This window comes from Gymnoscopelus microlampas, assembly GCF_963454915.1.
Source record: "Gymnoscopelus microlampas genome assembly, chromosome: 18".
Taxonomy (NCBI): Eukaryota; Metazoa; Chordata; class Actinopteri; order Myctophiformes; family Myctophidae; genus Gymnoscopelus; species Gymnoscopelus microlampas.
In genome coordinates this window covers 1,445,960-1,518,048 of record NC_139955.1, presented here as the reverse complement: position 1 = coordinate 1,518,048, position 72,089 = coordinate 1,445,960, and the positions used below count along the sequence as shown (strand labels likewise).

General features: G+C 41.1%; 3 protein-coding genes across 8 annotated transcripts; 2 read left to right on the top strand and 1 right to left on the bottom strand.

Annotated features, from left to right (window-relative positions):
* Positions 1-2,481: 2,481 nt before the first annotated feature.
* On the top strand, positions 2,482-20,141 carry LOC311034236 (nocturnin-like). Of its 2 annotated transcripts, none has more exons than XM_084042058.1 (4): positions 2,482-2,983; positions 15,312-15,641; positions 16,788-17,119; positions 17,655-20,141. In XM_084042058.1, the coding sequence occupies exons 1-4, from the start codon at positions 2,740-2,742 to the stop codon at positions 18,204-18,206; spliced, it is 1,458 nt and encodes a 485-aa protein (XP_083898184.1). In that variant the 5' UTR covers positions 2,482-2,739; the 3' UTR covers positions 18,207-20,141. The 2 variants fall into 2 exon arrangements, with proteins under 2 accessions (XP_083898184.1, XP_083898185.1); XM_084042059.1 differs by lacking the exon at positions 2,482-2,983 and adding an exon at positions 10,447-10,566.
* An 18,283-nt stretch (positions 20,142-38,424) lies between these two features.
* On the top strand, positions 38,425-65,525 carry mgarpa (mitochondria localized glutamic acid rich protein a). Of its 4 annotated transcripts, XM_084041352.1 has the most exons (10): positions 38,425-38,600; positions 43,457-43,563; positions 44,762-44,870; positions 48,510-48,530; positions 53,717-53,931; positions 57,337-57,402; positions 57,436-57,727; positions 61,875-62,611; positions 63,180-63,228; positions 63,745-65,525. In XM_084041352.1, the coding sequence occupies exons 1-9, from the start codon at positions 38,522-38,524 to the stop codon at positions 63,213-63,215; spliced, it is 1,662 nt and encodes a 553-aa protein (XP_083897478.1). In that variant the 5' UTR covers positions 38,425-38,521; the 3' UTR covers positions 63,216-63,228; positions 63,745-65,525. The 4 variants fall into 4 exon arrangements, with proteins under 4 accessions (XP_083897478.1, XP_083897476.1, XP_083897475.1 ...); XM_084041350.1 differs by having other exon boundaries at positions 57,343-57,727; XM_084041349.1 differs by having other exon boundaries at positions 57,337-57,727.
* A 711-nt stretch (positions 65,526-66,236) lies between these two features.
* Positions 66,237-70,926, bottom strand: LOC311033849 (zinc finger protein RFP-like). 2 transcript variants are annotated; one of them, XM_084041534.1, is made up of 2 exons: positions 70,835-70,926; positions 66,237-68,153 (listed from the first exon to the last, which is right to left on the bottom strand). In XM_084041534.1, exon 2 carries the CDS (start codon positions 68,139-68,141, stop codon positions 66,507-66,509), a length of 1,635 nt encoding a protein of 544 aa, XP_083897660.1. In that variant the 5' UTR covers positions 68,142-68,153; positions 70,835-70,926; the 3' UTR covers positions 66,237-66,506. The 2 variants fall into 2 exon arrangements, with proteins under 2 accessions (XP_083897660.1, XP_083897659.1); XM_084041533.1 differs by having other exon boundaries at positions 66,237-68,146; positions 70,831-70,889.
* Positions 70,927-72,089: the final 1,163 nt, after the last annotated feature.

Below are 72,089 nucleotides of genomic sequence, written 5' to 3'. Positions count from 1 at the left end.
TTTTGTACTTTTACTCTGGTAAAAGTTTGAATACAGGCTTATATTACTTGTAACAGAGAAGGCTACTTAAACAGTAAAAATATCAGAGTTCTTCTTCCACCACTGCTGGCTTGCCATGGAAGGTCAATGGATGATTAACAGTTTGAGAGAACATTGAACTAAGTTGTAGTCAAGCTTCAGGTTATGTAAGGGGATTAGACTACTGGAGGGATAACATGCTGCTGCTACTTTGGATTTATCTGGCCACTTCCAAGGAGTCCAGAGTCAAATCCTAATTTAAATATGGTAGAGTGCAAATGAAACCAAATGGAACCATATAATAAGGGTCCACTTGGTTTCATTTGCACTCTCCCAGAGTTACAAATTAACAAACTGCAAACTGTTAATAAAGTATTAAGTCAATCAATCAATCAGGGGAAATATTTTTTTAACAAGCTTTTGCTTGTCTTAAATAAAGTGTAAATTGCCTCTGCCTGTGTATGAAATATGTTCTACAAACAAATGTACCAGCCTCATATTCATCGTAGTCTGCCCTGCAGTGAATCAGAATCAGAATCACAATCACAATCAGGTTTATTGTCACATCACAGGTTTACAAGGTAAAAAAGTGGGTGAAATTTGTTTTTGTACATCATTCCCATCGCAACGTTAAATTCCGTAGAAAGAAGAGTGGGGAGAGAGAGAAGAAGAGGGGTAGGGGGGCAAGTGGGAAGGAGATCAAACAAGAGAACAATAGAAGCCAAAAACAAGTTATCTACATATTTACAAAGTACCTGAGATAAGAGACAGACTAAGGTGCCTGAGCATAGCAGCAATGTATGTATACTGTGCATGATATACTTATAGACGTTAAGGTGCTTAGAGAAAAAAAAAAGGCTGCACACAGCCTTGGGGAAATTACTCCTTAAAAGCAGCATATCTATATGGAATACCAAAACTGCCATATCTAAAAAATAAATGAATTTGTAAAGCAAGAAATGCTAAAATAAACAAATAAATAGATACCATAGATAACTACCGCTACACCATAGACCAGTAGTTCCACAAACCTTTCAGGCCGTGACCCCCCAAATAATCATATTTGAACTGGGGACCCACCCTGACAAGCACTTGGAATGTAGGAGTTGAAGCATTACATTTAGTTTGACTCGGTTCCACAGATAAATAGTTAAAAAATAAAATGATTTCACAATTTGGCCAATGTTTCACCAGTTGTTATAGTATAGTTTGTTGATTACTTTTCATTCAGTAATTAATATTTTTTTTGTTTTTTTTTGTTAGGTGTTAGTTCTTAAAACTCCTTAAATTGTCATTTGGGGACACCCCCAAAATCACGTGGGGACCCCCTTGGGGGTGCCGAGTCCAACGACAGGTTGAGAACCACTGCCATAGACTACTATGGGATAGCACTAGCAGTAGGTTTCACATTGCAGGCCAGCCAGGCTGTTGTCTCACACACACACACACACACACACACACACACACACACACACACACACACACACACACACACACACACACACACACACACACACACACACACACACCTATTTGTTTCTCTGTGACATAACTTGAAAAGAACATGGTGAACAAGCTTGCTGTATAGAAGGGGATAGTGTGTGTGTGTGTGTGTGTGTGTGTGTGTGTGTGTGTGTGTGTGTGTGTGTGTGTGTGTGTGTGTGTGTGTGTGTGCGTGCGTGCGTGCGTGTGCGTGCGTGTGTGTGTGAGCACTGTAGTACGTCATGTACAATGAGCGCAGCAGACGCTCATTGGCTAATTTTCTGAAAAAACACGCCTCTTCTTGGTGTCGTCACAGGAATGAACCATGTGGGCATATGGGAAGGGGGGGGGGCATGAAAACTCAATGGGACATTAAATACAGTATGTTTGAAGCTGCCGGGTTTTTTTTGTTTTTTGTTTTTGAATATATCAATGATCCTCGTTCGTGGTTTTCAGACTTTACGTGCCCAAGGGAGGCACGTACACCAATGGGCAAGTGAAATAAATTTCAAGGTATACCTGTTTTCATACCAAAACCAGCAGATCTATGCACAAGACAGCAAATCTCTCTATGCGCTTGCAGAACGGCTATTTTCACTATTTGGGAACATTAGTCAAATATATCAATAAATAATAAATAAATACATGAATATATAAATAAATAATAAATAAATACATGAATAAATAAATAGATACACAAATAGATAGAAATAAATCAATATTAAAAAAAAGAAAGACATTCGTCTGCAATGACATGCCCAATTATTACTATTATTGCTATCATTTTATATAGTTGAATTACTGCAATAATGTGGTCAGACAGTGGTTGTCAGAAAAATATCCCAAGGCACACTGACTGACTGCAGTGGAGTGGACTCAGTGCACTCAGTGGACTAGTCCATTTCCAGAACACCCCTCCGCTGAAAGCTGTTCCATGACTCACCACCAGGCACACGCAGATGACACAGAGACTGACGGTGATGTAACATCACGCCGGTTCACTTTTGTTACCCAGCTTACAGAAACTCGTATCAAAACCCATGATGAAGGTTCCTCATGATGAACACACGACTCGCCTGGCTTGAGGAAAGGAAAAAAGAAAGAAGGAAGTGAACGTGTCGCCGTTGTTGTCATAGAAAAAACAGCCCCTTCTTCAAGTTGCTTTAAGCAGGAGGTTTTGTCCGTCGGGTATACTTTCCTCTCTCTCTCTCTGGCACGGTGCAGCGGGACGGGTACGGCATGCATCCGGCCCGACGCTGCTCGTCGGCTCTAGCGGCATTGTGTGTCTCCTCCTCGTCCCGCCGAGGAGGACCCAGCGCCGCCAGGCGGGCGTGTTGTTCCTCCTCCTCGTCCTCCCCGGCGTCCGGAGGACCAGCGCGGTACTTTGGGACCGCTGGAGGAGGAGAGGAGGAGGGAGTCAGCGCCGGGACCAAGGCGCAGGTGAAGACCTCCATCACGACCACCAGACCAGCATCTGGACCTGGTGAGTCCCGGCCCCCAACTCCCCTTTGAAGTCAGGCATGCGATCTAAACGTTGTGAAGGGAATATGAGCCTGTTTTTGATGTTAGAGGAATAAGTACATGATGTCCTTATCCTTACATTAAGTCACTGGTTCTCTCAACGTCGGGTTCGGGGACCACCAGCAGTCCAAATGGGCCCTATTTATGGGTCTGTATCTCGGAGAATGTCACACGTGTCGCTCGTTTTGGACCCCTGGTGGCGGTGGGACGGGTGGGTCCCCGGCCCGATGTTGAATGTCAAACTATCTCTGTAATGACAGGATATCAGATGACTATAGTTAACCGGTTGGATTGCTGCAATGCTACAGTGGTGGCTTTGGGAACCACTTATGTAGGCCACTGGTATTCAGTTATGTGTCAATGAACCTCAAATTGAACAATGAACACATATTTAGATTGTAATCTCTGGGACCCATATATGAGATGATAGTTGATATGATTTCATACAGAATTAGATAATGGTCTAAAACTCTAAATAGGCTTCTGTAGGTATTTAGATAGACAGTGTGAAACATGATCATTATAGTCATTCTGATACAGTACATTGAATTGTTGGCAGTGAGATCAAACTACTCCCCACTATGAGAAACACTGCTCTAGACAGTGATTCATTCACAAAGCATGGCTTTGACACACGTCACTTGCCTGCGTACAACAACTAATTCATCTTTAGACAGATGTGAGCTGACACCCATGTCATGTCTGTGGTTGTGTGAGTGTACTGTACATCTTTACATCCTTGCCTTGTCACTGTTGGGGGTGAAAACCTTCTATGTCCAAAATGGTTACTTACTGCAGTGGTTCTCAACCTGTGGGTTGGGACCCCTAGGGGGGTCCCCCACATGATTGTTAAGTTACAATGGGAGATGACAGTTAAGTGACAATTTAAGGTCTTTTTAAGACCTTTTGAATACTTCACGACCATTACTGCATCAAAAGTAATCAACAAACTATACTGGTCAAACTTTGGCCAAGTTGTCAAAAGAAAGAGGCAAAAAGTGTGAGAATAGCTGATCTACAAGCTCACAACACAATATTTATCAAAGTAAGTGTATTGCCTCAACTCCTACAATTCCAAGTGCTTGTCAGGGTGGGGGACGGGGTCTCCAGTTCAAATATGATTATTTTGGGGGGGGTCCCCAGTTTAAATATTATTTTGGGGGGGCGTGGCCTGAAAAGGTTGAGAACCACTGACTTACTTTGTCGGGGGGAAGAAAGAGAAAAGCGGTTATTATTTAGTCACAAGCTCTTGTTGATACTTTTCATTGGTTAACTATTTACAAAACCCAAAGACACTGAACCATTTTCAACCTGGCATCCCTATATTTCATTATAGGAGAGCATAACCTTTTAGCATAACTTTTGACTGTACTACCTGTACTGTTAATACGATTGTTAATAAAGTATTCAGTCAATGATCAAGATTTTTTTTGTGGTCAAAATAGCTAGTCTACAACGCGACTATTCGCTATTATTTGCATGAAATAGCAAACGAGTGCCGCGCTACGAGCTTGTAGATCTGCTATTTTTGAAAAATCGAGAAAATGTGTGCAAATTAATATATTTATATTATTTTAAAGAGAACATTTTAACTCAAATCTTTGCTTCTGGGGGTCCCTGGAACAACATATTTTGAGATGGGGGTCCGCGGCCAAATACATATCATTTTGGGGGTCCTTGACATGACAAAGTTTGAGCACCACTGACATAGAAACGTACGTTTTTCAGAAAACTGTTAAGAATAAGAATCAGCCTCAGGTCTTAATGGGTTAAAAAAAACATAAAAAGATGAAGTTTGGAGAAAAGGTTTTACCCCCAACTCACTGTTGGGGGTAAAACCTTTTCTCCAAACTTCATCTTTTTATGTGAATCTGTATTTTTCAGTAGGTGCCTTCGCCTGGGTGTCTCTCTCTGTGTGTGTAACCTTGTGTTTGTATACAGTAATGTACACAATGTGCTGAACACATAACCCCCCCTTACCTTCTACCATCTTCCCTGGGAGGCCCCCTCTAGATTCCTCCCCTACACAGAGGGGGACATCAGGGCCCCATATCCCATATTTAGGCTGCCGTTCCAGGACATGATGGTGAAACATATAGGGTCCAGCCATACGTGGTACTGTGTGTGTTTGTGTATCTGTATACTTGGCCTACTTATTATAAAGACACAGTACTAGGGGTGCAACAGTTATTCATTGATTATAAAAAATATACATATATTTCTTGAAATAACGAAAATAGGTCTACAAGCTCACAAGATCGGCCATTTTCGGTAGTTCTGAATGACACCATTGTATGACAAAGTAAATGGTTAGTGATACAAATTGTGTTGATTATAAAAACAATACTAAAAAATGTTTTTGCATTGATTCGTTGATGTACTACAGTACATCAACGAATCAATGCAAAAACATTTTTTGGTATTTTTTTTTATCAACAAAATGACACAGTGTACACAAAACAAAATGCAAACAATGTATACAAACAAATGCATACATTAATGTGCAGAGGACAGTAAAAAAAAAAGCATGTAGAGGTGATAAGATGCTGAGCTCACAATTTTTTTTCACAATCATTGGCATACCTTGAACACTGTGTTCAGTACCTAACACTGTGTGTTCAGCATAAAGCTGTATCATATTCATCCTGTTCTATATGACAGGGGTCTTCAACGTTTTTCAGGCCAAGGACCCCTTAGCCGAGAGAGAGATGAAGCAGGGACCCCCACTACATATTGATAACTCCGACACCCACAAGAAAATAATGTATTGATGTTTGGTAACTTTGAATCACTTTCAACGTGGCATCCCTATTTTGGTCTTGTCATTATAGGCAAACATTTAAATATTTATATTTTTTCTTTAGAAAAAAAAAACAGATTGACTGTTTTCAAAACAATGTAGAGGTGTGTGTGTGTGTGTGTGTGTGTGTGTGTGTGTGTGTGTGTGTGTGTGTGTGTGTGTGTGTGTGTGTGTGTGTGTGTGTGTGTGTGTGTGTGTGTGTGTGTGTGTGTGTGTGTGTGTGTGTGTGTGTGTGTACACGCATGCATGTCTGTGGTTAAGAGACATTCTGCACACCATTTGTCTGTGTTTAATCATCCATCCTGGTTTTCCCTAGTAACAGTGCTGTGATTGTCCCATTGAACTGTGTCACTGAGTGCTGGATCACTTAAAGTGATCTGGAACACACCTTCTTAAAGCACAATGCGATTAGATTACATGTCCTTTATTGACAACCAGGGAAATTAATTTTACTCAGTACAGACAAGACAATTACAGTAAACTTCGGTAAAGGTATCAATTACCTGGTCATAATGTAGAACTTTAACTCCAAATATTGGTAAGATATCTTAAATAGTTCCTCCATACAAAACCCCTTGATGATCTAAAATATGCTCCCTATTGACATATATTGCACAGCGAAACAGGTGTCAAAATCAAAGCAGATATATTGAATTAGGAAGAAGATCTGGTACAGTAGTTATGCTTCAAGACTGTATCGATGTTCATTTTAGTGTGTAATATACAACAACAATACCTTTACCAATTATTGTAATGATTAATTTGTTCATGTTTGTTAGTGTGCTAAAATAATGACTTTGAGACCAGTTTCCCTGTGCAATGTAAGTAACAGGGAGGTTATCTTCCAATATCAAGTCTAATCAATGGAACAACTTTGAAGATATCTAACTCATATTTGGAGTTAACTTACATCATGGCAAAGTAACTACACAGTCCAAAAATCAGATACAACTATATCGTATATCGTCGCTGTCAGGTGGAAACCTCATATGTCCAAAAACAAACATTTTGAAATAGTGAAAATAGGTGACCTACAAGCACGCAGCGCCTGGCATCACATGTGTTGTGGTGTTGTGTTATGCTGTCGTCTCTTTAAGCTCACAATGTGAGCTTGTAGATAGGCTATTTGTGCCGAAGAGATTCGGTGTAGACGGAAAAAGTGGTCAAAGCACAGTTGTAACTCAAGTCCAGTTCTCTAAGTCAGACTACAGGGGAAGTGGTTACAATGTCTGTCCCCACCACACACATAGCTGTTGGCTTGGTTACAAAACCGGCCCATCATATCATGATGTGGGTTATCGTTCACCCCATTTTAACGGTGTCACGCACTGAAAATAGCTGATGTGGCGCGTCGTGTTGTGTTGTGAGCTTGTAGATATGCTATTTTGGCTATTGTTTGACATTTTTTTGGAAGATGTTTGAAAGATGTAGAAAAGTTTGCCCTATCAGATGCCCGGATTAAGGACACCAGGTTGCATGTGGTTTACGGGCTTTGGCGAGAGAAACAAGCAATCCCAAAAACAAGTAATCAGGTCTATGAAAAGATTGGGGCAAAAAAAGCCTGCCACATGCGGCTTTATTATGACTTTGGTCATTCTTGTTTTTTTCCTTTTGGTTGTTGTGGTGGTTTCAAGCTGTTATCTAATTTGGTGCAACAGGGCGAGAGGTAAAGAGGTAAGGAGATCTTCACTGGCCTCTGTGATGTAATGGGATTGCTCAGTAACGTTGGTGTTATAACAGATCACTGTCAGTCAGCCAGGCAGTCTGTCCTCTCTTTGCCTCTTTCACAATTTTGAAAGTGTTTGATCAGGGAGATTAATTGTCTTTGGGTGATTCACCTTAACTGTTGTTTGTTTTTTGGTTGTGATGGTGATGTTAAACCAACATGTACACTGGCATGGCACACACACACACACACACACACACACACACACACACACACACACACACACACACACACACACACACACACACACACACACACACACACACACACACAGTAGAATCAATAATAATTATCATAATAATGAATTTGACTTATTATGCACTTTACATTTGAACAAATCTCAAAGTGCCACCATAAACCATCATACTACTGTAAAAAGATCTAAGAAAGCAGAAACAAAACATTAAAAACATGAGGGCATAAAGCCTATAGAGGTAAAACCAATGCAGCTAAAAATAAATAAATGCTTTAGTCCTCTCTTTAAAAAAAGTGCAGTGCAGTGCTCTCAGGTGGTCAGGGAGGGCATTCCACAGACGCCCATGGTGCATAAAATTGCTGTTTCTGCCCGACCCCCCCCCCCCCCCCCAAGCTAGCCTCTTTGCCAGAGTGTAAATATTAACTTGTTCAGTGACCCGTCTGGTTAAATAAAGTTACAAAACAAAACAGTGGCAGGTTGCCATCGGAAGCAACCAACCCACAGCGTGTGACTGTCACAGTGTCATGCACCCACTGAAGGCCTGCTGCCAGTGCTGTGTTTTCCATGTCAAGGAAAAACAAAGGCAGTCCAGTAATATTTCACCCACGTGGCCCCTAACCTAATTTAATATTTCAACTCAATGTAACACATCCCTTCACGTCTGTAATTTGTCCAGTTGTCATGTGATCACCACACTGGAGAAGATGCAGATAAGATTACAAGGGGACCCCTGTGTGACATTTCAGGAGCCAAGTCTTGATCAGTGGCTCTCAAAAGGGGTCGTGGACCCAAAACAATCCAGGGACCCCCCCCCCCAAAGCAAAGATTTGAGTTACAAATATTCGCTTTAAAAAATATATGTGTATTCAAAGATTTGCACACATTTTCAAGAATTTTCAAAAATAGCAGAGCTACAGGCTCATAGTGTGGCACTGGTCAAAATGGGAGCTACTGAGGTGAGGTATAAAGATAGAACTATTTTAGTGAATTAATTTCCTTTACATGGTTGAAAGATAAAGGAGATAAATTCAGCATCTGCTTCTGCTATAGGGCCTGCATCTTGACATCTTCTTGACAACATGATCAAATAGTTTGATTAACTGTTGCACCACTAATCTCCTACAGTATATATCATGGAATGACTTAATACATTGTTCAGCCCCAAGGAACCTGGATGATATACAGGATAAGTGTGTGTTGAACCTTTGTTTGAAAAAGTTTGAGAACCACTGATATTATGTTTTTCACAAACCTGTTATGATTCAGAAGACATTTGTAGATGCCTTCCCGGTTTGAATGGGTTAAAGTTCCAGTTTTAAGTCCGTCCCAAACATTGTGACACTGTTACTCTCGCTCAACATTTGTGTTTTGTGAGAACCGCAGTACTACACAGTAACATCTATTATTTTTTTCTTTATAGATTATTTTAATGTATTTCTTCACTTACAGTTTATTTATTTCATGTAAAACATTTTGTAACCTTGCTTTGATACATGCTTTATTATAAATAATTTAAAAAATAATAATACATATATTATTATTGTTATTTTTATGCCTTGAAAATAGCACAGTGTGTTTTGGAAATCTACAGACATACTGTACAGGGCAATGGAAAGCTGATACTTAACCAGGTCAGCACGTGGACATGCTTGTGTGTGTGTGTGTGTGTGTGTGTGTGTGTGTGTGTGTGTGGGGCACAGGGGTGCGTGACACACAGTTACATTACTACAGTGCGTGTGGCATGAGGACACACAATGTCGATGTCACAGAAACCTTGTATCTGTCGTAGTATAAGCTGCGTCGCTAAAGTACAACACGTCGGGATGCGACGCGTTCGGAGCTTGAATATATGCTATTTGTGTTGTTTTGGAAAGATTTGGAATGTGCACGTGGTAAAGTGGGTTTTTAAAAATATTTAACCAATGAAAAGTATTAACAAGTGACTAAAAAGAGAACTACATTTGGTCCATTGGAACAGGTTCTTAGGCATGTCTATGATGCATTATAAACATACTTATAATGCATTATAATCTGCTTATGACACTATATTTCTAGCTAAACAAACTCACAAATACTTATTATTAACACATCATAACACATTATAAAGCATTGTATAATGACTTTAAGTAATTATGAAGTATTATGATACCTGACCTTATGAGTCTTTGTAAGAGGCTTTATAATGTGTTATGATTGTATAACGAGTACTTATGAGTGCTTATAACTGTAATTATAGTGTTATAATTCTTTTCCAATTTCCTGAAAAGTAACAGTTTTGGACATACAAGCTTTCCAGCCGACAGAGCCGATATATTGCTTCCATGTGACTCGAGGCCTTGCATTCCGTGCAGACCAAATACCCTGGACAGCGCACACTCAAGACTGCCGTAATTCAGTTAGTGTGTGTGTGTGCGCACAGGCAAGAACAGTGACTCTCACAGGACAAACTCAGTGTGTGTTATTGTGGTCACTCTCGCTGACTGGTCTATTCAAGAGCGTTCTTGAATAGACGCGTGTGTACACACACACACACACACACACACACACACACACACAGTGACTGGCCCATACTGGGAGCTGTTCAGTCCGATGGTCGGCAGTCATTCCAATCTTCCAGCCAGAACGAACTGGAGGAAGACTAGAGCCAGAGGACGAGAAACAGAGAGAGAGAGAGAATGGAGTGATGACGGGATAGGGACTGAAGGGTGGGAGAAAAGGAGAGATGTGAACAGAGGTGAAGAACAGAAGAGCGTTGGGCGGATACTGGAAACATTATTTTGTGTGTGTGTGTGTGTCTGCTCTCTTCCCCGACTGCCTGCTCATGTGAGTATCATCTTGTGTTTGTACTGTGTAGCTCATGCCTGGCTTAAGGCTAATGGGTGATTTACACTTAGTCGCGCGCCTGTGTCGCACACCGAAAATAGCCTCTCTATAAGTTCACAATGCGTCGTAGAGCGGCGCGTTGTGAGCTTGTAGATCGGCTGTTTTCGGAGTGTGACACATGCCTGCCTCTCTCTTTCTTTCTCTCTCTCTCTCTCTCTCATACATATCTCATAGGAAATGTAACCGACGCACAACTCATAAATCAGCTCAATTTCAATGGGCTATTGGGGTTCAAGATGTGATATTAGCACACATTATTTGTATTGCCATGTCTTTGTACATATTGTACTGCAGTCAGTATTTCTCAGTCTTTGTTACCATTTTTGTCTTTAATGGCAAATTTAAAACCCTCACATCAGAGACCTGTGGTTCTCAAAGCAGGGTCCCCACGGTCATGAAATTCCTGGAAATATTTTGAAATAAAAAAAAAAAAAATCCAGTACTGGAAAAGGTTTGAAATTGATCAAACATCATCAAAGGTCCTGGAATTTATCAAGGGTCTTGGAAAAATATTTGGCTATGCATTGTTTTTGGCTATTGATTTTGTTAAAACAAAACATTTTCATAAACATGAATAATATTACACGAAATATGTAACATAAGTAGTTTTTCGCCGAACGGGCTGTGTGACGGCAGCCTAATGTATGTCTCAAACTTTATTTTTTGCTACACTGCCTATCTTTGGGCATTCTACATAGGAGTAAGAGACACATTATTGCGCCGAATGATTTTTATATAGGCCTGGAAATTGGGCTAAATATTCTGGAAAAGTTTTGGAAAAGTTTTGGAAATTCATTGCTAAAAATGTGTGGGGACCCTGTCAAAGTGAGGTCCAGGGACTCTCAGGGTTCCGTTTGGGGTTCTAAATAGACCCTTACAAGTCTGTAACTCTGACAGTAAACAAATGGAACCAAATGGTTCCATTTGTGTATACTGTCTGTCAAGAGTTAAGGGGAGACCTTGAAATGTTAAAGTTTGAGAACCATTGTCATAGACTCTGTCAAGCACTATCAGCATGTTTCACGTTTTCACGCAGAGTTTCGGTTTATGCAATGAATACAGTAGGTTTCTTTTGGGGCGTCCATTTTGTTTAAAAAAAAAAAACACCACTAAAAGAGGATGGGAGTGTCACCGTACTTTCCGTGTCATCGTACTCGTGCTCCAGTGATTCGTCTAGCCGGGATGTCACCCACACGTCAAGTTAAAGGAACGTACTAGCTTTGCGGCCTTCCGTGTAACTTTGGTTACATTGGCGCTCGCCACCGTCTGTCATAGTCCCACTGACATACAGGGCTAGGTATTATTAGCTAATGCACTGGTTCTTCTCAATGTGGGGTCCGGGGGTTACACCCGTAAGGGTCCATTTGGGCCCCTGGAGGTCTCCAGACCCGGCGTTGAGAAACAGTCAGCTACGGGCTGTGGGAGATCTAAATGGAGGAGGTTTGAAGACATTTCTCAAATGGTTGAACGAGCATCATAGCAGAACGCAGTAACACCCCCATGCTCTGCCCTCTGTCTCTTTGGGTTGTGTTAAAAAGGCTTATAAACGGCTATTTCTGTCCAGCAAGCAGATGCAACTGTGTGTGTGTGTGTGTGTGTGTGTGTGTGTGTGTGTGTGTGTGTGTGTGTGTGTGTGTGTGTGTGTGTGTGTGTGTGTGTGTGTGTGTGTGTGTGTGTGTGTGTGTGTGTGTGTGTGTGTGTGTGTGTGTGTGTGTGTGTGTGTGTGTGTGTGTGCGTGCGTGCGTGCGTGCGTGCGTGCGGAGCATGTGCAGCAGTTATATCTAGTTTGACCGTAATGTAACCTTCTTCCGATCAGTGTTTGGATCCATTATGTATTGCGCTTTTTGTGCAGATCCAAATAAAATAATTTGTGTGTGTATAATGCACATGCACCCGCAAGGGTGCTTTTGGTTCCATTTGTGCACTCTCAGAGTTACAGCCCCATACGGGTCCATTTGGTCCCTCAAATGAGTCAGACTGTGACACACTGGAAATGTCAACAGAGAGAGGGAGAGAGACTGGGGCAGTGAGATGGGGGTGGGTGACAGGCTGAGTCAGAGGATGGGGAAGAGCAATGGAATGAAATAGAACATTAAAGGAGAAAGCAGAGGGTGGTTTACTCAGTCATCAGACCTCACCGCTTCTAACGCTTCACTGATATGAAGGCCGTAGGTAAGAAACCCGCCGTCTTTAAGAGATCTTGGCGTATGTAGGATTACGTTTTGGGTAGCCTTGGGCATATATATATCACATTCTGCATGATTATAGATAATAATGCTTTAATGGACCATGTGAAAGATACATCTGATATCATGACATTCTGGCCCTCGAGGAACAGCAGTTATACAATTATTACATTTTGCTTACAAAATGTGGCTTCCATAGCGGTGTAAACGGAGGCAGAATAGCTTGTGGTGCTGGTAAACAATGTGTTGTTTTCTTTTATTTTTTTCCTTCTTCTTTCCCCCCTTTTCACTAAGCGAGCTAAACACTGCAGCTTAAGAAACCTGCACACTATTTGTGTTGAATGAACTTTTGAGCTTTCATGCCGAGATTAATTTAAATTGATATGAATTTGAAACAGAATTATATTCCTGCTGAGATTAACTGTTCAGTTAATGAGTTGTGCTGAAATGGACACAGTCTTGAATAGCTGAATATGATAAATACATAATAAAATATACAACTGGGGACATAAATATGTACAAGTGTCATTGCCAAATGAACCAAAGAAAAGAAAAGGAGCACATGATAAGAGCCAAAGAGGATCTTTTCTTTCCCTTTTCATAAGAAAATGGCTACAATCAACAGCAGAGTATGAGTCATTGTGTCGATGTGTTGCCGCCTGTCCGATTCAGTTTAGTCTCCCAGGCACTACAAGTACAGTAGATGTAGCAATAGTAGTAGTTTGATCTCTGGAGCTATACTATAGGTCACAGAGCCCATTGGAAATGACACTTTAGGCATTTAGCTGACGCTATGGCTGGGAAGAGTGTAGACACGTTTCCTCACCGGTCCGAGATAGGGTGACTTTTATGGACATTTTCTCAGTCAGTGCATATTACAAAAAGATAATCTGGGACAGTTTATAACAGTCTTAAAAAATCAATAAATGCACACAAAATCTATGTACTTCACTGATAAAGCCACCGATTGACGATGTTTTGACCAATACATAGTCAGAAAACTTAAAGTTTCCAAATCAATTTGAAAAGGTTAGTTGATAACATTTCAACAAAAACAAGGAAATAAATACAAATAAGATGTTTTGATGGATCAATGCAAAACATTTAATCATATACATTAATACATGCAAATGAAATATTGTCTTTACATTTTGTTTTACTGCAACTCATGTCTTGAGTCTCAGACACACACAAACACACCATAGCTGATGTTTTGTTTTGTTTTGTTTTCAACCGCATCAAACGTTCCCGTGAAGGAGGTTTAACAGTGGCCTAGAGTCCTTTCGGCCACGGGTGCTGCATGTGATGCGTTGGCAGTGTTTTTCTTTAGATTGGCCCTGTTGAAGTATCCAGGTGTGAGGTTTCCTGCACACTGATATAGAGCTGTGTAGTTCCTTTCATGCTGTGTCTATGTTGGCTCTGGGGTGTACAGTATGTAATCAGCACATATTCCAGGTCTGGGGTGGTGAGCAAAGGGAGTTCAAGGTCAACACTGTATGATGGATGGACATCAAGTCACTATAGGGTCTATGCTGCAGATCAATATATATTAGATTAAAGTAAATTAACGGCCTACTTGATCACACTACAGCATCACACAAAAGCGTCAAAAGTAGCAGATCCACAAGCTGGAAACGCGGCGCGAAGCATTGCATCTTGAGCTTGAAGATCTGCTACTTTTGCTATTTTTGAATTTGAATCTTGAAAAGTTACAGTTTTGGACATATGAGGTTTCCACCCGATAGCAACAATATAATAGATTATTTTATTACATTATTGATTTGCGATTTTGTTGTTTATAATGGATAACATGGATTAGTTAGATTAACTAATGATCTATGCTGTTGTCTATGGTCTATGCCAGGCAGACCTGGTTAGGGTTAGCTCTAATCCTAACCCATGGTCATATTTAACCATACTGCTGTGTGTAAACTGATAGTTCCATGAAGTACAATCACACACACACACACACACACACACACACACACACACACACACACACACACACACACACACACACACACACACACACACACACACACACACCTCATTTGATTGATTACTTTATTAGTCAAAGAAACTATAAGCACGGAGGTACAGTAAAACATTTAGGCTAAAAAGATAACACAAAAAAAGTCCTGGGCATTTGTTTCTATTGTGGTCCTATGTATTAAATTCATCAACAGAGCATACACCATTAACACCTTAATATATGTCATCAACAAATACAACAAAATATAGCTAATATTTCCAGAAGAGAAAAACAAAAAAAACACACTCGCCCCCATTTTTCTCGCAGACCGCACGCCCCCCCCAGTGGTTCCTGTATTCGTTTTACTGAGGTTAAGGTTAGGAATAACGTGATGTTTAAGCATAGTTTACTGTTAGGTAACATAGTTTTACTGAGGTTAGGTTTAGGAATACCTGGTGGCGAACGTTCCGATGTAATTTCAATGGGATTCAATATCTCTCTCTCTCTCTCCGTCTCTCTCTCTCCAGTGTGTCCGATGGGCAGCAGCAGTAGCAGCAGCAGCAGGCTGTTCGGTACGTTGGCCCATCAGTCGCTAAGCAGCCCCCCGCTAGACCAGCCCCACCACCTCTACCCCGCGCCCGAGCAGGAGGACCCGGACGCCGACCCCGACGGCCTGGAGGGCCAGGCCGACCCGGACCAGCTGCTGAGGGAGTGCGAGCAGGCCCTCCAGAAGCGGCCGGCCCGCCCGCACAGGGACCTGGTCTACCCCGGCGGAGGCAGCAGCGGTGGCCAGGCCCACAGCAACCACGACCCCGGACCCTCCATACGGGTGCTGCAGTGGAATATACTGGCTCAAGGTTAGGGCCGTCTGTCATACGATTATGACATTTTTACATGCCGATTAATTGTCACTCAAATAATTGCGATTAACGATTTAATCGTGTTTCTGTCGTTGAACACTGGAACATTCTGAATAAATACCTTTCTGTTTGGCTTTTAGGCTTCGTAAAAGGGTGCAGGGCAGATATGACAAATAACATACATATTTAATAACTTTAAACTTAAAAAGAAAAATATGAATAGTGGAAATAGACTATTTACAAGGTCAAAACTTTTGAACTACAGGTCTGCTTTTTACGCAATTTTTGAAAATGTTAAAAAATATATGACTAAGGCAAAAATAATTGCGATTAAGCGATTATGTAATAATTGTGTCAGGCCTACTCAAAGTACGGTATGTTTTCGCTCATACCCTCGGTCTCATCTACAGACAAAAAAAGTTCTCCAGTGTCGGGTAGAAACCTCATATATACAAAACTGTTACTTTTCAGGATTCAAAAGTCAATTAAAGCTGCGATGACCGGGCCCTCACACCTCTGTCCACGTTAGGGGCAAATATTGACCAATCAGAACTGGGAGCAGAGCTAAGTAACTAATGAAGGACAAGGATTTTCAACAGCGAGGCAACTCACAAACTGTTCAAAAGTCGTGAATAGGAACTATCAAATATCGACCAATCAGAAGAGGGGCGGAGCTATGTACCACCAATGAAAGACAAGGACTTTGAACCGAGTCCAATGAGGCGTCTCACAAGTGGCTACGACAAACTGTTCAAAGGTTATGGCAAATGATAGAAACTATGACATATTGACGAAAAAACGCTCTAAGTTACAGCAAAAAATAGGAACTATAAACTATCGACCAATCAACACGATTCTCGTACGGTGCTCCCTGGCACGAAACATTTTCAGATGGGAGTTAGGGACAAATACACAAATACACATCATTTGGGGGTCCATGACATGAAACTATTTGAGAACCACTGGTTTGAATAATAATTTAAAAAAATTGGAACCAAGCCCAAATAAGCAACTACACTCTAGAAACAGGCCTAAAAAAACGTAACCACCAATATTTACAAGCAACTAGAATGTAACCTTTACATGACAACACTGTAAATCATGCATCATTATAAGACCTATTCTGATTCTCTCTCTCTATAGCTCTGGGCGAGGGTAAGGACGGTTTCGTGCGCTGCCCGCTGGACGCTCTCAACTGGCAGGAGAGGAAGTACCTGATCCTGGAGGAGATCCTGACGCACCGCCCGGACGTGGTGTGCCTCCAGGAGGTGGACCACTACTTTGACACCTTCCAGCCCGTGCTGTCCAGCCTGGGCTACCACGGCAGCTTCATGGCCAAGCCCTGGTCGCCCTGCCTGGACGTGGCGCGCAACAACGGCCCCGACGGCTGCGCCCTCTTCTACCGCCGCTCGCGCTTCTCGCTGCTGGCCACCGCGCACCTGCGCCTGGCCGCCATGATGCTGCCCACCAACCAGGTACACACGGCACTGTTTCCCCAAAACAGTGGGGCGAGAGGACCCATGTTTGGATGTTTGGGTCGCAGACCAATTTTTATGGTTCTTTACTCAACTACAACTACTCAACTACAAGTCTTTCCCCACAAAAGAAAAAAATATTCAAGTAAAGCACAACTATAACTACACTTTGGCTATTCAAAAATAGCAGATCGGTGCCGCGCTACGAGCTTGTGGATCTGCTATTTTTGAAAAATTGTGAAAATGTGTGCAAATCTGTGAATGTATAAAACGAAAAAAAATTACTCAAACCTTTGCTTCTGGGGGGTCCCTGGAACAAAACGTTTCGAGATGTAGCCAAATACATGTTTCCTTGGCCCAATACATATAATTTTGGGGGTCCTTGACAATTATGAAAATTTTTAAGAACCACTGATATAGCAATATTTTTTTTGTTGTGATTTAGAAGACATTTGTAGAATCGACTTAAGGTTTCAATGGGTCAAGTAAACGTACTTTTTGTGTCTGTCCCCCCCCCTGCCTGCCCGACCACCAGGTGGCCATCGTCCAGACCCTGCGCTGCCGGGCCACGCAGCGGCAGCTGTGCGTGGCGGTGACGCACCTGAAGGCGCGCAGCGGCTGGGAGCGCCTGCGGAGCGCGCAGGGCGCCGACCTCCTGCAGAACCTGCGGAGCATCACGTCGCAGGCGGCCGCCGCGTCGGCCCGCGCCGACGGCCCCGGCGCCGTGGGCTCCGCCGGCGTGCCCCTCGTCGTCTGCGGCGACTTCAACGCCGAGCCGTCGGAGGACGTCTACCGCCGCTTCAGCTCCTCCCCCCTGGGCCTCGAGTCGGCCTACAAGCTGCTGAGCGCCGACGGACAGACGGAGCCCCGCTACACCACCTGGAAGATCCGCCCCTCCGGCGAGAGCTGCAGCACGCTGGACTACATCTGGTACACCCAGAATGCCTTGCGGGTGGACACGCTGCTGGACCTGCCCAGCGAGGCGGACATCGGACCGGACCGCCTGCCGTCCTACCACTACCCCTCCGACCACATATCGCTGCTGTGTGACATCAGCTTCACGCAGCCCTCCCATAGGCTGATGTAGGCCCCCGGCGCTTTGTGACGTCAGCCTCGGAGGCAGCCCTCCCATAGGCCGATGTAGACGGACCAATAAGAAAGAGTAGACGGACCAATAAGAAAGAGTGGTGGGAGGTCTGGACCTCAGCTTCTATTTTAGTCGCTGCCTGTGGGTTTAGCACTGAACTATTCACCCTTTTTTTTTACTTTCTCTTAACCATACCCTCTAGACTTAATAAACTGGACCCGAGTCGACTCTGTACTTGGATCGCTTTTTTCCCCCGTCTACACCAAATCTCTTTACCAAAAATAGCCGATCTACTGAGCTTGTAGATCGGCTATTTGTGGCTTATCTGCTCCCCCCAGAATATGGAAGCTGGGGTTTAAAGTGGTTTGATTCATGCAAGGCCTTTTTGAATACTGTAGATGAGTGGGTGTGAGTTGTAATACTGGAGATCTGCTGCAGTTATTTATTTCGGACTTTTATCTGGATACAAAAACTTATTTTATTTTGTTTTATATATACTGTACATGAGTTTTGTTTTTAAGCACTTAAGCCACAGTATTCCATTAGGAGTTTTGTTTCATTGTATTTACTATAGAAACATCGTTTACCAGTGGTGGACAAAGTACCTGAGTAAAAGTATATATACTCCTGGTCAAATATTACTCAACTACAAGTGAAAGTTGCTCTGACGAGTTAAAGAATTGGCCTATTTGCTTGTAAAAAATACTACAAATTACGAGGTACATTTTCCTTTTAATATCCATGCATTGCTTTACTGAAATGTAGACATTTTCACACACAAAGAAATCTAATACATTTCAGAAATGTCTGAAATAGTGAAAATAGCTAACAAGCTCACAACACGTTGTGACCTTGTAGATCTGATATTTTCACTATATTTGAAACATAATAGTTCATGCATAATGTATTTTTTTCCCTTGCTAGAAATGTAGTGGAGTCAAAAGTACAATATTTGTCTTTAAAATGTAGCGGAGAGAAAGTATCCAAAAATACAAATACTCAAATGAAGTATAAGTACTCAAAAAGTGTACTTGGATACATTACTCAAGTAAATGTACTTCGTTACTGTCCACCGCTGCCAGTCCTCACGTATTTAACCCATTAAAACCGGGAAAGCATCTGTGCTGCGCTGTGAGCTTGTACATCTGCTATTTTGAACATTTTGGAAAGATCTTGAAAGTGTTTGTGAACTACTGATTCAGAAGGCATTTGTAGAATCGGCCTCAGGTCTTATGGGGTTAAACTACAGTCTGAACCCTCATCAGTGGTGTGTAGCGTCCAACATCAGGTACAGTATGACATTTAATCAGTGGTCAAGTTCTGGTCCTTTCATGGAGCTGTAGGACGCCTTGAGATTAAAGGGATAGTTCACCCAAAAAGAAAAAAAATCTATTGATTAGTCACCCCATGGACTCTTTGTGTCTCCTACCGGAACCGCTGCTAGTCATCAAATTATTGGCTAAGGAATGCGCCAAAAACAAAAAATATCCAAGAAATTCAAGTCTCTATGGGGTGACTAATCGATTGAAAAAAAAAACATTTTGGGAGTGAACTATCCCTTTTTAAGATCACACTGTAGGTTAACCGTTTTCAAAAACCCAAAGACCCATAATCACGTAAATCCTTTAGTGTTTGTTAAATGTTTTCAAAACATATTCCAAATTGTTCCCGTTAGGGTTTAAGTGGTCACACTCATTGCGATGCCATATTAAACCCCCTCAAGGACCCCTGGGGGTTCCCGGACCCCTCTTTGAGAACCGCTGTGATAACCTACCGATTGTGTGATGTTGAACGGTGTGCTGGGCTGGTTTCTGTCGTTGATCTCATTCCTCATAGTTTGTCTATTGCAGTGATATAGCCAGTGAGCGCCGTGGAAAATGTAAATTTTTAATTAATCTGTTAATTTAAATAAATAAATAAATACATTTCGCTGACTGTTTTGCTGTGTTGGTTTTGTCTTGTCATTGTCCCATCTGAACACATAACAGGATTAGCATCTGGTTACCGAAATAAGAAATGAATATCACATTATGGGTCATTTGAGCTGCTAGGGATAGGATATAACTATAGAATATAGCTAGCTAAATGTGTAAATGCCACACACACACCTGCTCATCAAGAGCAGTTAGGGGTTTAGTGTCTCGCTCAAGGACACATCGACACGCCACGGACGCCCCTCATAATAGGGTTTAAATGGTTACTAATAATATACACTGTATATGCTATTGTAAAACATATTTTAAAGATGACAAATAGAAAGAAAGGTGTTTTTTTTATTTCACCTGACAACAATGAATCAGGATAAATTAGCAGATCTACAAGCATACTAACAAAACATAAGAAGTAGTGAGTGAGTGAGTGAGTGTGTGAGAGAGAGAGAGAGAGAGAGAGAGAGAGGAAAGGGGGGTGATGTGCCGTGGCACTCCTGTCACTTGGTTCAATAAAACCCTAAAGTCCAGTTTATAGACGACATACACAGAAATTACCGTTCACATGCGCAAGGCATCTTTATTGACAAACAAGGGCGATTCCCTCTATAATATGTGAATAAAAGAACAGCAAATTAATGATATTAAAACGATACGACCTGATATATCACGAAGGCAATTCGCTCCACATCTAAGTCTGCATGCAAACAAGCGTTCGGTTGAGCGCCTGGAGAATTCTGCCGTTCTTATCTATTACATTCAGTATATCAACGCTGTGGCTATCAAGGCCTTCCTTCTTACTGGAGCACAGCTACTGTGCTCCACACTCTATAAAGTAAAGGTTGACGGCCCAAGGTTCCACAATGGACCATCAGGGGTGAAAGGGAGAGAGAGGGTACGTGACCTGAGTGACCCTGAATCCAATCATTACACAATACACATCCATCAAAATAAAAGGTCAACATAGTCTACTGGTTCTGATGCTGAACAGAGTAGACTAGCAGCTTTAGACCCTTCTAACACTACTAATAGTGAGGGGATATTAGCAGAATATTTTCCAATCTTGGAATAAATTCTCTTGGAATAAATACCAAAAAAAATCTTCACCAATGTGTTTGTAAAGGTGTCTAGTAACACATCTCACAAAGACTGAAATGCAGTATCCCTAGGAGATTTTTTGACAGCTCGTTAAAGTTGGGGTACCCACCATAACCTTGGTTTAAAAAAAATCCCCCAAAAAATCCAAATTTAATTCTGTTTTAAGTAGCATGTGAGGGGTCAAACTAGGGTGTTTTTATGTTTCTGAATCCATTGCAATCATTTGTTTTGCACCAAAACCACTCCTTGGGCTAAAAGCGGCTATAGCCATGTATACTTTTTGTGTAAAAAGCCCATTGAGATTGGGCCGTTTTTAGCCCAAGGAGTGGTTTTGGTGCAAAACAAATGATTGCAATGGATTCAGAATCATAAAAACACCCTAGTTTGACACCTCACATGCTACTTAACCCTGTAGAACCTGAACTATGAAGGAAAGGTCAGAAAATTCCAACATTTTGAAAAGGGACACTTTATTGGGTCTTAAAACATTTTTGATATATATCTTTTTTTTAACAGTCCTTTGTATGATTTATTTGTTGTATCATATTTGATACAAGGGGTATTACTGGTTTTACTGCCTCCCCCTGACCAGCCGAGGCGCCTGATGGAGGGGAAAGGAACTGGTTGGAATAACGTGTTCCTTCCGGGGTGCTCCTTCCATTCCGACATCTCACCACTCCGACTAGTGGCTTCCGCGTGCGGTTAAGGTTAGGGTTAGGGTTAGGTATAGGGTTAGTCAACGTCGGAAAGGCGACATGTCGGAAAGGAGAAATGCACCCGTTCCTTCCACGCGCTACGTCCAACCAGGGAAACTCTCCCCTGTCAGGTGACAAGAAGGTCAGTTGGCTCTCATGCATTGAAGGAGGCATGAGCTCGGCCCTGGCCTCCCTAGGTTGGTAGAGAGAGTGTAGTGCCCAGGATTACATAGAGATTGGCACTGGGTGTAAAAAATAGGGTTACAAAATCGTGGGATAAAAAAAATAAAAAAATAAAAAAATCAAGTCGGTTTTAACATTACAAAAAAAAATATTTTAGACCTGTAGTATCAAATATGATACAAATCGTAAAGGACTATAGACCTGTAGTATCAAATATGATACAAACACTTTTGACATCATAAAAAACAAACTCCAATGCTAAATTTTGAGAGCTCATAAGTGCATTCAAGTTATCCAACACTTATTTCAAAATATTAGTAAAGATATACTAGGAAAACTTGCCCGAACTGCTTAAAAAAATAATTGTTTGTTAGTAGTCTCCTGTTTAGTTGATGGCAGCCATTTTGGGTCAGACCACCTGAGGCTCTGTAACTACCTGCAATGCAAATGGTATGGTCCAGGGGGAAGTGGGGATGTGTCAGATATGATACAACAGGTTCTTGGTCCAAGTATTGATTACACTGATTTATTAAAAAATCAGTGTAATGTGTGTATCATATATGATACGTTTGGTGATATAGGGTTAAAACAGAATTACATTTTGATTTTTTTTGGGGGGGGGGGATTTTTTTTAAACCAAGGTTATGGTGGGTAGCCCAACTTTAAGGAGCTGTCAAAAATTCTCCTAGGGATACTGCATTTCAGTCTTTGTGAGATGTGTTACTAGACACCTTTACAAACACATTGGTGAAGATTTTTTTTGGTAAGGAATTTATTCCAAGACTTTTTTAATATCCCCTGACTTACATAATTTCTTGACAAACCGTCACCTTATAACTTACTCCATGAGGTGCACTATTCAGTACCTTTATTACTGAACAGTTTATTTCTTCGGTATGTCCAATATCCAATACTTTTGCTTCTACTTTAACTCTACTAAATCTCAGAGGCAAATGTTGTACGTTTTACTCCACTATAAGTATTTGAGAGCTTTACTAGTTACTTTGCAGATTTAGATTATTATCACAAAACATAAGTTAACCACTTCAGCCCTGTATATATTTCGGCCATTTGAAAATAGACGATCTACACATGTTATACTTACATTTTTGGTACTTGATGACAATACTTTTGTACTTTTACTGAAGTAAATTTTAAATACTGGAATTTGACTTGTAACAGAGTATATCTACATTGCAGTATTGATAGTTTTACTTAAGTAAAACATGTGAGTATGTCTTCCATCACTGGTTGCACACTGTCTGCAACAACAACAACAAGCAACCCATGTCAGCCTGAACAACAGCAGAAATATAGCTAAAGAAAAATAGCTCCTGCATGCATAGGCATTAAAGGAGATTGTTTTGTTTTTGTCTTCATGGGGTGAGTAATTGATAGGAAATAAGATTTGTTGGGGTGAACTACTCCTTTAACTGGAGTAACACTGTATTAAATAAATCCATGTCTTACCTGGATAGCGCATAGTACTGCAGCGACCCATGCTGGGTCCTTTCTGTGTATTGCAGTCTGGGTGTTTCTGGCCAATCAGAGGGAGGGAGGGAGGCGTCTACGGAGGATGCAGCTCGTGGATTGGTTGAGGGGTCTGTGTCTTATGTCTCTGCCTTCATGCTGGGAAGTACATAGCCAGTGGTGGAAAGTAAGTATGCACATGTACTCAAGTACTGTACTTAAGCACATTTTTTAGGTATTTTTTACTTCTACTCCACTATATCTCAGAGACAAATATTGTACTTTTACTCAACTAAAATTATTTTTCAACAACTCGTTACTATGTAGATTTTGATACAAAACATCCACTAACCACTTCAGCCCTATATACATTTCGGCCATTTGAAAATAGCAGATGATAGGGTAACGTAGGTTGTAAAGGCTAAACTTGGAAACTTGCTTATATTTATTTATCCCATCATTTGTAAGCAAACAACCCATGAAGAGTGTCATATGGTTGCTTTGGGTGAATCATTTCCATCTCCACATGATATGTTTTATCCATTTGAAAACTTGTGAAATGGGACAGTCTGCATAAGGAGTATCTACTTTCTACTTCTGGTACTTTAACCCTATGTCACCAAACGTATCATATATGATACACACATTACACTGATTTTTTAATAAATCAGTGTAATCAATACTTGGACCAAGAACCTGTTGTATCATATCTGACACATCCCCACTTCCCCCTGGACCATACCATTTGCACTGCAGGTAGTTACAGAGCCTCAGGTGGTCTGACCCAAAATGGCTGCCATCAACTAAACAGGAGAGGTTGATGCACTACTAACAAACAATATTTTTTTAAGCAGTTCGGGTAAATTTTCCTGGTATCTCTTTACTAATATTTTGAAATAAGTGTTGGATAACTTGAATGCACTTATGAGCTCTCAAAATGTTGCATTTGAGTTTGCTTTTTATGATGTCAAAAGTGTTTGTATCATATTTGATACTACAGGTCTATAGTCCTTTACGATTTGTATCATATTTGATACTACAGGTCTAAAATCTTTTTTGTTGTAATGTTAAAAGCAACTTTTGCAACTTTTTTTATTATTATTTTTTTTTATCCCACAATTTTGTAACCCTATTTTTTACACCCAGTGCCAATCTCTATGTAATCCTGGGCACTACACTCCCTCTGCCAACCTAGGGAGGCCAGGGCCGAGCTCATGCCTCCTTCAATGCATGAGAGCCAACTGACCTTCTTATCACCTGACAGGGGAGAGTTTCCCTGGTTGGACGTAGCGTGTGGAAGGAACACGTTATTCCAACCAGTTCCTTTCCCCTCCATAAGGCACCCCGGCTGGCCAGGGGGAGGCAGTAAAACCGACTTGAAATACCCCTTGTATCAAATATGACTTTTTTTCCTGCAAACAATAAATCAATCAATTTAGGTTTAAAAGCGCTCATTTGGTTGCTTCTTTTGGGCTTGTTTTCCTAGACCTGGCTGGTTGCTTATTCCTCTCACAAAACCTGGCAACACTGGAGGGCGACCAATCGATCCCAGCTCCACAGATAGCGTGCTGACACACTGCTGTTTAAAATGTCTTTCCACAGAGTATTATTGTCTAGAGCCGTTTGGACGAGCAGAGGTGAGATCACACGTTTATAATGCTGTTATAACAACCTCCACGTTTTGTCTCCAGTGTTTTAAACCCACTGTGTCGTGGAATCCCTGCTGATGTGTAGGTCTGACCTTAGCTTAGCTTAGCATCATCATTTAGCCATAATGTTCGTGAAGGACTTGTTTTTGGCACGATTGGTTCATTTTTAATAATAATAATACTAATTGAATATCAGCGGTGTTAACACAGCCTCTGGATACCTACAGCATTGGTTCTCAAAGTGGGGTCCGGGCACCCCCAGGGGTCCTTGAGGGGGTACCAGGTACCAGCAACATATGTTATTATAGCATCACAAACATTTTGAACCTTTTATACTTTGGCTATTAAAAAATAGCAGATCTACTATGAGCTTGTAGATCTGCTATTTTCGAAAAATCATGAAAATGTGTGCAAATCTTTGAATATAAATTATTTTAAAGCAAACATTTGTAACTCAAATCTTTGCTTCTGGGGGGTCCCTGGAACTAAACATTTTGAGATTGAGGTCCCTGGCCAAATACATATCATTTTTGGGATCCTTCACATGAAAATGTTTAAGAACCACTGACTCAGCAGTCAAACCTTTTAATTTCAAGGACCCCTGTTTGGGCCCCAGACAGCTAAATGATTGAATGGGAACCATTCCATCTGAGTCACTGACACTACTATATGGGGTTTACTCACTTCAGAGGGTACTCACATTTTTTACTTAAGTAAAAGTATCAATACTGCAATGAAAAAAAATACTCTTAATATCACAAGTAAAAGTCCAGAATTCAAAATGGACTTGAGTAAAAGTTCAAAAGTATTGGTATCCATATGTACCTAAAATACCAAAATTAGAAAGTGCTCATTATGCAGACTGTCCCATTAGCAAGTTTTAAAATGTATAAAAAAAAACTTTTGAAAATAGCATATGCTATTGATCTGCTACATATGTATTATAGGGCTGGAGTGGTTAATGTGTAATTTTTATTAAGAATCAAAACTTCAAAGTAACTAGTAACTAGAGTTTTCAAATAATTGTAGTGGAGCAAAAGTATATTTGCCTCTGAGATGTAGAAGTAAAAGTACTGAAAATTGGAAATACTCCAGTAAAGTAAAAACACCTCAAAAGTGTACATAAGTACAGTACTTGAATAAATGTACTTAGTTACTTTACACCAGTGGTATCCATCTAGAATAGATTAAAGTCGCCACGACTGATTTCGGTCATTTTCAGATTAGAAAGTATTAAAATGGGTGAAATTAGCAATAGAATACATGTTATATTGCTTAAATTGTACAATGGTGTTCAGAGGCATCTTCCATAAAACCCAGATGGTCTTCTTTCAATCAATTCTTTCAACTGGTTGGCTGTATGTACAGTAGGAACATGGGTTTAATGAACATAACTCTACATATTGTGCTAATCGTTTAGGAGAAACGGCACTAGTGTGGAGGATTCCTTTCACACAGTTTCACAAATCACAGTCACAGATTGGGACGGCCTAACAAAAATGTTAAGTCAAGATTCGTGAGATTTGTTTTTGCTTTAATCCCTGAATCCATAACCTCTAAAAATCACAATTCCTTCCATTGACAGCCCTCTTTGTGAAATAGAATTCGGGCCTGCCACTAATAATTATTTTCTTGGCGATTATTCTATTGATTTACTTTTTTGATTAATTGAATAATCGAGAAGCATGTTTTTGAATAATTTTATCTTTATATATCAGTGTCAACGCGAAACATTTTTTTATGGATTTTTCATAATCGATCAGCCTGATAAAATAAATAGAAAAAATAAATGAAAAACATAATTGAAAAAACACAGCCTCCTCACGCATTAGAGGGACAATATCAGTCACCAGAACCAAGGACATGTGTTTTGAATGAGTCTTACATGGTTAAAATGGAGTTTGATGTGGGTTTGTATAGGAAGGGGTCGTTTCTGATAAAAATAATATCAACAATCTAAATAAATATTGAATCTAGCAACTTAAAAACTGACTGAGGTGCACACAAAATCCAGAGTAGACGTTAAAATAAGTGTTTTCAATTACAATACCTATTTAATTATTTTGTGAACTTATCTGCTATGTTTGCTACTTTTGCACAACACAACAAAGTAGGGCTTTCATTTGCAAAAACAACGTACACCATACGTTGAAATATAAGAGATGCTGCCCGACAGCAGATCATTTTAAAAGATACTCAAATGGTGGAGAGACGAGATCGTCCATGGGGCCGGGGAAACATACTTAGATTATGGATTCAAAGTGGTTTGGTCCCTCATGCACGCTTCTCTTTGCACTTTGCAGTTGGAACCAGGTCTGCGTTCACAGCCTCCAAGCCAGACGGTAGCAGCCCGAACTGGCTGCGAGTGGGCCTGGCCTTTGGGACATCTGCTTTCCTCTGGGGCCTGGTAATCTCACCCACACAATCACAATACACACACAAAGTAGTGCGCCAAGTACAGAGCCCTGGGGGAGGTTAGAGCGATTTCGATGAATGATGGGAACGCTGACAGCCAATCGGAATCCATCCCAAAGTACAGGGACTCTCGTACAACATGTATGTTGACAGAACGTTATTGTTCGTCAGTGTGGATGTTTTAATCCATTAAGACCGGGAACGCATCTGTGTGTCATTTTTAGATTTCTTTGGGCTATTCAAAAATAGCAGATCTACAAGCTCATAGCGCGGCACCGAGTGCTGTGCTATGAGCTTGTAGAAAATCGTGATTTCTTTTGCAAATCTTTGGAGGAGATCTCTGATGGTTTAGATCAAAGAATGGGACCCGCACACCGTCTGGATCTTGCAAAAAAAAATTAGCTCTTTATTTAATCGACGTTTCGGTCGTTAGACCTTCATCAAGACTATACAGAACACTATACAGAACACACCAAACTTTTTAAAGGCTACACCTCCAAAGTGAAGGTCATTGGACATGCAGCCCATTGGCTGCATCTGCAATCTCAGACCTAAAGCCACTCCCACCACCATCACATTAAAGCAACACCAATCCCATTCACAAAATACGTTTTTTTCTGTGTCAAGGCAACACTAATTATGGCTCTGAATAGCAGAGGAAAAGGCCTGTACATGTCATCGGGCCAGGTCTTCAATATCTATAAAGAAAAGGATAATATTAGTGGACCCAATAATAATAAAAAAGACACAGTGAGAATCAAGGTAAAAATAAACTAATCAAGCACAAAACTCCAACAAATTAAGAGCACAGGTCTATTACATAGCTAGTCCATCCAAATAACGCATGAGTAATCACAGCATAACGTTAAGTGTAAATTCATCATTTAAGCCTTTTGGGGCCAATGTTTGGAGTGTGAATATCCAGTAGGCTTCTCTTCTCTTTAGAAGAAGGTCTATATCACCACCCATAGGTGGCATCTTGATCTGTTCTATCCCCTGGAATCTAAAAGAGGATATGTCATGTTTAGCATCATTGAAATGAATAGCCACAGGATATTCGCGATCATTCCTGCGTATTGAGCTTTTGTGCTCACTGATGCGCTGTTTTAATTTACGGGTAGTTTTGCCCACATATGCTAGGCCACAAGGGCACTGAATCATGTAGATTACATGGGTGCTATCACAGGTAATGATATTTCTAATAGGAAACTTTTTCCCGGTGTGTGGATGTCTAAAGTGCGTTAGTTTGGTTGTGTTATTACACTGCGCACAATGACCACAACAATAATTTCCATTGGGTAAGGGGCAAAGGCGTGTTTGGATGGACTGTGCTGGTTTATTTTGTACAAAATAGGCATTGACAAGGTTGTCTCGGAGATTGCGGTCACGTTTAAAAACAAATAGAGGAGGATCACGAAAGGCAGTGGTTAATTCAGGGTCTGACTGTAAAATGTGCCAGTGTTTTTTAAAAACTGCTTTGATGGCTTGCGAGTGAGGGGAATAAGTTGTAATACAAGTGACTGAAAATGTCTTTTTGTTTTTGTACTTGTTACTGGTAGTGAGCAGTTCAGAACAAGGTTTTTGGAGCGCTGTGTTGTAGGCTTGGTCCACCCAAGTGGTGGGGTAGCCTCGCTCCAAAAACCTATCTCGCATCTCTGAGGCTTTCTCAGTGAAATCTTCTGTAGAATGACACACTCGTCTTAGTCTATAAAATTGGCTCTTGGGAAGGCCCCTTTTTAGTGGTGTAGGGTGAAAACTCGTGGCCAAAAGGAGTGTGTTTCTGTCAGTCTCCTTCCTGTATAGTGTAGTGAATAGATCTCCATTGCCTTTCATGACCCACATATCTAGAAAATGTACTTTCTCTGTGCTGTGGTCCATTGTAAATTGTAAATTACAGTCAAAACTATTCAACAGTCTCAAAAAAACATATAGTTTCTCCACATTACCCTGGTAAATACAAAAGACATCATCAATATACCGGTACCATTTTAAAAATCTATTAAAATGGCTATTGATGCCCGGGTTGCAAACAAAAGTATGCTCAAAATATCCCATATATAGATTAGCATAGTTAGGGGCGCAAATGGAGTCCATGCTGGTGCCTGAAACTTGAAGATAAAACTCATTGTCAAACTTGAAATAGTTATGTTTCATTACAAGGTTTGCCAATTCAATAATAAAATCATTTGGGGGGTTTGTCGAGTCATCTCGATGCAATAGAAAAAACTTTAAGGCCTCTAGGCCTCCATCATGTGGTATGTTAGTATACAAACTTGTCACATCCAAGGTAACTATTAAGGCATCACCATCGATATTTTTGAGGCTAGAAATCTTGTTAATAAAGTCTGTGGAGTCTTTAATGTATGACGGTAGAGACTGTGCAAATGGCTTAATATGAGCATCTACAAAAGCAGATAAAGGAGACAGCAAAGAGTCGGTCTGGGCCACAATAGGCCGACCTGGAGGATTCTCTAAAGATTTATGTATCTTGGGCAGGGTATAAAAAACGGGTCGAATTAGGTGCTGGTTATGTAAATAGTCGAATTCAGATTTAGAAATCCAGCCCTTAAGTTTGGCCTCTTCCAAGTATGGTAAGACAATCTTTTGAAATGAGTCAGTTGGATCGGATTTCAATTTAGTGTCGATTTTTTCATTAGATAATTGGGAGAGGATCTCAGTTTTATATTTATCTGCATCCTGGATGCAAATAGCACCTCCCTTGTCTGCGGGTTTAATTACCAAATCTTTAGAGTCCATAAGTTCCTTCAGTGATGTTTTCTCTGTAGATAATAAGTTATAGGAGACACGGTAAGGTTGAGTTACAGTGTGCATAATGTCTTGGTCTACTAAGCGACAGAAGGTATTAATAGAAGCGTTTGAGACGTTAGGACTAAATCTACTTTTCGGTCTGAAGGACGAGGGCGCGCTCATAACGGTATCACTGTGGTTAAAGAAATGTCTCAGATTTTGCAAATCTTTGAATATATATGTTTTTGTAAAGCGAACATTTGTGACTCAAAGCTTTGCTTCTGGGGGTCCCTATTACAAAACATTTTGAGATGGGGTCTGCGGCCAAATACATATAATTTTGGGGGTCCTTGACATGAAAATGGAAAAGAACCACTGATATAGAAACTTACGTTTTTAAAAAAAAACTGTTAGGATTCAGAAGATATTTGTAGAATCCCCAGAAGCAAAGATTTGTGTTACAAATGTTTGCTTTACAAATATACATATATATTCAAAGATTTGCACAAACCTTCACGATTTCTCAAAAATAGCAGAAAGCGCCGCGCTATGAGCTTGTAGATCTGCTATTTTTGAATAGCCAAAGAAATCTAAAAATGAGACGGATTCTTTCTACTAGGCCCCATCCTTTTTCCTTCTACACCAAATACCTTCATCTAAAATAGCCACTCTATTAGCTATGCTAGGGTTCAATCTCAGTGTCTCTTATCGATGCAGTCATGCAGTATGTCCAATGTATTTCTAATGACCACTAATACATTGATTAGTCTGATTAACCACTTATTTTATACATTGTTGTGCCATGGTCGTGTACAAATAGCAAATACAACCGATCTGAGCATGTAAATTTGATATTTTCCATATTTCGAATATTGGAGGAAAATCGATTATCCTATTAAAATCAACCTAATGATAATGACCTAATCCTAATGATAATTAATAATACATTCAGTAAGCAGGAAATGGACCTAGTGATGTCATCACTGGAGGTGAGGGTTTATTGAAGGTATATTTGAATGACATGTCTACTTTGTTTGTTCATTTATTATTCATTTGTTCCATATCCATAGCTCTTCAAGCAGCACAGCACAGATGTACATGAGTACAAAGTCAGGAACGGACTCGAGTGAAACCCCAACACCACTATGTAAGTTTGACTGACAACTGAAAGATTTCAATCCTGTATGCTTGTCACTGTCAAAAACAAACAATAGCTCTGTATTCTGATGGTGTTTGTTGCTAGAGAGTGCATGTTCAGTATAATTTGGTACAATATGTACCAATTGTATCCAATCGGGAGAGAGAACTCATACAGGATGCAGGATAAAGAAGTGGAAATTGGAAGTCATGACACTAAGAAATTGGCAGATCAAAATTGGAACTGGAACTAGGCCTCTCACAATTATTACATAATCTATTCGCATTTATTTGAGATAATCGCAATTATTTTTGCATAATCTACTTGTCTTGTTGAAAATCTTTCACACATTTTCAAATGTAAAAAAAAAGCAGAAATAGCTGATCTACAAGCTTACAACGCGTCACAAAGTGACGCGTCACTTTAAGTGGCGCTTTGTAAGCTTGTAGATCAGCTATGACGCTTTGTAAGCTTGTAGATCAGCTATTTCTGCTTTTTGTTAATAAATGTTATGTTTAACTATTAATGTTAATAGTTTCTACATATATTTAAGTTACTTGTCACATCTGCGCTGTGCAATGTTTTTATTACGAAGTCTAAAAGGCGGACAGAATTTTGTATTTTATTCATATGTTCCAATTTTCAATGCCAAACACACAATTGAATTGTTAATCGCAATTATTTGAGTGACAATTCATCGTCAACTTAAATTTGTAATCGTGACAGCCCTAACTGGAACACTACAATTGAAGTTAAATAAATCAAAGAGCTGTGACCCCTGTTACTGAACCAAAACTCTATAGCAATGATTACTATCAAAATATTGACAGTACATTTAACTCTGAGAGTGTACTAATGTACATACATTTGTACACTCTTGAGGATTTTACTGTCTAGGTTTTTGGAATGAGAAAGATTTGTTCTTCAAGGGAAGTGTTTCTCATCTGTTTTTTTACCGGGACCTACATTTTTCTTTCACCAGGAAGTGAAGAAAATATGTTTATGACGATGTTAGAACTTTATTGATCCCGTCAGGGAAGTTCAGTTGTCATAGCAACACTGCAGTAGGAAACACAGGACACATACCAATATGTGTAGAGACTTGTAAACAGAAAGTTGCAAACGAGTACTGTTTTACAGTGGTAAAAAGTGGATACATAATATCAAAAAAGGTCATTTACGGTCTGTCCAGGCTGTATGCATGGTGTGTGAGCTATTAACAGGTATGACTAGAAATGTAGTCAATGAACACACCTGCATCAGTAGTATAGACAACTATGTACAGTCAATCTATAGTGGATGAAAGAAGAATACACAATCTATCAAGTAAAATGTTTAGAAACAAACGACTGATGACGTCATACTCAGGCAGTGGTGGAAAAAGTACTACATTTTTGAGTGGTGCCGAAGGCAACCACTCCTATACATGACTTTGCCCGTGTGTCCGTATGTATGTATGTCTGTCCACAAACATTGATGACAACATCAATACGAGGGTCAATACGGGGCTCATCAAAGGCACCACTCACTTCACACAGGGTGTGATTTTTTTACTTAAGTAAAACTATCAATACTGCAATGTAGAAGTACTCTGTTACAAGTAAAAGTTCGGAATTCACAATTTACTTGAGTAAAAGTACAAAAGTATGTACTTAAAGTACCACTTAAAGCTCACAACGCGTCTCGACGCGTTGTAAGCTTGTAGATCGGCTAGTTTGAAATAGACTAGGTATAAAATAGGGCTAAAGTGGCTAATGTATGTTTCATAATGTAATTATATCTGCAAAGTAACTAGTAACTAAAGTTTTCAAATAATTGTAGTGGAGTAAAAGTACAATATGTGCCTCTGAGATGTAGTGGAGTAGAGTAGAGTAGAGAATTGGAAATACTCCAGTAAAGTAAAAGTACCTCAAAATTGTACTAAGTACAGTACTTGAGTAAATGTACTTAGTTACTTTACACCACTGTACATTACATGAACAATACTACAAGCAATCACATCTCAAACAATCTAACCAGTATAGACAATTGACACTAGAGGGCAGCACACCACTTACTTTAACTATTCAATCAGATCTATAATGGGTGATCAGATCTATAATGGGTGACCAGACCTCCTGTTTGACAGAATGAAACCTTCTTTCCAAATGCAACACACCTCCCAACTCATTTAAACACATATAAACATATGATGATGTTCTGATTTCCACGACTGAAGAATTAGTTTCCTGGCTGACGGACTAGATAGTAAAATGGCCTAGGATTCATATTTATTTCTAACCATACCCGGCTCCACCACACCAAAAAGTGTGGTTAATGGGACAGGGGGGAATGTCTCTTAAAAGCTTTAGCAAGGAAAGCAAATAGATGACTCCAAATATGTTGTAGTTTATGACATTGTACAAATTGATGAGACAATGTCCCTAGATCTATGGAGCATTACCCACACATAGGAGAATATTTTGTGTAATTTAGTTGGAGAGAAGTGCAGTCTATGAACAAATTTGAACTGAATCAGGGAATGACCTGTTATATTCGTATTGTTATTCTTGTGTAGTGTCAGACAGCTTTTGGGTACTGATTTTGAGAAACACAATGAGTGATAGTCTCCTTATTGCAACATAACAAGCTGTGAATAAAGGGGGGGGGCTGTTTCTCATTCTAATTTAATGTCTTTTCCTTTACAGGGAATCCATTCTTACCTGAAGGATGCATTTACTCGTTTCTGTTTTCAATGATTCCTGAACCCTCACATAACATAACCTAATTCTGTACATAATAAAGATGTTAATGTGTATTATATAGGATGTGCAGTGTGATGTTATTTCAATCCCATAATCGAAACCAATATTTCACCAATATTTACCAGTTATAAAGAAAAAGGAAGCCTGATTTCCCTGGTCATTTCATTTCTTTTAATTTTACAACCAGCAAAATAATTGAATGATGACATGAGAATACCCAACTATTGTCTACACAAGAGGAACTTAATCCATTCATAGTGTCATTATGGTATGCCCTGTGTTTTCAGTTTGTCACCTGTTCAGTCATTATTTGAGGTTGTTTACACACTACAGTACTGTCACAAACCGCCCCTTAATGAGTCTAAACAGCTGATTCACATGTCACCTATTTTCAACTGTTCTTCTCTTCTGTCCCTCTCCGTATATCAGCTAAAAATAAATCACTTTGGTGTGTATTAGAAATGAAATGACCATACAAAGTCTTGCCCAGCTACTCTTGTCTTGTTTGTCTGCAAATTGCAAAATGCAATTGATTCAACACTTTTTTTGTATTCACATAATGTGCTAAATTCTTGTTTTGAAGCCTGGTTATGATATATTTCTATGGATGTTGCCCGGCCCTTAAATAACAGACACTGTTACTGCTATTTGCAGGCCAAATTGTATGTTATCACCTGTGACAAACGTACAGCTTGAGTGTGTGTGTGTGTGTGTGTGTGTGTATATATAGCATAAAGCTAACCATACCGAGTGTCCTTGTAACTCACTCATGTGGACTCCATGACGTGACGCAGGCTACTTTAAACGGGTTGGGTGACCTTTGGTTCTTCCTATAGGCTACGAAAGGAGTTTTCCAGGAATGGGGGGGTGCAAAGTACACTTCTGAGCATTATTCAGTGTAAACAGTAAACACAGTACTCTACAGCAGTGGTTCTCAAACACTTTCATGTCAAGGAACCCCACATGTATATTTATTTGGCTTATGTGGACCCCCATCTGAAAATATCTTGTGTCAGTGACCCCATAACAGAAGTTTTGTTTTTATAATGTCTTTCTAAATTATGCCAAATTTGTCAAGATTTTTGTAAATGTTTTGAAAATAGCCAAAGTATAAAATAGATGTTGATGTTATATTAACTTGGTTGGAGACGCCCTGGAACCCCTTCAAGGACCCCTGGGGTCCTCGGAACCCCCTTTGAGAACCACTCTGGTTTACAGTGCTGTACTGATCTGATTATTAGCGTGTATGATGGGGGGATGATATTAATGTCAGCTGTGTGGTTCTCAAAGTGTGGTCCAGGGACCCCCATGGGTCTTTGAAGTGGTTCCAGGTGGTGCTCAGCTAAATTATTGATAGTTGGGTACCAATGGACCCCTACGGGTTTGTAACTCTGAGTGTGCTATTTGCGCACACTCAAAGTTATGGGGGTCCTTGAAATTAAAATGTTTGAGAAATCACTGGAATATGGCTATATGCATATGGGAGCATCAGCCTAGAATGATGCATGTCATGAAAAAATAGTCAGATATAGGCTACTGATGACAAGTAGCCCTGCCTCAAGCTCATATAAGCGCAATATTGGGGGTTCCTTCTTGGATGAGTGGTAGGTGTATAGGGAGAGCCATGCAGAATATGCAAAATATTTTGTATTTTAAACTTGTGAAATGGGACATTCTGCATAATGAGTAGGCCTACTGTTACTGTTAGTACTTTAAGCACATCTTGATGCCAATACTTTTGTACATTTACTCAAGTACATTTTTAATTCCGGACCTTTCCTTGTAACAGAGTATTTCTACATTGCAGTATTGATACTTTTACTCAAGTAAAACAAATGTGAGTACTTTTTCCACCACTGACGGAGAGCAGCTTTTAAACGAGGTCACCTTTGTGTTCGGGGGCATGTCAGGCTCCATAGAGACCATATGACCTGGGCGTGTCTATCATGTTCACCTCACGCGTGTTGCGTGGTTTTGACATCTTCGTGCATGTGTGTGCGTGACGTGGGTCGCGTGCGTGCTATTCTGAAGACGGGGCGTGGTTTGCATAATTTATGCGCCAGGGAGAGTGACATAGGAGAGAGGAGGTCGGGGCTGGCGCACAATCCCTCGATTCCCTCGCTCTACAGCTCTACACACTACACGCAACGCACATAGGGCAGTGTTGCCATATTTAGTGAGAGAACAAGCAACCAGATATATGAAAACAAGCCCAAAAGAAGCACCTATAGGCTCTATGCACAGCAGCCATATTGGGAATGAATTGGGCCCCTTCCTTACTTCCTTCACAGGTGTTACCAATTATACTAATTAAGGCTCCATACCATTTAGTGTGGCACAGTGGTCTCTTAATTTCAAGGACCCCCATAACTCTCAGAGTTACACACCCACCATAAGGGGCCATATGGGAACCAATATGCTGGAGTGTTTCTAGTGAGCCAACATGCACAATATCAGCACCCGGAACAGAGCCTTCATTAGTATTGGTAACACCTGTGAAGGAAGTAAGAAGAGGCCCAATTTCTTTCCAATATGGCTGCTGTGCATAGAGCCTATAGACCAATTATTTGTTTACTAACATTGAGCCTGGACGCACAGGTGATTGTTTCACGCAATCAATTCCCAACCTGTTTCGGGGTGCACTGGTTTCAGCACACCCCAACCCCCTCTTGTGTGTGTTGGCTAGTGAGACGCGTCCTAACGAGACCTGATATAATGGGTTTCGTTGCGCGCATACTGGCTGCACGCAGCCAGTATGACGTCGTCTGTTAAGGGGTCTATTATAGGCCACATCGTGAGCACTTTAAACCAATGCTTAGTATGCTATATGCTGTACATTGGCTTTTTGAGAATATGCTCAGTTTGCAGATCTGCTATTTTCTAAAGAATCTTGGAAAAAATTAAACCTGATTTCCCTGGTCATTTCATCAATGATCCATCATTTAATTTTACAACCAGCAAAATAATTGAATGATGAAAATGAGAATACCCAACTATTGTCTACACAAGAGGAACTTGTGTAGACAAGAATCATTATGGTATCCCCTGTGTTTTCAGTGTGTCACCTGTTCAGTCTTTATTTGAGGTTGTTTACTGTAGGCTACTGTCACAAACCCCCCTTGCTGAGTCTAAACAGCTGATTCACATGTCACCAACTGTTCCTCTGTCCCTCTCCGTAAATCAGCTTAAAATACATTATTTTGGTGTGTGTGGTGTGTATTAGTATAGCATGAAATAACCATACAAGGATTTGCCCAGCTACTCTTGTCTTGTTTGACTGCAAATTGCAAAATACAATTTATTGGAAATGTTTAGACAAATGTAGAATATTTTAACACAAATCTGGTACATGGGTCCATGGCACAAAATATGTTCGATCCGCAGACAAATACATATTAACCTGGGGGTCCTTAATGAAAATGTTTGAGAACCACTGCAGTGGTTCTCAAAATCCATGGTTTAAACAACATTAGGAAACAAGCCCAAATAAGCACACTTTTTGAAACAAGCCCCCAAAAAACGCGGGCCGTAACCAGTGGTGGTAAGTAACTAAGTACTGAACTTAAGTACAATTTGAGGTATTTGTACTTTACTTGAGTATTTCCAATTTCCAATACTTTAGTTTTACTTCTACTCCACTACAGGCAAATATTATACTTTTACTCCACTACAATTATTTGAAAACTTTGGTTTAGTTACTTTGTAGATTTTGATTATTATTACAAAACATACATTAACCACTTCAGTCCTATATACATTTCATCCATTTGAATATAGCCGAAATGACATGGGACATTCACATTCTGGATAATGAGTAGGCCTACTTTTACTTGTGGTAGGCTACTTTAAGTATAGTTTGATGCCAATACTTTTGTACTTTTACTCAAGTACATTTCCGGACTTTTACTCATAACAGAGTATTTCTACATTGCAGTATTGATACTTTTACTTAAGTAAAACATTTGAGTACTTTTCCCACCACTGCCCGTAGCTAATTACAAGCAACTTCACAGAAAAACAAGCCCAAAGTCGCTTAGAATAAGCGAACATGGCAACACCGCCATAGCGCGCATATTTACGCACATAGCGTTGGGAGGGGGAAGGGCTTTACTCTCTCTTCACACGCCGTCATCACCAGTCCCATCACATCAGATCACAGAGGGAGGAGGATCACTGCATTCATTCTGTCCTTTGCTGAAGAGATAACCTTCCTCAGTCCCTCACACACACACACAGCCAGCCCAAAGATGTTTTCGTGCCGGGCAGCCTGGCAGAGATGTGGGCCTCTGGCGAGGAAAGCAGCCTACAGTGTACCCCGGCAGCATGGTGAGTTTCCTGGGGGGCGATCACACGTATTTCAACCCTCCTCCTCCCACACGATCACCACGAACCCATCCGACTAGCATGAACTTGAGGTTCTTTTAAGCTTCTATCTGATCTGACGCAATCTGGCCGATTATAGCTCCTCACACAGCAGCTCCAACGTTGTGAGCCATCGTGGCCCGACTACTGTTGTGGCTGTGCGTAAATTCCGCCGAACACTAGAGAACATTTTGTCCCCGATCCATGCGGGTTGTGATGGTCGCTACTTCTCCAAGCTGGCAGATAAACGTTGGCATCGTGTGGGGGGAGATCAAGGTCATAATGTGATTTCTGTAAACGATGCAAACGATGCAGACAGAGGCTTTTTCCCCCTTCATGTGGTCCCCGCTGTTGATCTAAATATAGAAAGCTATATGCGACAGTAGGCCTGTTCGATTTGGAAGGTGATCAGCCTCTTTATATTGATTGATTTGCTGTGTGTGTGTGTGTGTGTGTGTGTGTGTGTGTGTGTGTGTGTGTGTGTGTGTGTGTGTGTGTGTGTGTGTGTGTGTGTGTTCCAATTTAGATACAATACAAGCATATTATGCTCGTAGCAAAGAATCTTTGATGTTTATTTCACCAATAGGTCTGATATTAAGACCAGCCAGCCGACACGCACTTGAATCTGAACAGTCGACAACAACACCAGCCTTGTTTTTGTATTCTATAAAGATGTCTACAATCTAATGCATAACCATTATTCTTTGGAAATTATACACCTCACACCCTCTGCTACAACTGACGGGCTGTGTCGACTCATTAAACACACATACATGGTGTTTTTTAGAAACACCTTTCCGTGATATGTGACCTTCATTGGATCATGTGTGACACATACATGGAGGAAGGTTCCTGTGTGTTGAGGGACACGTGGTACAGAGCAGCGTGACAGTGGGCTCACTTTAAAGACTGCACTGCACTGCCTATAGCAGGGGAATGTATGGGACATGTGCGCCGCTGGTCGGTGGGTGGGGGTGATGGCACATTCTCAAACCACTGGAAAAGATGGGATTTTGTATTAAATATAGCACAGTTATGGAAATGGAACCAAATGGACCCGTAACCATTTATAATTTGTATACACTCTTGAGTTACAAACCTGTAAGGACCATTTGGTTCCTCACTATCAAAAAGAGTGGGGAACTCCCTCAAGGACCTCTGGGGCTCCCGGACCTTTTGAGGACCACTGCATTAGGCCACGGGCCCCTGATTTTGATATTTTCTATTGTGTGTTGACATGATTTTGTCATTTTGTCCAGAATTCCATTAGAGATAACAGTGAAACTTTAATTAAACAGCTATTCTTGTACATGTATCATTTAGCTGGCCTGCTGGGGTGTCCCTCAATAACCCCTGGGGAGCCCTGGGTACCATGTTTTTCACCTAAAATGTATTTCTGGCGTTGGACATGGTCAAACTAGACGCACCCAGCCGGGCGTACACAAAGGCCCCCCACAGATCCTTATCCCAACCGTCCTGAACCACACCAAATGTTCCTCCTCCTAACCTTCACCTTACTAACGATGTGTAACCTTAATGCTTGCCCAATGGGTGCTTTGATTTTCCCAATTAAAACATGGTACAGTAACATGACCAGCCGTTTGCTCGTAACCCTGGCATCACAGTTTTTGACATTTTAAAAATAAATGTAAAGGAAATAAAGACTTTTTTTGGGGCTAAATTGGTAACGTGTTGGTTATACAGAGCCTTCGTCGCAAAGGCGAGGTTCCTCTCTGTTGACCGGCTATAAAGCAGTACATAGAGGTGTAGGTGTGTGTGTGTGTGTGTGTGAGAGAGACGAAAAGAGAGAGCAGTTTTTAGGAGTGTCCAGCCCACCATTAACAGCCCTACGTGCCTCCATGCATGAACTCATTGCACTGCTGTGACAAATGGGTCAGAGCCTTGCCGCAAGATGAGCTGTACTGGGCCACCCGTGACTATTGACCCCAGCCAGCAGCCCCCAGCACCCTTTAACTAAAGCAACATACCCTGGCCTAACACTGTGCCAGTCATCCTGACCATATCGCTAGTCACCACTTTCACACACCAGTAGAGCCTATTAGCCTGTATAATGAACACCGATGGGAGTGGGGCGGGTGGAGGTGGGAGGTTATAGAGTGGATTCGTTAGTGAGATTATGAGGGGTCAGCTAATCCTTATGCTGGTCGACGTTGTGGCAACAGTCTAAGAGCGAGATGGCGTGTACTGTATATAAAGCCCAGTCCACACCAATGATTCGCCATGCAACAACTTGCAACTTTGCAACCACATGCAACAGAATCCCCAAACTGCACCGACCTGCAACGGGTCAATTCAGACCGCTGCAATTTATCTCTGCAACGTATTGCAATGGTTTTGTTGCACTGAATCATTGGTGTGGACTGGGCATAATATGTTGCTATTATTATTACACAGTTTCCTTAAAGGTAGGCTGAATTTGTAGTTTGTATTCCAGTTCAGGTTAAAAAACTACAGCAGATTAGAAACATGGCAGCCTAGTAGGCAACGCAGCTGTAGCTAAGCACATTAATAATGGCTGTGTTAGATTAAGGTTGGCATTTAAAATGCAGCAGTCACAGAAACGAAGGCATTTCGGCCTATTGGCCTTCGTCAGCGTATTTGTCAGTGATGCGCTGACGACGGCCAATAGGGCGATGCTTTAGTTTCTGTGACTACTGCTGCATATTAAAATGCTCTAAAACGTTCCACCTTTGCGGTTGTTTTTTTATGTCGATGTGCATTGTGCAAGCATAGACAGTTGTCAACAGTATTGTATTCACATTCACACTCCTTAAGCTAACACAACTATTATTAATATTTTTAGCTGCTATAGTTTTTAACCTGAAGTGGAAAACAAACTACAAAATATCCTACTGTTTCCATTCAGCGAAAATACAATACAGATCTCCAAGTTTGTGATGCGTTGTGAGCTTGTAGCTACACAAGCTACTAAGCTACTAAGAGATTTGGAGTAGAGTGCAAAAAAGTAGAGGGCCTAGTAAACCCCTGGGAGACGCTGGTCAATATAGGATTTAAGTGGTTTTAATGAGACCTAGCTATTCTTATGCATGCATGTGTATTACATTTTAAAGGTATGTAAATGATTTTTGATGGGTAAATTCAAGGTTTTTTTTTCTCTCCAGCGCGTTACTGAGCAGAAAATACATTTTCAGGTGGGTTGCCAATTTTATCCAATCAGGACAGAGTACCCATTTATCAGCTTAAATTGTATAGAGTAGTTCCAATTTTGTCTGCTCATTTCACTTGTTTGTCCTGTATGAGAGTTGTCTCTCCTGATTGGATAACATTGGATAACTCTAAAGATTATCTGATCATAATGAACACCAGCTCCTGGCACCTGTCACACGCCTGTTTGTGTGCAGTGAATGAAATAATTTACTTTGGTTAACTGTTGCACTCCTAGCTCCTGAATTTCATCACAGTGAGTGAAGTGAAGAGAAAGCTTTTGGGCGTCTTCACGTGACCCTGTGTAACATGATTGCCGGTACTCTAACGTTAAGTGGAATTACATTTGGCTTTATTGTGCAAGAGCAATGTATCAATAAATACATGGTCAGAGACTACAAATGAACAAGACAATTTAAAGGACATATTTAATTATGTGGTGTGGCCAAATTTCATGTAATTTTGGGGGTCCTTGACATGAAAAAGTTGGAGAACCACTGAATATAGCAACATATTTTTTCTTCTTCAAAAAACTAGGATTTAGAAGACTTTTGTAGAATCCCCCAGAAGCAAAGATTTGAGTTACAAATGTTCGCTTTAAAAATATATATATTCAAAGATTTGCTCAAATTTACGAATAACGATAAAAAAAAAAATAGCAGATCTACAAGCTCATAGCGCAGCACTCGGTGCCGCGCTATGAGCTATTGAGCTTGTAGATCTGCTATACAGATCTGCTATACACTTACAGTGTAAGTAAGTGACGAGGGCTCGTTAAAGGCATATTTTTGTCCCATCCCAGGGCTCTAAATCCAATCAGAAAAGGAGGGATCATGGAGTGACGGTGCGTGTAAATGTGCTTCGTCACCAATCCTCTCCCTCCCAGCAGCTGATGTGTTTAAGTAGCACATTAGGCCTAATACAGTGGCAATCTTTTTAAAGCCACCAGGGTTGCTATGTTCAACTCAATGACTACGACTTATACCCGTCAGTATATACACAGCATTACTGCCGACCACCACTTCCAATAGCATGCTGCTGTTCAACTGATTTGCGAACAGGTTTTTGGTGTCTGTTCATTTCAGTTTGATGATATAGGTGTGCAACAAGTACGGTAATCAAACTACTCCAATTCATCGACGAATAAAATGTTCAAAAATGACACAAAAGACAAGGTGTTGTGAGCTTATTGAAGTTAAAATGGGGCCTTAAGTATTATTTCACTTAAAAAACGCTTCTGGGATAATTTTAGTTTTTAAGTTGCCTCGTTCAATATTTAAATATTTCATAATCATTTGATCAGACAATACTCCCTCCTATAAAAGCCCTCCTATAAGAGTCATTGGAAACACGCATCCCTGCTTCTGGTGACATGATATTGTCCTAATATAATGCACGAGAAGAGCCATTTTCATGGCTACCGGCACTAAAGACAGTCGGTCTTAAGTTTATCGTGTTTCACCCATGGGGGTTGATGAATCTATAATTTCCCATCCAGCTCAATTGCACAGGTTTTCTCTCGCAGTAAAAGCGTTGTGGTTGGGTAAAAAGGGTACTAAAAGGCGGTGCTGAAGCAAAACGAAATGTTTGAGAATGACATGACATGTGACTTTGTTGTGATGTTTTTGTGGCAGTGATCCAGCGGCGGCCCATGTCGTCGCTCCCGGGAGGCGGCCCGTCGGGAGAGAACATCCTTTACACCGTGCTGTGTGCAGGAGCCTTCGCCGCATCCTGTGGTTACGTAAGTTCCATCCAGTCCGCCGTTTTCCTCCTCTCATCGAAGCTCCATTTCAACTTGGTCACACGACGGCTGCACGCACACAAACATCAGCCGAGCTACAAGTTGCAGGCCGCATAAGTTTCGTTGTGGTATCTGTTCCCCTGTATTGTTGATGTTTTGTAGCTTGTACTGTAGATCTGCTATTTTTGAAAAATCATCGAATAACCAATAATCGCAAATCTTTTAATATATATATATATATATATATATATATATATATATATATATATATATATATATATATATATATATATATATATATACATACATACATACATACATACATACATACATACATACACTTTTTAAGTGAAAATCTTTGCTTCTGGGGGTCCCTGGAACATAATATTTTGAGATGGGGGTCGGCAGCCAAATACATAAAGTTTTTTTTTTTTCATTGACATGAAAAGGTTTGAGCACCACTGATTTAGCTACATACGGTTTTCAGAAAACTGTTAGGATTTAGAAGACATTTTGAAGAATGAAACTATAGCAGCTAAAAAGATTAATAATGGTTGTGTTAGCTTAAAGAGTGTGAATGTGAATACAATACTGTTGACAACTGTCTATTTCTGAATGGGTTAAGATTGTTTGGTTCACAGTACTGTCGCAACCCCCCCCCTGCTGAGTCAGTAAAACAGCTGATCCTCATGTCACCTATTTTTCAACTGTCCCGTGTCACCTTTTATAGCATGAAATAACACACAAGGACTTGCTTAGCTACTCTTGCTTGACTCCCAGAGGGGATAAATACCTAAAGATTTGTGTTGGGGGCTCTTCTCCTGGCTGCCATGCCGGACGATTGACTGTGTGATGAGAAGTTCCTATTAAAGATGTGGATTTATCCATGCCATGCTGTGGTCTCACTCTTATACGAACACCTCTTAGTACGGCTAACATTTACTGCTATTTCCGGTGCGTGCCGCCTGAAAATGAATTGGGCATTACCCTCTTGATTTGGTTTGTCTTAAATAAAGCACTACTGATGCTGGATATTTTCATTTTTTTTCGAATCAAATACAAAAAAGATTTGATTGATTAAAGTTTGTATTTGAGAAGTTTTAACTTACACAACCATTTAATGAATATATGTGCAGTATTTCACAAAAAGCATTATCAAGTTACAAAAGTGATTTTGACAATGTCCTTTTCTCTGCAGGCATATAGCACTGCAATGGGGGATCACGAACGGTTCAACGAGCGTGTCGCAGACATCAAAGCCCGGCCCGGCAGGCAAGAGTGGACACCCAAACCATGGCCTCCCAAGAGTAAGTCCAGGCTATTATGGATAAGGTTTGAAGTGGGAACATGTTATTGAAGATTCAAGCATAAGAACAGCAGGACAAGAAAGAAAAAAAGAAAAATCTCCCAATCTCAGACCCTTCTTCTAGTTGTCCAGACTAACAAAGAGGCTGTCCTTGAATAGTCATATTCTATGTACAAACATATTACTCTTACTGTATAAACAACATCAGCAGTGTTGCTGAAACAACCAAAAGGAGAATAGTGAAGTGGAAATGGGCCTTGGCACAGCTGTTGACTAGACCCTAATGACGGCAACAGGAGCTTGTGACAAGACCCCAGCTGTGAAGTTAAACACTCTACAGATTGGCATTCTATAAATTGCCATCCCCCTCCTCTTCTCTAAACCAATTGAAGCCCATTTGCCATGTGCACACTTCTCATGCACTCAAAAACTGACGGTGCCTCGTCGTGTTTGTTTGTAAGTTTAGATTGTTTGCAAAATGTTTTTGGATTACTTCCAAACTAACAAGGCCTTACGCCCTGGTCCTTTGGCGCCCCGGACTCTTGGTTGGGGACCACTGGTCTATGATATGCTGCGTTCACACTGGCGGTGACAAAACCTACAAAACAACCTAGCGTGGCCAGCACAGGTACATTGTGGCCGAGACAGGTTTAAATGGCACAGGGGAACTAAGGAGTTATTCTAACATTTACGGAACAGAGCAGGGACTGAGTGAAGAGAGAAGGGGAGAGGAAATGGTGAAATAGAAATATGATTGACGCTTCACCGCATCATTGGAGTGCCGAAAAAAATGGAAGCCGGTTCAACGTTTTTTTGAGCGAGTCGAGTGGTGACAAGTGCAGACTGTCGGTTTTTATCTTCATGTCACTGCCTTCCATTGAAAAGTACTTGTAGCCTGTTGCTTAGTCACTGTTAAACGCAGCAACAGTGATGCACTGGTATATGGATGCCATCTGGATTAATCATCGGCGTGAAGTGATAGTGTCCACAATAATAATCTATTATAATTTGTTATCATCCATTGCCCTACAGATTAAAAATATGGCAGGCTAATAAGCAACACAGCTGCAGCCTATCAAATTAATAATGGGAGCCCAGTGCGCACCAATGATTCGCAACGCAATGAGTCTGAATTGACCCGTTGGAGGTCGGTGCAGTTTGGGTATTCTGTTGTGAGTGGTTGCATTTGCAACTTGTTGCGTTGCAATCATTGGCAGACTGGGCTTTAGATTTACCGTAGTGTGCCAATGTGCAAATAGACGGTAATCGACATTACATTACATTACACACCCATTATTAATCTGATTAGCTGCAGCTGTTTTGCTTACATCACAGTGTACAATCAGGTAAAAACATGGCAAGCTGCCATGTTTTACCCTGCTGTATTGTTTAACCTGAAAACAAACTACTAAATCAGCCTAGGGATTCAACCCCCTTTAAGTGAGGTAACTAAAAGCCACTATTTACACACGGTCTGTACCAGACAACTCTAACTTAGTGCCTTAGTTGGTCTGTTCCAGCTCTCCCTGAACAAAAGGAGCAACGTGATCCAGGCAAAGGATTGTGGGACCGTTTGATGACCTGGGATTATCCTCTACTTATGTCGGTGTCAAGTGCAATGTCACTGACTGACCACACCCACCCACCGTGACGCCTAAAGCTGTCAACATGCACAGTCCAGGAACACACACTCAGTTCTCAAAGCTCAATCTACCAATTTGGGGGTCCTTGACATGAAGATGTTTGAGAGACTGGACACTGAAACCTTGTGCTGATTAGAATTAGCCTTGTAGTTATCCCCATTGCCTCCTGCTTTGTAAGTGTTATGTAGTTGTGAAAAGTAACTGCATTAAGTACATTTTACTCAAGTGGAATTTGTACTTTTTTTTTTTGCAATTTAGAGGTACTTTAACCCATTTTGGGCGGGAACCCCTATTTGTAACTATACCTTTCAGGACAAAAGGGGTTCCCGTATGTACAGTATATAGCAAGTAGCAACAAACATTTTTTGTAATTTCTTTATACATATTTGAAGTTTTTCAGGAAAAAAAGGTCAGGATTTAAAAGGCGTTTTGAGAATCGGCCTCAGGTCTAAATGGGTTAAATATAACACCCTTTAATCATTCATGTTTCAATGTTTCAAAGTGTCCCTGAGCAAGACACTTAATCTCTAACTGCTCCCTGGGCGCTTGCCACTAATACTGCACTTCCATCAAAATAGTCAATTAGTATGTAGCCACATAGTGTAAATAATAGCAAAATATGATGGATAGATGCAGAGGACAAATTTCACATAATGTGCAAATTTACTGTGACAAAAAACACCACAAAGAAAGAAGTGGGGACCATGTACTGTAAACGCCATAGAACTTCATTATCCACTATATCTTCCTCACACATGCCTGCACAGGCGTTCTCTGGCTCTCTGCCTCTCTCTCTCGTTCCGTGTGTCAACAACTCCCGTGCTCCTTGCCAAATACTTCCGTCTGGTCATCCCCATGTCAACAGCCGTGCTGCTCCTAGCCAAACAGTTCCGTCTGGTCATTCCTCTCATGTTGTCTAGTCAGGTCCAGCCATCTTTCTAGAGTTCCTCGTCCATGTGCTGCTGCTGCTACTACTACTACTACTACTACTACTATTACTCGCCTTGCCAAAACGTCTTGCTGTTCAAATGACGACTATTTATACTCTGCCAAGATGGGTTGTCTATTTATTTTCTCTCTTCTTTAACCCATTAAGACCGGGAACGCATCCCTGTCATTTTTAGATTTCTTTGGCTATTCAAAAATAGCAGATATGCTCAAGCTCTATGAACTTGTAGATCTGCTATTTTATGAAAAAAGCAATAGTTAATTTTTTAATGCAAAAAAAAACCCTCAAATCTTTGCTTCTGGTGGGGGTCCCTGGAACAATATATTTTGAGATGGAGTCCACGGTCAAATACATTTACATACATTCATTTTGGGTGGTCCTTGACATTTTTGAGAACCACTAATATTATAACAACATAAGTTTTTTTTCAAAAAGCTGTTTATAAGACATTTGTAGAATCCCCCAGAAGCAAAGATTTGCGTAAAAAATGTTCGCTTTAAAAAATATATATTCAAAGATTTGCGCACATTTTCCAAGATTTTTCAAAAAATAGCAGTTCTACAAGCTCATAGCGCAGCACTCGGTGCCACGCTATGATCTTGTAGATCTGCTATTTTTTGAGTAGCCAAAAAAAATCTTCAAATTACAGAGATGCGTTCCCGGATTGAATGGGTTAACTCAAACCGGAACTCCGCCAGTCTCAGATGGGGATCACAAGGCCGCAGACACAGAAGAGAAATCGAGATTAGACGTAATTGGTAGAGGCTTTGCTTTCCGCTCACAGTCTGAAGTCAAGTTTGTTTACCGATTGTGATCTGCAAGCGTGCAGCCACTGCGTACGACAACTCGCCAAACATAATGGCCCGAGTGAGAGTGTTGGCCGAAGTCGACATGGCGGTACGGTAAACATGTCAAGGCTGATGATGCAGAGGAAATTGCTGTCTTAGCGTTGTCGTTGAAGTTGTTATGACTTGTGTTCTGTGTTGATATGGTGTGTGTGTGCGAAGCAATGACACTGTTGGTTGTCTGTCTATTTGTTTGTTTGCAGGCAGGGGTGAGGACGAGGAGGGTGAGTCCTGTGATGCCTCATATATATCTTATTTCCAATGTCTGGTCTCAATGTTCTCTAAACACTGATCTGAATGCTCTCTTAATCTCTGATCTGGGCTCAAAGAACTCTGAAGCATGTTCTTGAGTGGTTTTTCACCATCTTGGGATTCTCTCTATTTTCTATTAAAGCTTACTAATAATAACACTTTAACTAGGATTTACAAAGGGAATTGACAGACAATTTTGCATCATTATTATTGCCGGTATATGTGTATAAACTATATACAGTACATTTCAAAGCATGCATTACCCATAAATGACTCATTGTGGCCCTGTCTTTGGAGGCTCAGTGCTGCTTACCAGGTCCTCTGTTCTGATTAATCGCTGGGCAGAGTGTAGGGCTGCATGACTAAAATGACGATCCTTATATTGTAATCATGATTATTAATCAGTTATTGATAATGATGTTTTTTTTTAAATGCCTTTTGTTGCTCGCTAATCTTTGGTCAAATGGTATGGAATATCCACATTCCATTGTGCTTCTGTGATCACGATTCTCAGTTATTCTTGATTAATTATGCAGCTCTAGTAGTGTCGTTAATGAGGCTAGATGAACTAACTAAAGTATCAACACATGATCTTAAGCCTGATATGTACTTAGTTGCGTGCCGGTTGTTGTGCATCCGAAAATAGCCGATATAGAAGCTCAGTGAGCTTGTAGATCGGCTATTTTCGGATGCACAACATGGCACACGACCAGGTATAAATCAGGCTTTACTAATCAGCTTGAGACAACTGTGTTGTTGAGCATGCATCAAATGTATTATGTACAATTAACAGTGTTAACTTGCTGATTTCTTAAGAGTAAATGATGTTGCATGTAACATAATGTAATTTACTCTGACGAAATCTGCTGGAAGACAGTGGAAATGCACATACAGTATCAATCAAGAGATCTACATAACATTATTTAAAAGACAGATCCACATTGTTATTTCCCATTGGCACACATTGTTAGGATTTGGTTAGCAACGTAATGGTCAGTTAAAATTGTGGCTGAATCTCGCTAATTGCTGGCAGCTATGTTGTGAAGGCAATAATAAACTCAAGGACATGATGTATCATATTATATCATTGCAACAGGTATTTAAAATAACACCCCCTATAGCTGTGATGTAATCACAATATACCACAACCTCTTGTGTATTATTGCTAATATTGAAGTATCATTTGACATTTTCATCCTTGAAATTACAGTAGAGTCAATTTGAGAGTCCTGCTTGTGGGTTATTTTGATTTGCACTGTAGCCACTTAAGCAGCAGTTTGTGGCTGCCTTAACAAAGATGATCATCTTTAAGAAGTTGAATTGTAGTTTATACCTACCTAGTGTTTGTAGATTGCTTGCATATCCAGAGTCATATGTATGTGTTGAGTACATCTCACCTACAAAGCCGTTAGTGGGTTTTATTTTTTGTTTGGATATAACACTCTCTGATAAGCAGAGATTAGTAATTTAGCTTAACAACCTGTGTCTCTTCTCTGTAAAGTATTGTTTTGCATGAACCTCAACCCAGCCTCACCTTAAATAAACTTGTTCCTCAAGGCTGAAAGACCTGTTTAATCAGAACAGGGGGCCTCATCTTTTGACACACTTCCACGCTACAACACATCAGCCTAAAGTCAAAGTCATACTTCATGGCGCAACAGTGACTAGTGCTGAGAATAGGCGACCTACAAGCTCACAACGTGTCGTAGATGCGACGTGTTGTGAGCTCGTAGGTCTGCTATTCTCGCCCGTTCTCTGTGCTCGACACCATCGCTCAACGGAGCATAAATTTGGCTTAAATATTTAATGTTCCTCACATTCCTTCCCCGCTTTCACTTTCCGTCCTTTCTACCACCCTGCTTCCTCATTTAGTAAAACAGAAAACGATTAAACCAAATTTCTACATTTGCAACTCAAGCCCACTCCATGTAGACAATAGCCAGATTTACAGTGCCTTGCAAAAGTATTCACCCCCTTGCCATTTTTTGTGTTTTGTTGCCTCACAACCTGGAATTGAAATGGATTGTTTGAAAGTTTGCATCATTTAATTTACAGAATATGCCTACAACTTTGAAGATGTGATGTTTTGTTATTGTGAAGCAAACAACAACAAGTAGGACAAAATAACAGAAAACATCAATGTGCATAACTATTCACCCCCTTAAAGTCAGTACTTTGTAGAGCCACCTTTTGCGGCAGTCACAGCTGCAAGTCGCTTATGATAAGTCTCTATGAGCTTGCCACATCTTTCCACTGGGATCTTTGCCCATTCCTCAAGGGAAAACTGCTCCAGCTCCTTCAAGTTTGATGGTTTGCGCTTGTGAACAGCAATCTTCAAGTCTGACCACAGATTCTCAATTGGATTGAGGTCTGGGCTTTGACTAGGCCATTCCAACACATTTATATGTCTCCCCTTGAACCACTCAAGTGTTGCCTTAGCAGTATGCTTGGGGTCGTTGTCCTGCTGGAAGGTGAACCTCCGTCCTAGTCTCAAATCACTTATAGACTGGTACAGGTTTTGCTCAAGAATATCCCTGTATTTAGCACCATCCATCTTTCCCTCGACTCGGGCCAGTTTCCCAGTCCCTGTTGCTGAAAAACAGCCCCACAGCATGATGCTGCCACCACCATGTTTCACTGTGGGGATGGTGTTCTTGGGGTGATGGGATGTGTTGGGTGTGCGCCAGACATAGCGTTTTCCGTGATGGCCAAAAAGTTGAATTTTAGTCTCATCTGACCAGAGCACCTTCCTCCATACATTTTGGGAGTCTCCGACATGCCTTTTTGCAAACTCAAAACATGCCTTCTTATTTTTAGCTGAAAGTAATGGCTTTCTTCTGGCCACTCTTCCATAAAGCCCAGCTCTATGGAGTGTACGGCTAATTGTGGTCCTATGGACAGATACTCCAGTCTCTGCTGTGGAACTCTGCAGCTCCTCCAGGGTTACCTTTGGTCTCTGTGCTGCCTCTCTGATTAATGCCCTCCTTGCCCGGTCCGTGAGTTTTGGTGGGTGGCCCTCTCTTGGCAGGTTTGTTGTGGTGCCATGTTCTTTCCATTTGATTATGATGGATTTGATGGTGCTCCTGGGGATCATCAAAGATTTGGATATTTTTTTATAACCCAACCCTGACTTGTACTTCTCAACAACTTTGTCCCGGACTTGTTTGGAGAGTCCCTTGGTCTTCATGGCAGTGTTTGGTTGGTGGTGCCTCTTGCTTAGGTGTTTCAGCCTCTGGGGCCTTACAGAAAAGGTGTGTATATAGTGACATGTGACACTTAGATTGCCCACAGGTGGACTGCATTTCACTAATTATGTGACTTCTGAAGGTAATTGGTTGCACCAGAACTTTGTAGGGGCTTCATAACAAAGGGGGTGAATACATATGCACATGCCAATTATCAGTTCTTTATTTTTAAAAATCATTTTTTTATATGTATATTTTTCATTTCAAAACTAAGACTATTTCCTGCAGATTCATCAAATCAAATTCTGATTTAGAAAACATTTAAATTACAGGTTGTAATGTAACAAAATAGGTAAACAGCCAAGGGAGGTGAATACTTTTGCAAGGCACTGTATACACCGCCATATGACGGTGTCGCTGGCTAAAACACTGCCGATCCACAAGCTGATGATGTTGCGCGTTCTGAGCTTGTGGATCAGCAGTTTTCAGCAGCTATTGACACCGTCACATGACTAAGCATGAGGATTCATTTATACATCTGTGCCACTCAACGAGAAATAACGTTTTCCAGTTCTTTTCGTCGACTGATACGGTCGTGCAGTGAAGTAGAAATAAGGATGAGCTCTCCAAGTGAGACTCCTACCTGACCCAATACAAAGCCAACTCTGCATCGGTAGTCTCTTGTGGTTAGTTAACAGTGACACTATAATGTGTGTTCAGTTATTTGAAGATTAATCTCCCGTTTCCTCTCTAACCCCCCTTTTTTTTTTACTCTTTTCAGTGTAATGGTAAAGCTAAGGTCCTCTGCGACCGCCTCTGGTCCTAGAACTGGACCGTGATTGGTCCTAGAACTGGACCGTGATTGGATGTGAACGAACGGGAGAATCCTCCCATCCCTCCTCTTTCTTCATGTCCTGTACTGCTAAAGAAAAGCCCCACACTCCACCTCGGGAGTGTCTGTCGGAACGTTTCACGCTTGGATAACGCTTCAACCTTTTATTCATTCTACTTTTCATTCCACTGAAGGACTGTAACGATAGATGTTAACGACCAAAAAAAGCGAAAGGGAAAAAAAAAAAACGCACAAATCCCTGTTTACCTCATTTTGCCTCATAAAATTGCTTCATGTTTGAACTGTTGGCTAGCATAAAATAAATGTTGATGGATTAATGTAAATGTGTAATCAGTGGAGGGGGGGGGAGAAAAACGTTTACAATTAAACACGCACAAACTACATGGGCTGTCTCAGTGTCTATCTAACTATCAGAATTGCAGAGTTCCAGCTAGTAGATTGTAGTTGGATGTAATTGGATGGTAAGAACCTAACGAACGCCTTCACACGCTAACCCGTGCTTCCCGCTGTCCTCAACGCCTGACCCTAACCCGTCGTTTTGTCAATAACGTCCTTTCTTTCGTTCTTTCTTTGTCTTTTTGCATGGCGGTTTGTGTGGTGAATGTTGTGCTACTGTTGGCTCTTTGCTTTGCTTGGGGAGGGGGGTTCGCAGGTGGGGTGTGTGTGTGTGTCACGAGTGGAACGGTAAAGGTTTGGAGTGGCATGGCTCTGTGTGTGTGTCTGTATTTTGAGTGGTGTGTGTGTGTGTGTGTGTGTGTGTGTGTTTGGAGTGGTGTGAGTGTGTTTTGGATCAGCTTGTGGAACAGCAATGAGAGACTATTCTTAGCGTGTCGGAAAATATCATCACCCCTTGGTGATGTTTATTTTTATTTTAAAGAATGGCTCATAACTTAAATCTTAACAATTGTGATTGTATTTATCATTTTACGTATTTGTTAAATATAAAGTTTTTCAAACGGCATGCGTCAGTCAGGGTGCAGGGGTTGTTATCAGGCTGCAGGCTGCTTCCAGGATGCAATGTGTGTGTGTGTGTGTGTGTGTGTGTGTGTGTGTGAGTGGGGTATTGGCGGTCGAACCCCGTGCCCACCTCTGACGCTCCTCCCTTCATCCTGTTTTCCAGGAGGAGAGGAGGAAGAGGAGGCCGCCGAGGAGGGCGAGGGAGCCGAGGAGGAGGGAGGAGAGGAGGAGGCGGCGGCGGCAGCAGAGGGAGCAGAGGAGGAGGCAGCTGAGGGAGGAGACGATGAGGCGGCTGCCCCTGCAGAGGAGGCCGAACCCGAGGCCGCGGCGGAGGAGGCGGAGCCTGAGGCCGCAGCCGAACCCGAGGCCGTGGCAGAGGTAGGCCTGTCGCAATTCATTTCTGATTACCGCAATCATTTTGCCTAATCGTCAGAATCGTTCATTTATGTGTTGAAAATCTGTGTATATGCAGTATATAGCCGATCTACACACTAGATCTAGTAGATCGGCTATTTTTTTAAGTATACTATTATAAAATATACTGCAAAACAAAAATGCTTTTTTTAGCAGTATATATGGCCTGTTTTGGCCAGAATACATTTGACTTTGATTGTAACCGGTAATTGTCGGTCATTTCTTCGTATATTTAAAGGGATTTTTCACTTTCAAAAATATTTTGGCCATTTAAATCGTCTACTCTGGCTTTTGGGAGCACCCCGGACAGTTTTTAAGTTGCTTGATTCAGTATTTAGATATTTGATATTCATTTTATCAGACACCCCCCCCCCTCCTATACAAACCCATTGTAACTCCAAACTCCATTTTAACCATGTTAGATTCATCAGAAACACCTGTAGTTGGTTCTGGTGACTGACATTGTCCTTTTTTGGGGAAAATGAAAACGATTCAATAAAATAAATGAAAAAAGTAATCGAAAATATAGCTGCAAGCAGCGATGAAAATATAGCTGCAAGCAGCAGAGAGAGAGAGAGAGAGAGAGAGAGAGAGAGAGAGAGAGAGAGAGAGAGAGAGAGAGAGAGAGAGAGAGAGAGAGAGAGAGAGAGAGAGAGAGAGAGAGAGAGAGAGAGAGAGAGAGAGAGAGAGAGAGAGAGAGAGAGAGAGAGAGAGAGAGAGAGAGAGAGAGAGAGAGAGAGAGAGAGAGAGAGAGAGAGAGAGAGAGAGAAAAACAGAATGGATTGATTGGACATCTCAACCTATTGCCATTAACAGGAATCGAACTCTCAACCTTCGGACTAATAGGCTGCGACACTACCTATAGTGCTATAGTTTTGTCCAAGCTGATGTTGTCTGTTGAAGATCATAAACTCTTGCCTTCTGTCATGAACCAAGCCAACACTAAGATCACTCGTTCACAAACCATTTACCAATAGAGAAATTGTATGTCTCCTCGCAACCGAAAACAGTGAAAGCAGCCGATCTACAAGCTCAGAAACACGTTGCTATATGAAAGGTTTTGAGATTGTAGATCGGCTATTTTCAGAATGAAGTATGTCATACGTTGAAAAACGTACTCTCAAATATGCATTTCAGGTTATCTTTACCATTTGCACATGTATTCATTGATACAGTCATGTTGTTTGCAATTCAACTTAAATGAAGTCTGCAAGTGAGGCTTGAACTGACGACCTTGATATTGTGAGGCACTCATTTAAGGGAGACGCCATTGGACCAACAGACAAGGAACTGTGAAAAAGGAGATCACACAGATGATACAGTTTCACGCAAATAGCTGAAAAATCCTGTGTTTAAGTGTTTTTCAAACTGCTCAAAATTGCGGACAATCTAAGGGCGGAGCTCACTGGTCAAAGCGATAGATGTGTTCCTCATGAGTCAAGGCACAAGTGTAAGCAAGTTTCACAACTTTCGGCCAAACGAGGCATGACTTTTGCCTGTTTAAAGTTTGCATTTTCAAAAAATTGCTATAGCGCCCCCCTTTGGCCAATTGGAGTGAGATTGGTTTCAGTGATATTTGGAATGACTCTCTACATTACTGCAACGTTTCAAAGAAATGTGAGTCTTGCATGTATGTGTTAGGGGCAGATGAATAATTTTCATAAAACTGCAATAGTTAAAATCTATGTAATCCTGGGATTTTGGAGCAATCTGCACGAAACGTTTAACACTTGAACTTTGGACCTCTGCCGACAACTTCTAGGCGGCGGAATTTCCATAAGTGAAAAAATGCAGAAGTTAGGAGCCAATGGCTGTTTTTCATGTAATTCAAAATGGTGGGCGATCTAAAGGTCAGAGGTCAAAAGTCAGACCACAAAAGTTGTCGGGCATGAAGAGACGCATGTGTGTATCGAAGTTTCATGGTTGTAGGTCAAACAGGGCATGAGTTGTACCTGTTCAAAGTTGGCACTTTCAATTGAGTGCTATAGCGCCACCCTTTGACGAATGAGTGTGAGAATTATTTCTTGGTAGTTTTTCATGAGCATCTACCATATGGCCGAGTTTCGTAAAAAGCGTATGCACGGTTAAGCCAGAACTGGCAAAAACAAGTATTTTTCAAACTGCTCAAAATTGCGGAAAATCTAAGGGCGGAGCTTAATGGTCAAATCGATACGTGTGTTCCTCATGAGTCAAGGCACATGTGTAAGCAAGTTTCACGACTTTCGGCCAAACGAGGCATGACTTATGCCTGTTTAAAGTCTGCATTTTCAAAAAATTGCTATAGCGCCCCCCTTTGGCCAATTGGAGTAAGATTGGTTTCAGTGATATTTGGAATGACCCTGTACATTTCTGCAAAGTTTCAAAGAAATGTGAGTCTGCATGTATGTGTTAGGCGCAGATGAATAATTTTCATAAAACTGCAATAGTTAAAATCTATGGAATCCTAGGATTTTGGAGCAATCTGCACGAAACGTTTAACACTTGAACTTTGGACCTCTGCCGACAACTTCTAGGCGGCGGAATTTCCATAAGTGAAAAAATGCAGAAGTTAGGAGCCAATGACTGTTTTTCATATAATTCAAAATGGTGGGAGATCTAAAGGTCAGAGGTCAAAAGTCCGAGTGTGAAAGTTGTTCAGCATGAGGAGACGCATATGTGTATCCAAGTTTCATGGCTGTAGGTCAAACAGGGCATGAGTTGTACCTGTTCAAAGTTGGCATTTTCAATTGAGTGCTATAGCGCCACCTTTGGACGAAAGATTGTGAGAATTATTTTTTGATCGTTTTTCATGACCATCTACCATATGGCCGAGTTTCGTAAAAAGCGACAGCACGGTTCAGCCAGAACTGCGAAAAGTGGCAGAAGAAAAAGAAGAAGTGACAGAATACTGCCAATAACAAAACAGGTCCAGAGCTGAGCTCTGGCCCTGTAAAAACACGGCCCCCTCACGTATTAGGAGGGCAGGATGAGTCACCAGAACCAAGGAAGGGTGTTTTTGATTAATCTAACATGTTAAAAATGGAGTTTGAAGTTATAATGGGTTTGTATAGGAAGGCGCCGTGTCTGATAAAATTTATATCAAATATCTAAATACTGAATCAATCAATCAACTTAAAAACTGTCTGGGGGCTCACAAAAGCCTGAGTAGACGATAAAATTACCAAAAATGTTTTGAAAGTGAAATATTCCTATAAGTTATTTGTCATATCTGCCCTGTGCAGATTTTTTTTCTCTTGTTTACAAAACCTAAAAGGCAAACGGAAATATAATTTTCATTTATGTTATTAACTATATAAATCAATTAATCGCCGATTTTTTTGGTTCCACTACTAACTGTCAACTAAAATGTAATGATCGTGTCTACCCTAGGCAGAGGAGGCCGCAGCCGAACCCGAGGCCGTAGTGGAGGAGGCTGCAGCTGAACCCGAGGCCGTAGTGGAGGAGGCCGCGGCCGAGGCCGTAGCGGAGGAGGCCGCGGCCGAACCCGAGGCCGTAGCGGAGGCCGCGGCCGAACCCGAGGCTGCAGAAGAGGTGGCCGCAGCGGAGCCCGAGACGGCGGTGGAGGAGGTGGCGGAGGTCGTCGCCGAGGTGGCGGAGGTCGTCGCCGAGGTGGCAGAGGTCGTCGCCGAGGCGGCCATGGAGGTGGAGGCGGTGGCGGAAGAGGTGGCCCAAGTGGCCGAGGCCGTGGAGGAGGCGGCCCAGGCCGTCGCCGAGCCCGCTGCCGCCGCAGAGGAGGAGGCGCCGGTCGCCGAGAGCAACGGTACGGCTCCTCCCCCTGAGGAGGAGGAAGCACCAGCCTCTGAGGCTGCCGAGGCCTGAGGTTGCACACACACACACACACACCACAGGGAGGTGCGCGCACACACACACAGGCAAGGATTATATGAGCAAAGGATAGGACAGAAACGCCATTCACTGAGAGGCAAACTGGAGCCGGAAGTTCCATGGAATGCATCGAAGTGGGAGAGAGCCGGCAGGACAAGCACATGAATAAACTGTCTTTTAATTGCCACCTGCACCTTGTTTTCTGATCTGTTGTTTTTCTATGTGCTATATAATTTTATTGAGGTATCTAAAGAGCACAGAGCTGAGCTGTCGAGCCTGGAAACCTGATGAATCTGCCAGGGTGATTACTGTGAATACTGTATTAACTCGATGGGTTCCATCGCTCTTCCGGCGCCAGTTTGCCTCCCAGTGCGCCTATGGTGCATGCTATGGGCTAGAATGTCTGTCCTATCCTGGTTTATATAATCCTTGACCGTAGGGTGGCATTATACACATCTCTGATCTCAGATCCCACTATGATCTATGGTAATCTCTGGATTGACATAATAACTTGGAATTGGAATTCCCCACTATATATTAATGAATTATTACAGTTGGCATTATTAAAACAAACTCCACACACTTTAGATCTAAAATCTTAGTCCCACATTTTGTCAAATGTTTGGGTTAGATAATGTGTTTGAGCTTAGCATATTGGCTAAACTGAATTGTTTATTGACAGATGAAGCAGTTAAATGATACTACCGCTGTTATTAACAGATAACCACCCCACATACAATCACAGTGATACATGTATGATAAATTACATTTTCTTCCAATGCTATTATCATTGTGTAATGTTTTTTGGAAATCCTTCTCTCACATATGGTCTCAAAACCGTATGCATCTAGCTTCTGTCTGTTTAGGCCGTACTACTGTACCAAGCCGCATAGCAGCTTCAATCTTTACCACTGAACCTCATATAATTAGTTGACAGGAGTCCCTGGGCCCTATTCTAGGCCCCCTCCTGATTTCACTTGACACAAAGTATCTGAAAATGACCTACCTACAAGCTTGTGAGCTTACAGATCTGCTATTTTCGCCGAATGTCAGCCACAGAAAAGGGACGCTAGGGTTCATGACTTTAATGGTTATTGCGTAATCCATCCAGAGATTATATAGATCACTCTACTAGGGACACTAAAACCAGTCAAACCTACAGTACTTCCTCCAGTCAGTCAGTCATTTGAACCACTAGTGACAGGTTAGCCTCCGTTTCCCACAAACCAGGCTTCACCTCTCACAGTTTTGTGTTCTTTTATTGTCTTTCTGAGATATATATTTTCTTTGTATTTATTGGAGAGGATGTTAAAGACGGGGTTGTGTGCATAATACTGTATAATATATATGTGAGGATTGAGAAGAAGGCCGTATAATATATATGTGAGGATTGAGAAGAAGACAGAGTAAATTATTCTGTTATTTTCCCTCTTTCGTCACAAGATGATGATTTGAGATTACTTTTTTTTTTTTTCCGGTGTGTGTTTGGAGTAGATGTATAGGATTTCTCATGTACCTAAATTGGCCGATTCCGTACTGTGTTGACCAAAAACACCTTCATCTTACCTTTCCACTTACCTCTTTCCACATAGGGTTGAGTTGAACCTTTCTCACCTTGTATACCTCAAGTTTCTAGAGCACTGTTTCCCAAACAGTTGGTCGGGACCCATATGGGGGTCGCGGACTAATCTTTATGGGTCGCGTGTAAATACCCCTTTCTTTTTTGTTTTGAATTATTTTTTTCAAAAATGTTAAAGTTGAAAACTAATTTGAACGTTTTTTTTTAAAGAATTCCATTCAAAATAAATTAAATATTGAATATTGTCTACAAGATCACAACACGTCACATCGCGGCATGTTATGAGCTTGTAGATCGGTTATTTTCACTAATTTGGGTCCCGGGGAGACATCAAATTTCTCTTTTGGGTCTCGAGCTAAGTAGTTTGGGAACCACTGTTCTAGAGTACACACCGTGAAATGACCAGTAACACACCTCACTTCAGGGTTTTCTTAAATCTTTTTTTTCTGATGTGACCACTGACCACCAATGCTCAGGCTGTTTCTTGGGAGATTTTATGAACACTGTCTTTTGTTACCTTTTAAATTGTTTTTAATTGTGCTGCTTCTCTGCCAGATATCACAGAGTTGGTACCCACATCTTTGTAATGTTAAAACTGGTCCGCCGCGCAGCTGTGTGTGACGAGCTTGTACAAGCTGTGTAAAAAAAAACTACTGCGCTGTTTTTATTCAAAAAAGGGAAAGTGAAAGAACTCGTAAGGTTAACAACAACAACAACTGGACAACTCGGTACCTTGTGTGGACTCGTTAGATTCTGCTTATAAATGGATATTTTAAAAAATTATAATGAAATGGTTTAAGGGAATTCACTGAGCCATAAAATAAAAGTATTATCAAACCGGAAAGATTTATTCCCGTCTTTAATTTGCCTGAATTTGGTTTGCTTGCGTTAATGACTACACCTGTTGCAGGGCATTTGGGTGCAGAAAGCTCTGGCAGTTCATGTTTTAGTTGTAACAGTCCTAATCAATGCACCAAACACAGACGGCAAGTTATGAATTGGCACTAAACTAGTAAAAGTGTAGTCAACATTTCACAGATTACAAATCAGCACACACATAAGGAAGCTATTTTAAATGTTGAATGCTTCAATTTGGTGTGCCTCTTTCTGGTGATATTTGGCAGGCAGGCCTTTTCACATTTTCAGGTTGTAAATTTGATGGCAACAGACATTTTTCATGGTACAAAACATTTGGCATGCAATACACACGGACACTGTTCACAATCTCCTCCATGCACCTTGAATCCCTCTTTGTTATAGTTTGTAAGGGATTTGCCAGACTCTTCATTGCCTTGCCCTCTGCTGCTTTGCTTGCTTTCTGCACCCAATTCTCTGATTTCATACACACTTTTCATATCATTAGAAGTGCACCTGTGGGATATATTTTACTTCACTAACGCACACGTCTTTGACTGACTATGGTATTGGGCTAAATAGATTTTCCTCTCTTTTTAAAGTAAATTTCTACTTTTTACAGTAAAGTTTATGGTTAAGCATCTGGATAACAGTAAAAAACAGGCATTTCAACAATTTCATTGGAAGCAAAAGCCTCTACTAAGCCGTCTTTTTCTGGGGAAACACGGTTGGTTGGTCTGTCCCTGATGCCACTGTAAAGCATTTTAGATTCTTTGCTGGTCTCTTTCTGGGGATTTCATTGCATCTGCAGGTTGACACCCTTAACAGTAGACAAACATATTTTATCACTTCTGGGTAGGGGTGTCACGATACACAAATTTCACGATATTGATACGATAAGATATAATCTATTTCTTTATTACAATTATCAACATTGTCCATCTTCAGTTTAAACATGCTTTATTTATGAAGCACTTTTTGTTTTAAAGTGCTTTACAATTATACAAGCTTAAGGGACATAACCTCATATTGTTGTCATCTGGACTTTGCCAACCAATTGTAGCGTAGTTATTAACAGCTCGGAACAAAATGGCTATAATACCAGAGAGGGTCGCTTGTAAAACATATTTGGCTTTGATGCTATCTTAGAATAGATGTAGGCCTTGACAGTGCAGAAACATTATTGCCTTGATGCATGTAACATTAACGAAGGTCAACGAGCGTCCGCTGTACAAAGACACACGCCTCCCCTCTGCAGTGCTCTAAACTAAAAGTGAGTCAGATCATTTTTCTCCAAAAGCCCTTGAATATGATGGTGGAAGACATGATTAATGATTACATATCGCACACCATACAGTAAGAACTCCTGTAACTTTCAACAGCCAAAAAACACATTGTGAAGTTTTAATATTGCGCTATATCGTGGGACGATATATTGTGACGCCCCTACTAATGGGATTTTAGAAAATCGTGAAGCTAATTCTCATGGTTCAGCACCTCATCTCTCAGCATCTTTTTCTAAGTCATGGTTAGGCAGTCTGACTTAAAACCCCAGTTGAAACAGTAGTTAGCTATTGGGGGAAATGGGAGTTAGTCTTCACTGTGACAGTAGAGTGATGTTTTTGGGTGGCTGGGTTCTGTGTTGCAGTGCTGGCTGCTGCCTCTACCTCAGAGGTACCCATGGTGGCTGAGATAATAGAGGAGACGGCAGCTGCTGTTGAAGAGGTCAAGGGGGCACCAGCAGAAGAGGCTCCACTGGTTGAGGCTGCACCAGTTGAAGAGGCCCCTGCACCAGTTGTAGAGACCCCTGCACCAGTTGTAGAGGCCCCTGCACCCGTTGAAGAGGCCCTTGCACCAGTTGAAGAGGCCCCTGCACCAGCTGTAGAGGCCCCTGCACCAGTTGAAGAGGCCCCTGCACCAGTTGAAGAGGCCCCTGTACTAGTTGAAGAGGCCCCTGCACTAGTTGTAGAAGCCCCCGCACCAGTTGAAGAGGCCCCTGCACCAGTTGAAGAGGCCCCTGCACTAGTTGTAGAAGCCCCCGCACCAGTTGAAGAGGCCCCTGCACCAGTTGAAGAGGCCCCTGCACCAGTTGAAGAGGCCCCTGCACCAGTTGAGGCTGCACCAGTTACAGAGGCCCCTGCAGCAGTTGTAGAAACCCCTGCTGAAGTCATAGCTGCTGAGCCTGCACCGGCCGAGGCCGTGCCACCAGTGACGGAAGAGGCTCCAGCGGCCCCTGTGGAGGCCCCGGCAGAAGCTCCCAAGAAGGAGTACATAGTTGTAATACTGGACGGAGCGCCTCAGACAGACAACAGGCCCAAGGTGCTGGGAATAGGACCCATGCATGGCAGAGTCATCCCAGCTCCAGATGATGATGAAGTCCCTGAGGTACCAGGTAACTTGACTACTAAAACTAACCAGCACATACCGTAGCATACTAATCTACACACAAGTTTCTTGAACTAGCGATGGGAATAATATCGTTGCTGTCGGGCAGAAACAATCCGACAACAATATCCATATTTTCCCCAATCAGGATTCTTTAATGTTAAACTACTACTACTGTACATTCTGTGAGTTGTATGCCCTCTCCTGATGGAGAGGGATAATTAGCAACTGTAATACTGTGATTTGAACCACACGTGGGACACCAGACATGTACCGCTCATGTAAGAGGGAATATCTGCTTGTCCACGGGAGACATTGGGTTTGTGAGCTTCATGCGTCCGTCAACCAGTAGGTGTCCTACCTGACACCAGGGTCTAATGTCTCAATGGAAGAGAAGGAGACCTCCAACCACTGCAGATGTACTTATATTGTATTAACATATTCTACCTTACAGATGTATTAGTTATTGTATTAACATACTCTGTTAAATCCAGATTGATTTAAATGGTGTGTTGTTTAGAATCGCAGATTGAGGCTTTAACATAAATTTCTTTGTTCTACCACTCAGGGAAAGCGACGGCTGCTTAGGATGCAAATGCAGTAGTCTGATCCAAGAGGTACGGGGCTGTCTCATGCGTTGTCACACCTTGTCAAAATGTACACATTTCCACTCGACACATTTTGTCCAACAATTACTGAGCATTGAATAGCAGTTTATATGGTTCTCAACAATGGGTCTGGGGACAAATGAACCCGTTGTGGGTCTGTAACTCCAAGAATGTACAAATGGACCCTTGGTTCCGGATGGGTCCATTTGGTTCTATTTGTACACTCTCAAAATTAACGAACGGAGGATTTTACAGTGTACATTTGGGTTCCAGGATAGCTTAGTTCAAGGATCCCCAGTTTGATATGCATTGGGCTACCCCCACTGTAAAATCTTCAGTGTTTACCGTACTCAACTCTGAAAGTGTTCAAATGGAACCATAAGGACCATTCGTTCACTCAAGAGTTAGACCTGTACATTTGGGCCCCTGGTGGTCCCCATACCAGACATTGAGAAGCAGTGGTTTATATAGACACACTGGTACTACTGTACATGTGGTTTAACTGTGTTTCTGTTTCAATGACAGCAAACCCTAGGAGCTGCTAAGTGACAACTTTTTACCCTGCGGATGAAGAGGATGGATGTGCCTTTCCTGTTTCCTGCACCCTGGAGCCTGATTTGTACTTGGTTTGTGTGCCGAAAATAGCCGATCTACAAGCCCGACGCGTCGTGAGCTTGGCAGATCGGCTGTTTTCAGCACGTGACACGGTGCATAAGTATAAATCAAGCCTGTGTAGCCCCTACATATGTGACATATACATGTATGTAGTTGTTAGATATGATTATAAATGATGTAAAAAATGCCTGCTTTATGGAATAAGGATCCCATTCTGTATGTACAGTTCTTTTCCTGTTGGATAAAGATGGTGGCTACGATGGCCCAAGGGCGGCCTCTTTACATGACCCATGACACTGCACACTGACTTAGGTAACTACTGCTGCACGACTCCTCCAGTGAGAACAGAAATAAAGCTGTGATCTTAACAGGTTAATCTCCACAGTTACAAGACCAATTCTATGCTCAGGTACAGCTGAATAGCACCCGGTCTACCACCTTCAGTACTTTTTAGTCTCAAGTTTACTGCCCAGTGTTTCACTCCAGTGGTATTACCCGTTACTCTGCGTCACACACGGCAGACACAACCACTGCCACCAAAATTGGACCCCCCCCCCAACATTTGGGTTGTTTTGGGGGGAATCACCAGCATCGTTTACATTGCCAACCTCAGGTGTCGTTACTTCTCAGAACTCTTCTCCAGGCAAACTTCTCAACTGTGAAAAGGGCAAGTATTTCAAAAATAACGTACGAAAGTAGCTACCTCACAATTTCAGTCCCCCTACAGAAGTTCAGTTTTCAAACTGGCCCTCTGCTGACATCTGCTGATACCTTGTCATGGTGGCAAAGCCAGTGGCGACAAAGCAAGACAGTGACTTTGTACAAAACTCAAAGACAATCATTCCTCATGTTCTGAAGACTAATAAAGCTTGCGTTTGATAACATAAATAAAAGGCTTTTTAAGATTTCATAAGGCAGACATTTTAACTTTTTTTTTCTTTCTTTCCAGCTTTCCTGTTATTTCTTTGTGAAGTTGTTGTGAAAGTCATGGAGTCTCTCTCCTGGCTTTTACCAGCGGTCGTTATTTGCTGAGGCCGCCGCTGTTAGGGAATACGTCTAAATTTCTTAGTCATGCAGCGTTAAGAAGTATGTAATTTTTTTTTTAAATGGTTCATGTTGGGTTCAGCATGTTGTTGGGAGACAGAGAAGCCAAAGTGTTTTTTGGTCTTTATTTTGAGGGATAAGCATGACTTAATGCTTCAGCTTAAAATCTCATTTGTATGAGTGTGTGGCGATGGCTTGCAGCAAGTGGAACAATTTTTATGACATTTGATGTGCTTATTATAAAATGCTGATAAATCCTGTTCAATTAACATTCTGAAGATTTCAGTTTTCACAAGATCACAGCTGGCTAGATGGCTCTATAGCAAGACTTTCTGTGTGACATGGCTAGTATACACTCGGATGTAGATGACACACACCCCCCTTACCTTTTTCTCACCAGTCGTATTTCACTTAGGCATGTTTTATGATACCTGAAAAGGGACGATGTAATGAATGTAAGCATATGCCTATATTTTATTAGGATTGGGAATTATTGTGAATATTGCTCACCATATCTGTTCTTTGTATAGAGGACGTGTCAATTCCTTTGCAGTAGTTTAACAAGAGCCACAAACTTGACTTTTCAATGCATCGTTTCCTTTTTTTTTGTGAAATAAAGATCGATTAAAAACATTGGTTTAACCTTGTGGCATGTTTTATAATCTTATAAATAATGATAATTCCTCTTTACACTGGCACCAGGAGAATGCTTCCATCTAGCTAAGGGTTATTGCAATCACATGAACATGGCACACATTGGCACAGGTCAGTGATTCCCAAACGGTGTGCTGTGAGACAAATCCTACTTCCAGTGTGGGAGGTGGTTCTGTTTTTTAACATCATGCACATCCCCTACATCTGTATAAGATTATCAACAAGCATTTCAAGAGCTTTTTCCCATGACAAACGATTGTACATTATTAGTTTAACCTAGCATGTCTTTATATATTCACAAAAAACCACAATGTGTCGCATTGCAACTTGTAGATTTGCTTAAGTATAACATGTGGCTTAAATACTGAAACTTAACATTTTCTAAAAGGGTAAAATCGTGAAGCACACTGCATCATGAGTGAGCTTTTAGATAGGCTATTTTCACCTTTATATATCACCCCCCCCCCTTGTTTGCTTTATTTTGGCATTTGCCACATGAAACAATTTCCTTTAGGCATGTTTGCAGATGGCAAGACAGAGGAATCTGTGAAGGACCAAGCAGGTAACACATAAGATAGTCACTGGTAGGATGCAAAAATGTAAGCTTTTTATTTCAATTAACTTTAAAGAAAGAAAAATAGTTTGATGGCAAATGGCAATTGACACCATAAAAACAAAATCTCCTTTGTATTACTTGAGGTTTTGTACAAATGACAAAGTTGTCAATTGTTGCAATAGTTGTTGCAGTATAGTTGTAATATACATTAACCTAGTGTTATGTTTACATATTTGATTAATTCAACACTTTAAAAAGCTTTATACAAATTGGCGCTAGAAATGTGCATGTTTTTCACACTGAAAATAACATTTAAGATTTTCTCATGTTTTAATGCACGTTGTGAATTCAGAGTGCAACAGTACTGTCTAAATAACAAATTATCTTGTAGCTGCAAAGTAATCATGTAAGGATTAGTCTAATGGGTGTGATTGACAGGTGAGATGATCAGAGGAGCAGAGTTTTTACCACCATCGTTGCTAGAGGGACTTAAGAATGGATAGAGTTTCTCGGTGAAGGTGCAGCCAGTGTAAGAGTAGAGATGAACTTTGGCCTCCACATCATAAAAGCAGACCAGACCCTCCTCATAATCCACAAACACTCCCACTTTCTGGACCTCCTCTCTTACAGGAAGGATGACAGCAGGGCTAGCATTAGCCTTGTACTCATTCCCATTCCTCAACTTTATAGACCAGTAGCCATTAAAAGGTTTCAGCGGGATTTTCACTTTCCTGTTGATAGACTCTCTGGCCACCCCTAAATCCCACTTAGTCTTCCCTTTAACCTGAACCTCATAGTAGAATTTCCCAGAGGAGAAGCTTTTTTTTCCTAAGACGCAGGAAAATTCTGAGAATCTCTCTTTGTTGTTTGGGAGATCCTTCTTGAACTCTCTGTGACTTACTTGTTTTCCAGCACCAGACAGTTTGAGAGAGGGATATGCTGTAGCAGGGTCCAGAGTTACATCCACTGCATATTGCTGGATCCTCCTCATCTCAGCATCACACAGCTTCTCTATCTCTTTACTGAGCCTCTTCTCCAGCTGAGCCAGATCTGTCCTCACAGTCCCCACATGTAGAGACAGATGGACATTGACCTTTGTCCAGTCCTTGGTGAGTGGTATTTTGGATGTGACGTTCTGGAGGAGGTGGAGGTGGTCTTCAGTGTGTGAGAGCTGCTTCAACTCAGAGCTTCTCTTCTTTAACTCTGTGATCTCCTGTTCCAGCTTTTTAATGAAGCCTTCAGCCTGTTTCTCTGTTGCTTTCTGCTTCTCTTCAATCACACCTATGACCTTCGTCTGGCTTCTCTCAATACAGCTCATCAGACCAGTGAAGACCTGCACACTGTAAGCTCTCTCTCTGTCTGTGTCTTTCTTGCTGAGCTGTACTGTGTGTCTGACCTCCTGAATCTTCAGTTGTCTCTCCTGGATCATCTGCTGAACACCAGCCTCCGTCTTTCCAAGCTCAGCCTTCTGTCCTTCAAAGGCCTCTTTCAGAGATACAATTTGATGACGCTTGTGGTCCGACTCTGTGCAGAACTGGCAAACACACGTGCAGTCAGTCTTACAGAACAGCTCCAGAGGTCTGTCGTGTTTCTTACACATAATGTCTTCCAGGTTCTTTACGGGGTCGATTAGTTTGTGTCGTTTTAACACTGTGACTCTACGATGGGGCTCCAGGTGAGTCTCACAGTAGGAGATCAGACACACCAGGCAGGACTTCACAGCCTTCAGCTTGGTCTCAGTACAGACGTCACAGGAGACTACATCTGACTTAGCAGGTTCTTGTTTTGTGTTGGATGTTCTTTTCAGTGACTTTAACTTCCTGGACTGATCAACCATCTCGGAAATTAAAGTATTGACAAAGACTTCTGGTCTCTTGTAGAAGGTTTTGTTACATAGTGGACACTGACACACATCCTTAGTGTCCCAGTACTGAGTGATACAGGTTTTGCAGTAGTTGTGTCCACATGGAGTGCTGATGGGATCGGTGAACACATCCAGACAGATAGAACACAGGAACTGCTCTTCAGACAGGAGACTGCTGGCAGATGCCATTGCTGCTGTACACTGAATGAAAGTGAAAAGAAATGAATGAATGCTACTTCTCACAGATTAATGGTTCTCAATTTGATATTGATTGTAGTAGTAAGTGGAATAGAGCACAATGATGTTGCATTACTGGAAACCAGAGAGAGAGGAATAGAGTACAATGATGTTGCATTACTGGAAACCAGAGAGAGAGAGACAGAGAGAGAGAGAGAGAGAGAGACAGAGATGCATTTATTCGCATTGACTTGACTATCGTGATCAAGTCAAGTCAAGTCACCTTTATTTATATAGCACATTTAAAAACAACAGAAGTTGACCCAAAGTGCTTTACAATCACAATAGCATAACCTAATAAAATACAGCATAGTAAAAGAAACATAATAAAGCAATAACTAAACAAAAAAAAACACCAAAGATAAGGGAACATGAAAGTAATACAAAAAGAAGAAAAATACATTCAATGGCCATAGGTTAAATGCCCTCAGACTGAGCTGAAGGCAATGGAGAAGAGGTGGGTTTTAAGGGTGGATTTGAACCTTTCAATGATGGAGCTGGACTTAATGTGCAGTGGGAGATTGTTCCAGAGTGTGGGCGCAATAACAGAGAATGCCCGTGATCAGATATAATAGGACTGATGGATAATTGTGGGATCGCTAAAGCGATCACACTAATGTTATTGTGCATATTTATTATTATATATTTATTCCGCCCGTTTTTTGGCACCTAACTAGTCCTTCATACTTTTAGCTACAAACTCCGTTCCAACTCTTCAACGTTCGGCCTACTCAGGACATGTCGGCTATTATTCAAATTTTTGAAATAATTTGTACTTTTAGAGATATTGCACTTTTTACTTCTAAAAAAAGCCCATTCATTTCAATGGGGAAATTCATACTTTTAGCTAGAAACTCCGTTCCAACTCCAACGTTCAGCCTACTTAGGACATATTGGCTACCATTTGAATTTTTGAAATAATTCAAATGGGAAAAAAGTTTTTTCCAAAACTTTTTTTTTTCAGAAATTTTTTTTTTTCAGATTTTTTTTTTTTTCAGATTTTTTTTTTTTCAATTTTTTTTTAGAATTTTTTTTTTCCATTTTTTTTTTTTTTTCAAAATTTATTTTTTTCAATTTTTTTTTTTTCAGAATTTTTTTTTTCCAAATTTTTTTTTCCCCAAAAAATTTTTTTCCAATTTTTTTTTTCCCAAAATGTTTTTTTCCAAAAAAAATTTTTTTAATTTTTTTTTCCAATTTTTTTTTCTTATTTTTTTTTCCTAACTTTTTTTTTTCAGATTTTTTTTTTCTTTCCAAATTCAAACCTTTCAAACCTTTAGAACTTTTAGAACCTTGAGAACCTTTCAAACCTTTCAAACCTTTCAAACCTTTCAAACCTTTCAAACCTTTCAAACCTTTCAAACCTTTAGAACCTTTAGAACTTTTCAAACCTTTAGAACCTTTCAAACCTTTCAAACCTTTCAAACCTTTAGAACCTTTCAAACCTTTCAAACCTTTCAAACCTTTCAAACCTTTAGAACCTTTAGAACCTTTAGAACCTTTCAAACCTATAACACTACTAACACTATCAATACTCAATACCTGCAACATTCTTAGCGATCCCACACTGTTTCTTCAGGAACAGTACTTTCTAGTTTATAATCGATAGTGTATTAGATTATGATTATTGTAATGTATCACTTTGGATAATTGCATAAAGTATGATGTATTTGCTCAGAAGGGACAGTTCTGTAACTGCTAAGATAAGATGTCCTTGCTCCCTGGCCTACTCTTTCTTACCCATGAAAGTTGTGGCTACAGTTTATCCATGATGCCTTAGAACAGACAAACTTGCCACCAAAATGAGCCTTATTTGCCCCTGTTCATGTTGATATTATATTGTGGGGTGGGCTTAATGAAAGATAAACTGTTGATGAACATTTTGTATTACGAGTAGAGAATATTTTTGATGCTGTACCACCTTGAATCTCCTGTGCAAATAATCCAGTAAACCTGATTATTTAAGAGTAAGACTGACTCCGTGTTACTTCTTTTTACGGTAGGCCTAATCCTTTTTGAAAGCGTACTCTCCTGGTTTTCCTAAGTTATCAAGGACATTCATAATCGTCCCTAGCCATACAAGACTGTCATATTATATAGTGATCTTCAAAAAGGTGTTTGCGCTTTTTCCCCTTTAGGGCCGTACATCTACTTAAACGTTTCGATTTCAAATATAAAGTGCTTACCCCATGGCCATGGATGTTACAATTATGTACGGGCCCTCGGAAGTACCCATATCTTCCGTATTGTACAATAAGAAGCATTTTAATCCGATCGGTGGCCATTTTCTCATAGAGTTATAACGTATCAGAGTGCAACACACCGTTCAACCGATACGGTCGGCTAGTTGAAAGCGCAATCGGATTAAAATGTTTTTTATTGAACAATACGGAAGATACGGGTACTTATGAGGGCCCGTACATAACTGTAACATCCGTGGCCATGGGGTGAGCACTTTATATTTGAAATATGAACCTTTATGTAGATGTACGGACCAAAAAGGGAGAAAGTGCAAACACTATTTTGAAGATCATCCAAGACGGTCATGACAGTTAACTGTCTTGTGATCCAAGGCTAAATCGTCCCGAACAAGCCAAAAGTTCATGTCTAAATAAAGTTATCTGTTAATGAAATTATGCTGTACTCACCTGTTCTCAGTATTTCTGCAAGTGCTGTTGAATGACGGTTTTACTTTTGTAGAAAAAAGCGTGTGTGTGTGTGCCGCCAAACGACTTCACTGCAACTTTCGTTTCACTAGATCTGCGTCACTTTGAGTTTGAGAAACTCATCCTGGTAGCTGTTGTCATGTTAACCCTTCACATCCTCCAGTCGTCTCTGTTTATGTCTTTCTCTTTTCCTTTCTACACTCCTTTCACTACCATTCATGAGTCATTTTTTTGTTGTGTTGTCATATATAAAGCAGTACTTCTCAAATGTTTCTGTCCCAAGGAGACCCCCCCCCCCCCCCCAGAAGAGAAGGTTTGTGTTAACAAAATTCCAATTTATTCAAAAATGTTCACACACTTTCAAGATTTTTCAAATTGTTCAAAAATAGCAGGTATAAGCTTGCTGTGCGGCACAAAGTGACACGCTGTGAGCTTGTATATCTGCTGTGTAAGTAAGAAATTCTATAATGAAATCATATGCATTAATTTTTATGGGATGTGTGTGTGTGTGTGTGTGTGTGTGTGTGTGTGTGTGTGTGTGTGTGTGTGTGTGTGTGTGTGTGTGTGTGTGTGTGTGTGTGTGCGTGTGTGCGTGCGTGCGTGCGTGCGTGCGTGCGTGCGTGCGTGCGTGCGTGCGTGCGTGCGTGCGTGCGTGCTTGTTTTCTGTTGTTGGGCTGTTGTCCCTGTCGCTGAGAGTTTGGTCTAAGCTCTCTAATTTGAATGTGAACAATAGAATAATCCAGGAGATAAAAAAGAAGAATCGTGGAGGATCTCGGGATCCATATGGGAACGGCGTGGATCTTGGACTTCAGGTGGCCAGCCTGAGAGACGTCAATCATCTGCAATGTCAGTTGTCTATGACGTATCTATGACGCATGACTCCAAATTTGGTTTCAGTACGATCAGAGCCCTATTAACTTCCTCCATCGGAGCTTCCTCCGCAGGCCTGGTTGCCTACCCAGGGCTTTGTTTCAGTTGGGGGGGTGCTGTCGTCAGGACACGAGGAAGCTGCAGGGGGAAATATGGGTTTGTAAGACAGACAGTGCAACTGCAATTGTGGTGCTACAGATGGGCAGAAGGTGAGGTGCACTCTACAGAGGCCCTCAACATGCTTGCAATTTGGGATATGATTATATGTTTGCGTTCAGCAGTATTGTAATGAAACCACAAGGCTGGCAGTAAGTAGTAAGCGACGCCACACACATCATCATGTCTCTCCACTGATTGGCTGAGCAGC

Bases quoted from the DNA above. Each gene is read 5' to 3' on its own strand.
- LOC311033849 (XM_084041534.1), bottom strand. From the start codon at position 68,141: ATGGCATCTGCCAGCAGTCTCCTGTCTGAAGAGCAGTTCCTGTGTTCT.
- mgarpa (XM_084041349.1), top strand. From the start codon at position 38,522: ATGTTTTCGTGCCGGGCAGCCTGGCAGAGATGTGGGCCTCTGGCGAGG. The intron at 38,601-43,456 runs GTGAGTTTCCTG...TTTTTGTGGCAG, and splicing joins CAGTGTACCCCGGCAGCATG to TGATCCAGCGGCGGCCCATG. The intron at 53,932-57,336 runs GTAGGCCTGTCG...TGTCTACCCTAG, and splicing joins AACCCGAGGCCGTGGCAGAG to GCAGAGGAGGCCGCAGCCGA.
- LOC311034236 (XM_084042058.1), top strand. From the start codon at position 2,740: ATGCATCCGGCCCGACGCTGCTCGTCGGCTCTAGCGGCATTGTGTGTC. The intron at 2,984-15,311 runs GTGAGTCCCGGC...CTCTCTCTCCAG, and splicing joins CAGACCAGCATCTGGACCTG to TGTGTCCGATGGGCAGCAGC. The intron at 17,120-17,654 runs GTACACACGGCA...CCCGACCACCAG, and splicing joins TGATGCTGCCCACCAACCAG to GTGGCCATCGTCCAGACCCT.